We start from the raw sequence: 71,938 nt of genomic DNA, 5'->3' as shown, positions 1-71,938 counted from the left end.
GGCCTGTGGAGCAATTCATAACCTTTCCCCCAGCCAAGAACAAGCACTGCCTTGCTCCAGACACAATCAGCTCTGAAAGTTTGTGGCGCTGTGTCCTCCCACCTGATGGACGTAACCCTCCGGGGAGTTTCATGACCTTTCATGACTCACTTCACACCTTGATCAGAGTCACCAGCGTTGACTGGTCGCCAGCATGGACTCACGACTCACACGGCTTCAAATGGTTCAGAACCTAGGACCTTTCATCCAGAAGATCTCGAGAGGCAACCAGATTTCAAAACAGCAAACTCCAAACTCAAATGTTAAAAAGAAAAGGAAAGGAAAAAAAACACCCACAAAACCACTTCCCTTCAAATTCTTGATACCCAACATGTGTAGAGCATTCAGAGAGGCCCCACGCTAAGCCCCGTTCACAGAAGAACATTCACACCTTCTACAGAAGAGCCAGCCGAGGTGCTGGGTTTTTACCACCGTTTCCAAGAAAAATGCTGATATTTCAATTCATCAGCAAATAGCAAGGGTGACCTGGCAAAGTCCTGAGCCTCCTTGGCCGGCACCTGCCACCCTCAGAGGGTCCTGCAGCTTAATGCTCTGAGTCCCATAGAAATAGAGCAAGGCCAGGCAGTCGGCTCTGAGTCTGCCGTGGGCTGCCGGGGGAGATGGAGTGTGCCTACTTTCAAGGTGGACCTTGGTCATGAGATGGACGTCATGACCCTAGGTACACGGCTGATGGCACATAGGGAGCAAAATCGCTGCATCGTGTACAACCAGAGAAATGAAAAGTCGTGCTGCAATTGTGTAGGATGAATCCAGACACCTTCTGCTGTCACGTATACCTAGCTAAAATTAATTAATGAATCAAAAATAAATAAAATAAAATTTTAAAAGTCAATAGAGAAAAAGAAAAAGAAAGTTCGTTTCAAAGGATCTGGGCCTCTCGATGATGAAACACGCCTCCGTGCTCCCTCTGTTGAGAGTTTTGCCTGAGAAGCACCCTTCTGTGGAATCGGAATTCACCTTTGTAGATCTCTTAATGGCTCCAGGTTGATCTCGGGAGCGTGAGGAGCCAAGAATGAGTTAGAACAAAAGGAAGAAGGAAGGGGCACTGGTTAGAGTGGGAACATTGACAGAAAGAAGCAAAATTCAGAAAAACGGTCCACTGGAGGGACTGTGGAGACAGGCCTCGCTGGGATCCCTGAGCCCCAGGGCTAATTCCAGAGTCGCCTCCAGCAACTGGGTCCTGAGGAGGTATCCTGGTCTCCCTCCCCCTGAGTTTTCCCATCAGATACAGAGGAAGGGAGGCGACTCCCAGACGCTCCCAGTCAGGGGCAGTCTTGTCCCCAGGCATAGCTGCCAATGTCTAGAGACACGTTTGGTTGTCAGAACTGACCCAGATGAGGAGTCACGGGCATCTAGCGCATAGAGGCCAGAGATGTCGCCAAACTCCCTAAAATACACAGGATACACCCCATTCCCCCGCCAACACACGACAAAGAATTATCTGGCTCAGAATCTCAGTAGCACCCAAGTTGAGAAATGCTGGGCTGCAACCTTTGAAGGGTCTATTCATATCTAATAAGATTAAGGTATTCAGAGCCCCCCCAAAGTCTATACACCTGAAGCCAAGAGTCCAATGGCTGTGCTCTGCATTTTTTTTCCGAGCCAACATAGGCTATTTTGCTTATAAACTTTGCCATATTTCCAGGAATTCATGAGCACTTGGCCAACATGCCCAGAGATGGACCAACGCTACTCCGGGGGAGGTTGAGCCTGCAGTACAGCTGGAAGGTGCAGGAGAGTGACCCACTCAGCAAAGACCCCACATGCATGGGGACTTCTCTGAGTTTGCACAAGGGATCGAAAATGTCCCCGAACAGATTCATATTTGTTGATGCTGAAAATCTACTGCAAAGGCTCTACTGAACCCAGAGTGTGTCATAAGTACCTAACACAGGAACTCAGCAGGAAGAGTGCTCTGGAAGAATTTCCACCTACGCCTAGTCACTGCCTGGTGAACGGAGCCAAGGGGGGCAGAGGAGCCCTGGGGGTTGGAGCCTCCCAGGGTGACGGAGCTGTTCTGCCCACCTGCTGTAGGTACAGCTGACGGCAGAGGAACCAAGGGGGAGGCCAATAGGTAGACTCCAGTCTAAGCACTGGGGGCTCTTCCTCAGGTACTGGCGTGGGAGAGAAGGTTCTGAAGGGCCATTCAGCTTGTGAGCCGGCCCATGTTCCCTTCTGAGGCCTGACATAACCCCTCAGGACCCACGGTGGTCAGTTCTGATGCCACATGCCCCATACCCTCACACAAACACACAATGACTTACAGCATTCTTCGTGCTTTGCTGGACCGATTCCCAGGTGCTCTGAGGGCATGCTGATTGGAGGTCTAAGGTTGCTGCTCCCAGGTGCCTCTGCAAATGTAGCACAAAATACTATATTATAGGGGAGATGAAGAACATAGGTTCCCCTCAATTTCTGCCCATATTTCTGCAGTGGCCTCCTAAGAGGTCTCCTCACTGCTGTTTGGTCCCCTTTCAATCTCTCACCACTGCAACCAAAGTGATTCTTCCAGAGTCAAAGCTAATTTTCTTACTCTTCTGCTAGGGAATGCATGGAATGGCTGGCTCCATATGGTGCTCTGAAGATTAAGATAAATTTGTTAATCAATCTCAAAAGACCTTGGATGGCTCTAACAGCAACCTGCATACTATCCCACCACCCTCCCTGTGCTCCAAGCATGCTGGCTTTCCTTCAGTTTGCTGGATGCACCCTGCTCCTTTCTGCCACAGGGCCTTTGCACATGCTCTTCCATCTGCCTTATATTCTCCTCCTCGCAGGCCTGCATCACCCCTTGTCACCTGATTAATATTCTTCCTCCTTCAGAGTTTGACTTAGTCATTGCTTCCCTCGCAAAGGACTTGCCCAGTCCTCCTCACTAGGTCAATACTGCCCTTTGTGGCCCCATAGTTGACCTTCCTAGCTCTTTCCCCAACTGCAGCTTTGCATTAATTTGTGAGCTTAAGAAATATCTACTGAATAAACAAATAAATGAATCACCCCTCCTGGGGAGGAATCGCAGCTCTCTCTGACCACACATCCCTGTTTCTGTCTCTTAGGAGGTTTCATCCTCTGAGCGTGGAAATGGTTCACGTGCATCTCTGTCCACGAGACTCTTCTTCCCTCTCTAGCAGTTCTCTCCCTGTCCTCCAGGACTTTCTTCTGTGTGTGGGAGGGGGGCGGGGAGGTACCAGGGATGGAGCCCAAGGGCACTCTCCTGGGAGCCGCATCCCCACCCCTTTTTAGTTTTTATTCTGAGACAGGGTCTTGCTAAGTTGCTTAGCCCTGGCTAAGATTCTGAGGCTGGCCTCAGACTCTGATCCTCCTGCCTCAGCCTCCCAATGCTCCGGGATTACTGGTGTGTGCCACTACACCCGGCCCTCCATGAACTCTTCTCTCACCTCCCACTCCTCTGGGGTTGTAGGGGTCCCTCTCTGTGATCCTGTAGCCTTTTATATGAATCTTTTCACACTTGGCTTCAGATTGGCATCAGACATGGTCAGGTCTGCCCTTTGGGACACTCAGCTACTCAACCCAGGAGACTGGTTTACAAAGCAGCACGTGCTGCGTCAATATCTGTTAAACTGAAATGCCACCCGAGAAAGCTCAGGTGACCCCAATGTCCTCAGGTGGCAGTTCTATCACGGAGACCAGTGACATGCCACCAACCCAGGCTTCTAAGAGAGGATGCAGAGTGCAGATGGGAAAGGCGTTCCCTCAAGGGAGAGAGAACCCAGAAAGGTGGCGGACCTTTCTGTTTAGCAGTAGGTCATTGCCATCTTGGGGTCCCGTGGGATTTCTCCTCTTGTTGCAGAGAGCTGTCATGGTGGTAGCTGTTTCTCCACACAGAAGGAGGTCAGATTGAGCAAATAAAAATATAAGATTCCCAGTTAAATCCAAATTTCAGATAAACAACAAGTAATCCTTTGTATAAGTAGGTCCCAAATATTTTGTAGTGGTTATACTGAAATTGAAAAAAAAAAAAATTCATGGTTGGGTGCAGTGGCAAATGCCTATAATCCCAGCAACTTGAGAGGCTGAGGCAGGAGGATTGCAAGTTCAAGGCCAGCCTCAGCGAGTTAGCAAGGCCCTAAGCGATTTAGCAAGACTTTGTCTCAAAATTAAAAAAAAAAAATAGATAGGGATGGAGATGTTGCTCAGTGGTTCAGCACCGTGTGTTCAATCCTCAGTGTCCTCTGCAAAAAAAAAAAAAAAAAAAAAATCCATGATTTAGCTGAAATTTGAACATGATATACATATGATCTGACAACCTTAATTACTTGCCTTTAATATATGCTGAAACAGGCCATATTAACTGGTATTTCTAGATGACAATCATCAAGAATATAAATATCAGTAAACACTTACCAACATCTGGCAATTCTTCCTCGATATTTACTTGTTTGCCTACTGCCCATAATATCACTGCCTGAGTCATTGTTGTCTTAAAGGGCAGGTGCTGGGCATTTTTTATCCTTGTTCTAGACTCTTTGGAACATTGTCACCTTCACATGCTTTTAAAGCACATATGTATTATTGCGTGTTCTGTCCAGGAAGAAAGAACGGCCTTTGGTAATGGCTGTCTGAACATCCCACAGAAGACGTGAACAGCAGCAACACGCTGTACAACAGAAAAGCAGAAAGCACTTTTGAATATTTCAAATCTATTAACAGGAAGGTTCAGGTACAGGGAAAGAAAAGTACAAATTCTCCTGCAATTTCCCCGGAGACTTTTCCAGCAAGGGGGAATTACAGTGCAAAATGAGATGTTCACAGAATTGTTTGTTGTTGTTGTTGTTGTTGTTGTTTCCTGAGAAAATGGAACTGTAGGCCAGAAATTGGTCTGCTCTCTTGGCCGTTTACAAACTTTCCTATGAAGATAATGATGCTCTGCTTGTGCAGAAGGCAGTGACTATATAATGTGACATGGCACTAGCCTGTCTGCTTCCCAGCAGCTCTCCTGGATCTCTCCGGGGATCCTCTGACCACGGAAGGGGCATTTCCAGAAGGCACGGGGGACAAAAGGTCATCTGGTCGACCACCATCATGTCCAGGATCTTTAATGCCAATTTGCGAGGAATCGTCTTTTGATGGGTATCTGTGAATGGGGTGGGGAGGGCGGTGAGTAGTGCTATTTATTTCACTTCCCTTAAAGGAAGGGTGGAGCCCACTCAGGCCCCAGAGAATTCAAAGGACATAGATTTGGGAGAGACACTCAAAATCAGCACAGCTAATAAGTGAGTGATCAAGTGGGGAGCCGGATCGGATATTTCCACAGGAAACTGCTGCTCCTCTGCGTGATGGACGCCCCCACAGCAGCCCTTTTGGGGTGTTGTGTTGGTGTGTAGTCTCAGCTGCCAGTGGGGCTGGGAGGCCCGTGACCCGCTGGGGCTGGTAGAAAAGGAGAAACCAGTGGCCTCTCTGCCCAGGCCTCCCCGGGTGCGAGTCCTGGGACCGATCTGAAACCACGGGGGGGGGGGGGGGGGACCCAGGGTGGAAGACAGGAGCGACAATCCGCACGGAGACCACAACACAATCTACACCTGACAGTTGGAGAGTATCAGGGCCTGGGATCCTGGGGTGCGGCGGGGGCTTGATCTGCTTCTGCATTTTGGTGTGAATCAGTGTGGCATCGGGCACGGGTGACGGATGACCCGTCCCTGAGGCAGCTCCTTGGGCCTAGCGATCAGAAGGGAACAGGATTCCCCCAGGGGGCACCTGGGGTGGGGTCGGACCTGGCTCTGTTGTCTTGACACATCACTTCGGGAGCCAATGACTGGGCCTCGGTTTTTCAACCACCAAACTAGCTGTTAGCTTGTCGACACTGTGACCAAAATACTGACAAGAACAATTTAGAGGAGGAAAAGTGCTTCAGGGGGTTCCGTCCAGGGTCGGCTGACTCATGGCCCTGGGCCCAGGTGAGACACAACACCATGGCAGAGGGTGTGGCAGAGGGAAGCTGCTCAGCTCTGGGAGCCAGGAAGCAGACAGAAGGAGGGAGGAGCCTGGGGACAAGATATCACCACGCCCCAGGGCATGCCCCCAGTGACCTGCTTCCCCTAGCCATGCCCCACCTTTCAAAGTATTGATCCATCAAATGGATTGATCTACCGATCAGGTTAGAGCTCTCATGATCTAATCATTTCACCTCTGAACATTTTTGCATGAACACAGGAGATTTCAGGGGACACCTCATACTCAGACCACAATCCTGGAGGTCTACTCTGGGTCTGCGAACCATGAGAAATAAAGATGCCTCAGGACATAACATTTGCATAAGGAAAGTTGACATTTTCCTCTGCAGTATGGATCTGAGCTCCTGACTTAACTACCTTGGATTCCAATACCCCAAATTGTCTAAAGCTAAACCTTCTGGACTGTCCCCAACATAAGTAGCCAATGAGAGGAGGGCAAGAGACACAGGAAGGTGATTTAAACAAAACACACCTTCACAGGTCCCTAAAACCATTATCTTTCCTGAAGTGTTAGCACGGAGCTGACTATATCAGTTACGTTTGAGCTAGCTTCTCCATGTTGAGAGAATTAGGATCCAAAGAATATAATGAGAGCCAACCAGTTTTTATACAACTTTGTTTTTTTAGGATTGGATCTACTCTTTCCATTTTAAGTTATATATATATTTTTTAAATCCAAATTAAACAGCCACTTATACCTTGCCCTGCCCTCTCTGTAAGTCCCCTCATAGCAGGAAGACTCTGCAAGACACGTTGAGTGGGAAATCGAGGCACAGAACCTGGAGACATCAGCCTGCACACTGGTCCAAAGTGCATGGCTGATGGCAAGTGAGACGTGGCAGGTGTGTGGTTTTATTCCCCACTCTAAAAAGATGGACCATTTTTTGTGCTGTTAACCAGGGGGTTCCGCTTGGGGTCTTGTTAAATTGATTGGCAAATGAGAACTTGGAAACATCCTAGAATGGGAAGGTTTACTGGAATTCCGTCGGGATGTGGGCGGAGGCACCTACTCTGGAATCCCAGAGCAGTCTGGGAACAGTTCTAGAACGTTCACTGGGACAGTGTGAATGAACCATTTCGGAACAGTCACTGTTAATCTCAAAACTAGTGGCTGGACCCAGCTAACCACAGTTCTGTCCAGGGGACTGGTGAGGAGCCGTGCTCTCTGGGTAAATGTCACCAGAGAGCAGCATGCCAGGAGAGGGGCACCAACAAACTCTCTGGCCACAAAGGCCTTCTTGGGTAGATTCAGAGTGTGATTGTGGGCATCCAGCAGCCTCTCTGCCTCTGTGAGTCTTAAGGACACTCAGGATGTTTTCCTTAGCGTTGACGATGCTGGGGAAAAGAAGAGCTCTTGGAAGCCACCCTGAGAGAGAAGCTAATGGAGGGTGACGTGTGGGGACTCCGGCAAAGCCAGCGTACAGCAGTCTCGTCTTCATGGTGTGTCGAGTTAGATCTAGGCTTCAGCTACTGTGCGTGTTGTGAGGCCCTCACTCTCAGCCAGGGCCAACATCTCACAAAACTTTACAACCCATTGTGACCTCCAGGGACCTGGGCCAGCTGGGAGACAGAGCAGCCGGGGCTCCTGCCTCTGCTAGTCTCCCTCCCTCCCTCTTTCTGTAACCTCCACTTCCAGGGTGGAGATTGACTCTGCCTTTGGTCACACCCATCCATTTGCACATCTGTTCTCAGAGAGTGTAAAAAAAAAAAAAAAAAAAAAAACCCTAGGGTCACTTCAATTTACCAACGTGGACTTGAGCAGGACAGAGGTCCTGGGACTCAGCAGCACCCCAGGCCAACAGGGCTCAGAGCGTCTGCTCTTACAACGTGGCAAGCCACTTTTATAACCAGGAAGACGGGAAGGGGCATACAGAGATGGTGCGACTTGGCACTCCCCTTGTTGGGGCAGAATTTGGCAGCCTTGGACTTCTAACAAGAAGAAAGTGAACTTGTGTCTTGTTTACGTCCATTCTCGTAGAGTCTCTCTGTCACTCCCAGCCCAAGCCAAACCTTCAGGAATCCATAATTGTTCCTTTTTTTTTCAGCTGTCAGGATGAGGCCCACCCCACCACGGAGGGCCATCTGTTGACTCAAAGTTCACAGACCCCAATGTAAACCTCGTCCAAAATATCACAGAAATATCCAGAACAATGCATGACCCTACATCAGGCCACCGTGGCCCAGTCACACTGACACATCAGTTAACCATCCCAGGATGAGATCTAGGGAGTCACTGGCCTGTGGGTGGGTGAGTGGGTGGCTGGGGAAGGGTCCCCAGCTGGTGGCTTGACCTAGAAGAATTGAGGGGAGAGCAGATCCCTGAGGGCATCTCGAGGTACGGGTCAGGGGAGGAGCAGCAGGTACAGCCAGAAGAGACGGAGAAGAGATCTGACCAGTCCCCAGAGACCAGCACACGGAGGGCAGCCAGGTCACCCCAGGACCCGGCGGGGCCTCAGGCTCCCAGTGAGTGAGTTACAGAACCTGGGGACATCAGAGTAGAGCGGGCATTCAGAGAGGCTCCCTGTCCGGCAGGAAGGCCATTGTCCTGCCCCTGGACAAGGCTGCACTCAGAGACCAGGCAGGCCGAGGCTCCTTCCGTTCCCACAATGAGGAGCAGATGGTAGTTTTTTTTTTTTTCCCTTTCGCATAGTTTTGCTTTCTATATTTTGATGTTGGCTATTTTATCGACAAGATTATGTAATTCTTATTTTCATTCTTTGGGTATGAATAATATAAATCCTGATTTCACTTTTGTTTTGATTGTCCTGAAATATTTTATGCATACTTTCACATTCAATTTTAGTGGGTCATTGTGCTTCCCGTGGACGTCTCACCAATGACCTATAATTAGATGGGTACGTAATTATGTATATGAGACTTAATCTGAGAATCTCTATTTTTTTTTATTGGTACATTATAGTTATGCAAAACAGTTGGGTTCCTGGTGGCATAATAATGCATGCACGGAATTTAATTGATTTCATTTCAGTCCCCAGTGAAATCTCTATTTTTATTAAAGATTTCACCACCACCACCACCACCACCCCTCTCCAAAAAAACATAAATAAATAAAGGACCGCAGAGACCAGGAACCTGAGGGCATAGCAGAATGGTCAAGTTCCTGTCCTGTCCTTGACCATGGGATTCGAAGCCAGATGGACCTGGGTTCATCCTAGCTGTGTGATCCTGGGCAAGACAGCCAACCTCTCTGGGCATCAGGCTCCTAGCTTATGAGGTGGGGTGGCTAGCCCCTCCCTGATGATTAGTTGCTCTGGCGATCAGATAATTCACTTACCCCATGCGGCTGGCCGCGATCTTTCCATGGAACACACAGGAATAATCTCATTGTCTCTGCAGGACTGTTTTTCTCCTCTCTCTCTCTCAAACCCTCTAAAGCATCATCCAACGCCACCCCCCACACACTCCCAATTTTGTTTTCCTTTTTGTACTTTGGTGCCGTGTTAGGACATCTATCACTTCAGGGTCTCTCAAAGGTGTCGAATGTCTACCTGTGCTCCTTCTAAACACATTCAGAAATGTTAAGAACCAGTCTCATGTTGCAGCTGCGCCGCTTTAAAATTGGGTTGAAAATTAAAATATCATAAATTGATGCTGTTGGAAGTGAGTGAATTGCGAGGGGCTTAGCAGGCCAGGACAAGGGGGGACCCTGGTGGGCATGGGGTGTCTTTTGGGGGTGAGGGAAAATGTCCTGGCATTAGATAGTGATGATATTGGTACAACTCGGTGAATGTACTAAAAATCACTAAGGAGTACAATTAAACATGGTGAATTTCATGTGTGTCAGTTACACCCCAGGAAAATCAAATTGCTGTTGGCTGGGTCAAGTAGAGGATTGCTTCTTTCTAAAGTCAACTGTTACAAAAACGAGGCACTGCCTGCACACAAGATAGTGTTGATATTCACCGTGGTACTCCATGGCCATGCCCCAGAGTTACAGTAGGTGGAACTGGCTATGGCTTCCCATCATGCAGGAAAAGGATGCATCAGCAGAGGCTAAGGTAAATTTGAAGGAGGTGAACCTTGAGCTGAGGCTCCGGAGAGGAATGGATGGACCATGGAGGGGGTAAGAAATAGCTATCCCAAAGAAGAATCCAGAAGGAGGGAGAGATCAAGGCCTTCTCTTTACTTCCTTGTCATTGTTTTAAAGTTTTCATTTATTATACAGTGCTCCCAAGAGGAGACGTGAGGACTGGTTGTCTTGGTTGGCTTTCTGTGGTTACAACAGGATACCTGAGACTGAGTGATTATAAGGAAAAGAGGTTTGCTTTGGCTCTTGGTTCTGGAAGTCCAGGGTTGGGCGGATACACCTGCTCGGCCTCTCCTGCATCCTAGCCTGGAAAAAAAGCAGAATGGAAAGTGGGCGCAGGTGAAAGAGAAAGTGGTAGCTAGCTCATTCCCTGCAGAGAAAACATCTACCATTCACGAGGGCAGATCCTTCAGGGTCCCAAGTGCCTCTTGCAAGCCCCACCACCTCCCAAGCCCTTGGCCCTGGGAATCAAAGCTCAGCATGAGTCGTGTTGGGGACCAGCCATCTTTCAACCCCAGCACTGCTCTCTGGGACAGAGGAGTTGGGAGAACCCGTCTTGGCTGGGCGGCAGAGAGCCACCTTAGACAGTAGCAGGGCCCCTGGGCCACCCTGGATTCATTCCTCATTCATTCTGGTGCATTTGCACCCCTGCATCCTGGGCCCACGCTCGGCAAACCCAGCCGGCCAGAAAGCAAGCACTTTGACTGGCCAGGCCTTTGCAGCCTCTCACGTTGGAGAAATGGGCTTGCTTCATTTTCAAGAAACAAAAGGCCACGAGGCGGAGGGGACATTTCCTAGGCAGCCATCTTGCTGGGTGGGGGTGGGAAGTGAGAAACCTCATGACTCACAAGGCCGGGGAAGCCAGCACAGAATGAGTGCAGGCTCCGGCTTTAAAGGCCAGTTTGACAGTTCGAGGCAGGCTTTGTGGGCCCAGCCACGGCACGTCCGGGAACCCTCACAGACGTTGACACGAGCTCTCAGCTCTGCAAAATGTCATGGGATAGAGGACAAACCGCCCAACCGGGTGGGCCAGCTGGCAGAGCTCAGGAAGGTGGTACATCCTGGGCCCTGGGGTGGATCTACTGAGGCCTCTCAGCAGGATCAGGATCCCCGTGGGGTGAGCACCTCAGGGTTGGGAGACAGGAAAGCAGCTGCCCCCCTCCTTCTGAGGCAGATTGTGCCACTCACTTGTCCAGGGGCCTGTGCCCACGCTCTGGGCTTCCGACACAGACGGTCCTTATGTCAATATCGGGGTCCGTTCCATCTTACTGGAATGTTTTGTAGGCATCCTCTTTGGTGGGATGGCAATCTGGGCCTACACCAGCCTCGAAGCCTTTGGTATCGACAGGGTTCTTTGGTTCGCAGCGAAGCACAGTCTGACTTCTATTTAAATATCCACTCCTGCTCCCCACCTTCCAAAAAAAAAAAAAAAAAAATACAGTCTGCCCTGAAAAGAAATGGTTTGGCAATAGTGAACATTTAAACATCTATTTTCCAGATGGATCTCTTTGTTAAATAAAAAAAAAAAACTTAAAAAAAAAGGCTAAACCATGTGGAATGCTCCTAAGTGAATATTATTGTTTACTAGACTTCTTATTCCATCTTATGCATTTGACCATAAAATATCAGCAAGCTCATAAAGAAGGATTTTTTTTTTTAGGTCCATAATCTTTCTAACCATAACAAAAAGGCGGTAAATATATCGTACAAGAGCGCGATGGAAAAATGTGCGAAAGTATTTCCATAAATCAAATGTAGCACTTTGGCGTCGGCCCGAAAGCATTAAATTTAGTAAATTAGAACCAGATGATTTTAAAATAGAAACTTACATAACTTGACGGTGTGACACCCTCCTCCCCACTGCCCCCCCCCACAAGTTTATCTTCATGAAGTTGCTTTGGCTGCTACTGGAATAGGTATTTAAGAAGTAAGGGCAGAGCTGGGGATCATTCATCTCTGTACCTCTCACGGTGCCTTAGTGTTACGCTGGGCAATGAGTAAGTATTGGTGGACGAGGGGAACGAAGTCTCAGCAACGACGAAGCCCACACTAATTGGGAAGGAAATGTCACACAAACATCTTCAGGATCCACAGGTAGACAAGACGCTACCACCCCCTCCATACACATAATAGAAACAGCATGTCCCACTTTCCCTTCCAAGGTTCATGTTGTGCATAGAAGGGGACGAGTTAGAAATAAAAGGTGAGATCTGCTTCTCACTGGAGTCACCATCAGCTTGGAATCTTCCTTCGCACACAATATCACCGTGTAGTTGACCCTTAGGTCAAGCTGGGAGGTCGGCACTACTTTGACTGAGCACCTGTGATCTTTAAGATCCTCTATGAGGATCCACAGGGAGGACAAACACACAAGGTACGCTCTTCTCCTTCTAGGAGAACACTTCCTGGGAGCAGGTTAGCTGGACACGTAGTTCTAGGGTAAAGACACCTGACTTCAATGAGGTGAGGCAGCAAAGTATGTTTATTGCCCCAGCTGGATCCAGAGGCAGAGCACCAGGACCAGGATTCTCTCCCTCCCTCTACTCTAAATGTCTCTTTTTTTGTGTTTGGACTCCTTCTTTCTTGCTATAGATGCTCTCTACAAAGAGGAAAAGACATTCATTGCTGACCATGTTTATAGTCCAAGATCCAAAGATGAACAGGGTCTCTCATTCCCAGTCTTCATATAAAAATCTCAAAAAAAAAAATATCATATGGACTCTCTCTGAGTTGCATGCCAAGTTCTTAGATCAATCACTGTGGACTGGGGGGGGTGCATTTTATGACCCACCAGGCCTGAGTGGCCCTTGGGACTCAGTGGATGAATGGAATGCAAGGGATTGGTGCCATAAATATCAAGGGTGTGGAAATCACATGGCTTGGCAGCTGGGTGGATATGGGAAATAGGTGGGAGAAAGATCAGACTGAGGCTTTAATTCTAGGTACCCTGACAATGATAGTGTCAAAATAGAAACAGAATGGTTTGAAGTAGACACTGTTCAGGGAGCCTCCATGTATATTAGAGTTCTCCATAGAAACAGAACCAGCAGGGTGTGTGTGTGTGTGTGTGTATGTGTGTGTGTGTGTGTGTGTGTGTGTGTGTGTGTGTGTTAGTAAGCTTTTCATTACTATAAGAAAGTACCTGAGATAATGAACTTAAATACAGGAAAGGTTTATCTTGGCTCACAGTTGGGGAGGCTTCAGTCTAGAGTGGGTTGGCCCCCATTGCTTTTGGAACCATGGTGAGGCCATACATCACGAAAGGAGCACATGACAGTGGAAGCTGCTCACCTCCTGGTGGGCACACAAAAGACAGAGAAGAGACCAGTGTCTCATTATCCCTTTCCAATGGCCTAGCTTCCTCCCACCAGGCTCCACCTCCTGTCAATAGCTCCACGGCCAGGGGCCAAGACTTTGACACGTGGGCCTTTGGGGGACACTTATCCAAACCTTAGCAGTGTGTGTGTGTGTGTGTGTGTGTGTGTGTGTGTGTGTGTGCGCGTGTGAATGTATGGAGAAAGAGAAAGAGATTTGTTTCCAGGACTTGGGTCACAAATTCAAATTCTACCGAGGAGGCACCCAGACTGCAGCCTCAAGCAAGAGCTGTCACGGCAGCTCAAATGGGAAGACAATGAAGAGCAGAGTCCCTTCTTTCTGGGGATCTCAGTCTCTTTTCTCTTAAAGGTCTTAAAGTGACTGGACAAGGCCCACCCACCACCACAGTAAAGCCATTGGCTTTCCTCTGTCAACTGATGTAAACGTTAATGTCATCTAGAAAACATCTTCGCAGCCGGGCCTAGCCTCTGAATCCCGGCACCACAGCCTAGCCAAGGAGACTGGGAGACACTGGCGGGAGAAGGGGACTGGAGGAGCCACTGCCGCGGAAACTGAAGGAGGGGCCCATTTCAAGACAGAGAGGGGGTTGGGGATGTCCAGAGCCAAGGGACACATCTAAAATGTGACATGCAGACCCACACCAGGCCACACACTGGACAGACCACAGTGAGGCAAGCGTTTTTCATCCGTTGAACTCATTCACCACCACCACCACCACCATCATCATCATCATCATCATCATCATCAGTGCCACCGAAGCGGGTAATTTCTAAGTCTTTCTCGTTTCATTTTTCCAGCAGCGTAGACACCAGCCCTGCCCTGCGGTTGCTGGCGTGGTTGGTTGTGGATGTAGGGTTGCAGAGGCAGAGGCTCGGGATGGAGAGGAGGCCAGCACTTGGGGCCACTCCCTCTCCAGCCTCAGCCAGTGAGAAAGAGAGAGAGCTCGGTCAGCACCGGGGGAAGGAGAGATGGCAAAGGAGAGACCCCGAAGAGAACAGGGTTCACTCGCCCATAACTATGCAATGTGAAAATCTAGAGAATTTACGTAACTCACTTGGCAGCAAGACTTGATGCATTGGCCCAAAGTGACATGCCTTTGTCATCTGTCCCCACTTCGCCAGACTCCGTGCATTTGACTGCAGGGTCGTGAATGACTCTGCTGCAGAATGCAGACCGAGATTCCAGGGGAGTGTTTTGCAACACAAGGCATAGCCTCCAAATCTCTTCCATGGTCTGAAATATTCTGAATATCTCCTTTCATCTGGTCCCCAGGGATTTGACCAAGGAGCTAAAAATCTGTAGTGAGGTCAAGAGAGACGTGAACTTACTTGTTCAGGGTGTGAAAGGTAAGAGGTAGAGGAGAAAGGGGTGATCAGAGACTTGAGAAGGAAGAAGAAAAACAGAGCTTCCTGGGTCAGGAAGAGGGACTGTTTTTCCCATGACCAGAAGTATACAGGGGGGTGGCATTTGAACGTGCTGTCAGGCCTGTGGATTTGGTGGACACCCTCATCCTTGGATTGAATCCAATGCCTATTGGAAACACTTGGAGGGGGAAATTGCCTCTGTACTATACACGTGCAGACTTTATTCTTGTTACTCAATGAGCAGTACGGTTAACAGCTATGCACACAGCATTTCTGTTGTGCAGGTATCACAAGATGATTTAAAGTTCATGGGAGGATCTGCCTCACTTCTGCACAGAAACCTTTCATAGAAGGCTCTTGAGCATCCACATGAGGTCCTGGAACCCTCCCGGATGAATGCAGAGGAACAACTTCAGAGAGTGATGTGGTGTGACGGCCAACCCGAAATGTGTCCTCCATGATCCAGGATCAGGAGGGACATGGCCCTGCTTCTTGCTGTTACTCTCTGCCCTTTCTAAGACCAGAAGCTCAAGCCTAGCACATGAGTCACCAGAACCACAGGCACCGAACTTCAGAAAACCCTTGCAACACGCCCCCGTCGACATCTTCAAGTCTGAAATCACAGGGTGCCCAGACTTTGCAAATTAAGGGAAGGTAGACTTAACATCTGTGAACCTCAGCGGTAGAGGGAGCAAGAACATGCGTCCTGGACACTCTCCTTAGCCAGGGCCCCTTCAGCTTTTCGTAAGAAGAAGAGAAACGCCCTTCATTTCTCAGCATCAGTGGGCAGAAAGGAATGTAGCCACCACACTCCACCCAACGGGCTTAGAGTGGACCCTGGTGCCTCTGCCACCCCCACCCAGTCCCAAGCCCACACTGAAAAGGCCTTCTTTCAACAGACCCAAGGAAAAGATTGCTGATAGCTGGAGGGCTCGGTTTGCTTTCTAAATAAATCAAACTCTTCCAGAGTTTGACGGGAACCGTGCAGTGTGTGCTGGGTCCCCAGATCCCATCCCTCTCCTCCTACCCACCTCCAGCATGGCTTGGATTCTTTCTTCTCACTCATCAGCACCAGCTGGTGGTGGCCTGGGCGGGTCAGACAGGCCCTGGCCAGGCCTGCAGGATGTTTGCAGCCCAGAAGTGGACAGCAGGCAGGCTTTCTTTGAGGACTGCATCGGCCGGCACAAGAGGGGAAAATGTATGTCCAACCCCTAAAGGAATGGTCGGCCCAGTTCCTCTAGAAACGTGGCCATTTGGTGTTGTATGTCCCCCATTCGATCTCAACTCGGCCCCTGGAGTTACCCTGGACGTCGGCTGTGGAAGTTGACTTTCAGGCGTCAGTGAGGGCAAAGCTCAGGAGCAGATCAGAAGTAGAACCTCCAGGGTCCCTGGGAGTTGGGGAATGCAGTTCATAGCCTGTGGTGCTTAGCTGAACAGGAGCAATGGTGGGGGAGGGGGAGATGGGACGTCTCCTCATGGCAATGGATGCCATGCCATGTCCGATGACAGCCTTGGGTCTTGTCCTATTATGTCATTTCACCTATAGAGTGGCAATGCATGTGCAAGGACATCAGGAAGACTTCTCAAAAGTAACAATGTATAAAGGAAGAATTTGCAGAGCCAAGTGTACATGAAGGGTTAGTAAGAAGCAGACCCCGGGGCCTTGGTCCCCTCTCATCTGGTGGGTTTTCTGCCCACTATGATTGTGCTGGGCAGAGCCTGGGAGAAGAGATCATCCCCCGTGCAGTCGTGGGATTCCCGGGTATTTGGTCTTGGCAGATCACCTTGACCCTTTGTAAAAATCTACAGTCTAGAGCTTCTCTCAGCAGAAGCAGTTTCCATGACAGCTTCATGTAACAAGTTGTTTATTTGGACAAACTAAAGCATGCAATAACAGGACTCCTCCCAGAAAGAGAAGACAGAGCACCTCCGCCGGCAGCAGGCACGATTTCACCATTAAAACCCCCTCATTCCACGTAACCCTGTGCCTTTGCCCGGCTAGATACCCATAAGCGAACTTTTGCACATTTATGGAAATGAACAAACCTAAATCTTTACTAGGTGTTTCTAATTTTCCTTATAATTTCACCCCAAAGTGAATTCTCCCTAGTTAAAAAAAAAATGCTAAATGCTAAAAGGGAGCCTCCCATCGCTTGTCCTCTTCCACTAGACTTGAGTGAATTTATTTGCCGTGTAATTTCATCTGTCAACAGATTTGAGTTCTGGGGGTAGTCATTGAGTATGCCCGAGTTAAAATCACAGTAAGCGAAAGTTCACGGTTACACAGGTTTTCAAAAGGCAGGGGCAGGTATCGCCCATCATCACCCCGTTTCCAGCAGGCTACCTAGGTTCGTGGGAGCCTGGTGGGGTGACAAGGGACTTCCTGCATTCTTCCCTGGTTGATCAGGACCTAGCGGGGCCCAAGACACTGCATTTCAGCACTCCACCCTCGGGTAAATAAAAAGCACCTGAAAGAGTCCGCACGAAGACAGAGCAGCCAGAACGGGGGCAGGCGGTCGGGTGGATTTTTTCAAGGACTGTACAATGTCACACACTAAGCTTGTCTGAGTGCTGCAGGGCAGTGGGACCTCGTCTTCACAGGGTGGCACCCACTGTGTCAGGCAGAAATCCAGAGGGTCTGGAGAAGCCATTTTCACTCTCTGATGATGTTTAGAGGCCACCAGGCCCCCGGTGGCTCGTCTCTGAGAGACAAAAAAGAAATCAGGAGGAATCAAATCAGAAGCAAGGCAGGGGCCCAGAGCCAAGGAGCCTGTTTAGTAAACACCACCCTCTATCTGCAGACACAATTTTTTTAAATATTGCCTGACCAACTCTTTGGCAAAATGTCATCTCTCCCCAGGACCTGGGTTGCCAACAGAGGAAGTGGGCGTGAGGTTGGCTGGCCTCGGTGAGGTCTCTGGTGTCAAAGTATTAGTGGGGGGACAATGAACAAAGGCTCCAGCCCACACTCAAGAAAAAAGAAGAAAAATCAAACATTAAAGACTGGCCTTGGAGCTTTTCTCTAAGAATATGCTCTCATTTATTCCAAGAACTTGACCAGTTTGATAGGAGACACTGATTTCTTTGAAGTGACGACGGGAGCGCTTTCCCTTGCCTGCTAGGAAGTGGCTTGTTTTGGGGTTGTTGTTGTTGTTTGCTTTTTAAATTTTTCTCCCTGTTGAATTTGGTGAAGACTGTGTATAGGGCTTCGAGGGGTTCAGTTACGAAATCTAGGTGCAGAAGGTGTTGCCACAGACAGACAGGATCCTCTCTAAGTTGCTTTCCATCTCAATGGTAGAGACTTTCATGAATGAAATGCAGGAGGCAGTAACTAGGCACTCAATGGTGAGCTGTAGGCACCTGGTGGACTACGGATCCACCAGGGCCTTTTCAAACGAGTGGAGTCCAAGGCCTCACTCGGAGCCCGCTGAATCCCACATACAGGGCAGAGGACTAAGCGGTCAAGGCTGCCTCTCAAGGGAAGCTGGGCTGGTGGAGCCCTGACCATGGCCACAGTCCCTGGGAGAATCCAGAGCACAGAGGAGGATGTCGGGAGGTGAGAGCCAGGATGGAGAGTTTTCTAGGGAACATTTTGTGAAAGAGACGGACGGCCTGCAAGCTGGGGACCAGGGGGAGGGGTACGCAGAAAGATGATAAGAAGCTGGAAAGAGGGACCAGGTGTCTGTGCGTCTGCATCCCGTTGATCAGCTGTCTTCACAACTTGGGAACAATACCTGTGTCTCAGCGAGGCCCACGAGTGGGAGACTGGACCCTAAGGAACTGACAAACAGGGCCTCAGAGAAGGAAGTGTGTCCAGAGGAAACCTGTCAGGTGCTGGGTACCGTGGTCAGGGCCACACAGACTCAGGAGTGAGAAGGGCTGGGTTTATATACCAGACCTGCTGCACATCGGCCCCGAAACTTTGCACATGCTGCAGAACTTCTATAACCTACTTTGTAGGATTGGTACCTGAGATGAATATTAAATGAAATCATGTTTGCAAATATCTAGTCCAGGGCCTGGCACCTGGAAGGACTTCTGTCAAGGCTGAATAAGCCAGGAGTCTATGGAATTGAAGGAGAAAATTCTCACTGGCTGCTCTTTTGTTAGAGAGATTTCTGAAGACTTGTGATAGAATGGAGAAGTTGCTGCCTCCAATTATTTGTTGAAATAATTTTGCTCGATGTAGGTTGCTTTTTAAAAATCAGTATCAAACTAGACAGGGTAAAACACGGTCCTAGCATGCTTTGCCTTTTTAGGCCTGGCCTTGGTTTCTTCTCTATTCATTCCGCTTCTAGACTATTCCTCTGTGGATGTGGAAGGGTCTATACTTTGGTCTGAACTCAGTCCAGATATAACTTGCATTATTCTAGAACAAAGATCAGCCCATTTTTTTTTTCTATAGAGGGTCAAATAATTTTTTTTTTTTTTTTGGCTTTGAGGGCTTTGCCCTACCTGAGGTCACCACACAACTTTGCCATTACAATTCAGAAGACAATGTGTAAATCAGTACAGGTGGCTTAACTCAATGAATGTTATTTATAGCTGGCAGTAGTGGAGCATGACTGTAATCCCAGTGACTTAGGAGGCTGAGGCAGGAGGATCACATGTTCAAGGCCAGCCTCAGCATCTTAGCCAGACCCTGTCTCAAAATAAAATTAAAAATTGAGCTGGGGATGTAGTCAATGGGAGAGTGCCCCTAAGTTCAATCCCCAGTTCCAAAACAAACAAAACAAAACATTATAGAGACAGAAATTTGAATTTCAAATAATTTTCACATCTTAGGAATTATTATTCTTCTGTTTTTTTTTTCCTTCAGCCATTTAAAAATGTAAAATCTGTTCTTCGCTCATGGGTACAGAACAGGCAACAGGCCCTGTGTTGATTCTGAAGGATGTATCCTAGGTCCATTTTTAATAAATGTTATCTACACAGTTTCTCTCAGACACATACCTTTTCCTCCTCCGCCCCTTCCTGGACACTAGGCAGAGCCTCAGGGTAAACATATGCTCTTCGGGTGGGGGTGTAGTTCAGTGGTGAAGCGCTTGCCTAATATTTGCTAGGCCCTGGGTCCAGTCCCCAGTACCACAAACAAACAAACAAATGGGTTCTTTGAAGTTCCATTTATCTTCTTATTCATTCAGCAAACACTTAAGCATCTGTAAGGTGGAGGGGGACACAGCCACCAACAAGACACCACCCCAGCCCTCTGGAGCAAGCATACACCCAAGCCGGGGAGACAGACATCAACAAATCACGACCTGTGGTGGAAAGGCCCTCATAATAGAGCCGTGTTCCCAGCACAATGGGGGCATAGTGAAGGGAGAGAGGAATCAGCCCTGAAAGGACGAGGTGGGCAGGGTGGGGGTGTTGACAAAGACACACAAAAGCCTTAGTGTTGGGCTTGCTTGAGAGCAGAAGGCCGGGGCCAGGGCACTCTAGGCAGGGGGACCCGGCTGTGCACAATCAGGACGGTATCAACCTGTCCTGGAATGGGTGAGGCCCAGCCCTAGGTGGCGAGAGGATGGGACAGGAGGAGGGAAGAGGTCAGGTGAGGTCGGAAAGAGAGGTCTCAGCCAACAGCCCCTGACAGTGTCAATGGAGGTTTTTAAACATGGTGTGATGTTTACCATACCGTGATCAGCTCCTGTTCCAGGGATTAAGCAGGTAGTGCTGGGGAACACAGATTGGAGAGGTCTGGCGTGGGGAGACTCAGAGATCATCAGAATAACTCAGAAAGAGATTTGAGAGGCCGAGCTAAAGTACAGATTGTCTTCACTCTTCAAGCTGGTGAGGCTCCCGGCCTCTCTGAGCAGCAGCTTCGTCCTCTGTGAGAGGCAGGACTAGAGGAGTTCCAGGTTTGCTTTCTGCCGCTCTGGGTCTGTGACTTCGCCTTTCACTCTTAGAGAAGAGCCACATGGGCTTCTTCCAGGTTGTGGACTGACGCATCACCTCCTCCTGGCCTTCTCTTGATTTTGTTCTGGGTTCCTGCCAATTTACCATGGCAGCTGGAAAATCACTTGGCTGGCATTGGCTTCCACCTCCTCGCTCCTGCCTACAGGAGCGGGTCTGGGAAGACAGAGCCCCTGGCAGCCAACCAGAGAGCAAGGCTGCCGGGCAGATATGCACACCCACCAAGGACAGTGCTGGAGCGCACAGGGGTGGGCTCCAGGTGCGTGTGGAAGGAGCATGATTGCTGGTGCAGTTACGTAGTCTGGTTTCAGCTTCACTGTTGCACCCAACAGCTCAGGGCCCAGATGCATGGGGGGGGGGGGGGTGTCTGTTTCTCTATTTATTGAGAGACTTTGTGTTTCCCCAAAGGGTTTTTAAGGAAACACACTGAATGACACTAATGAAGTAACAACTATCTCCTTTGCTTAAGCCACATTAAAACCAAAGCTTAACGCTTTAGCTATTAGCCTGCCGTCCTTGAGTGTTTAAACAAAGGGTGAAAACACAGAAATAGATCATTCCCTACTCAAAACACTCCAATGGCTTCCTGTCACATTCAGGAAAAAAAAAAATCCAAGCTACTTTCCACCGACTTCTCCACACTTGTCTTCTCCATGGGTCCCATGTGTGTAGGCCGCGATCACACTGCACTGCTCACTATCCTTAAAACACACCCCGCTCACGTCTCCTTGGGCCCTGTCCATGAGTCACTTCTTCTATCTAAAATATTCTCTTCTCAGATCTGTGAGAGGCAAGATCCTCATTTTATTCACATTTCTGATTAAATATCACCTCCTTAGAGGGGCTTCCCCAATCACTATATCTACAAGAATGTGCGCGCACGTGCGCGCACACACACGTCTATTTCCCTCTAGCATTTTTTTCCTGCTTCATTTTTCTTCAACATTTGTCTCTGCAAATCATCTTGTACTTTTACTTATCATTTTCCTCTCCTTTCACCTCTAAGCTCCATGGGGGCAGGAACTAGGCCTGTCTGGGATATCATCATTTCCTTCCCACCTAGAAAGGTACTTGGTGGCTGGTGACCAAGTGATATTTGTTAAAATTAGACCCCTACCTATAAAAGGATGGAACACAAATGAGGGGCTTTTCCACCTGTTCGTGAATGCCCACCACCCTTACAACACCAACAGCAGCCTCATGTTGGTAATTGTACGATTAATATGATTAAATATTAATGCTATTTACATAATACACACTAATGTCACATGGCAGCAACAGAATAATGCAAAATTAATATCAGCATTAAAATAATGACAATAGTAATAATAATAATAAGCAACCATCGATTAAGGTCTTTCAGTGTACCATTGGCTATTCATTTCTATCCACATTGTTTCCTTTAAATCTCATTATAACCCTAGAGGGTGGTACCATTACTTTCTCTATTTTATATTTAAGAACACTAAAATGAAAAAGTTAAAAAATCTTCTGAGATTCCAAAATGAATTTACCTGATTCCAATAACCTTTTGTTTTCCTTTACGCAAGTAACTACACACCAACCTACAGCACCTTGAAATGAATTCCAGGGGGATTTTAAGCGTCTTACTGTACAGGAGAGAAACAGGAAAACTGGAAGATCATTTGGTAGGAATAAAACTTTCCAAGCTAGAGAATGAAATTACAAAAAGCCCTCACATGGGTTTTAGGATGCTGTGTTGAAACGTTAAAGCGGGATGGGATAGTTGGTGTTTACTTAACTCAGTGGTACTCATCCAACAAAACAGAAGGAGGATTCAGCTTGGCCACTCAGGAGGTCAAAGGAATGTTATCCAGATCTCCTGAAGCCCAAGACTCATCTTACAGATAGAAAGGTCTTTGACTTGTTGTTCTCCCTTATCCAAGCAGACACCAAAAACATCTTCCTGCAAGCTAGCAAAGACCTTACAATACTGCCTCCTAATAGTGCTCAGAAAGAAATCGCAAAATCACTCAGGCTCATTTTTGCTTTAAAGCCAAATGAGGAAAGAGCAAGGCCTAGAGGAGAACAGAACAGGTGTGTCTACCTCATTATGACTGTTAAGAGTGCTGTTAGTGTCCAGCCAATTGGTGCCATATTAAATGATGGACTCCACTGCAAACCCTATATGCAGAAACCTCTTTCATAGGACAGCTGCTCTCCTGTTCTATTTGCTTAGATCATAAAAGTAGAGTTTTAACCTATTGGGAATTTAGAGAGGAAAAAAAAAAGCAAACTAATTCTGATCCAAATCAGTCAGGGGGGAAAAAAAAATAAGGATTGATTTTCCAACTATAGTCCTATAGTCTGGTTGGGGTTAGTCCCATTCAGGGACACATATCATTTGGACTCACAAAGTCTCAATCCTGAAACCCATGGAGAAGGGTCTTTCACCTCACTGAAGGTCCAACTCTCCTGGTGAATCCCTTTCTCCTCAGAAACCACGTGCTGTGCTTCACTATAGAGAGCCGGTCTTTTTAACCAGTGGGGCTTTTCTGTTGTTTCCCCAGATAATAAGTCTTGGTGGGTTAATGGGTCATTTGGGGAGAGAGGTCAGAAGGAAAAATCCCTAATGTTCAAAGCTGGAACTATCCATGCTAGCCATCAAAGAACACTGGGCTCAGCGGATGGCGATGATGTATAGGGCGTGCACTCGCCTGCCCCATCCCAGGGGTCACATCTAACCTTTATCCTCTGCCAAGACAGGGAAGGTCGCTGAATGTGTCTGACACTCAACTCTGGAAGGCCTGATGAGAAGCTGTCCAGGGAACCCCCCCAGTGCCTGTGCTAGGGAGTTCCTTCTCACTGAGGGAGAATTGTATTCCGGCGGCTCCTTGCAGACTGACGTTGCAAAGTACTTTGAACACTGAAAAGAACAAAAAAAGCAAACAGCCACAGAAAAGGGAGGGAGGGGGAGGGAAAAGAGAAAGAGACAGCGATATCAGCAGGGGTGGTTAGTAAAGGGGCCTGGAGACAGAAAACCTTTTGTTCCCAGAGTTCGTTTCATGTAGAGATTGCGAGGTGAATGGCTTTGAAATGAAATGGGTTTATGAACTAGTTGCTAGGTCACAGGAAGCGCGACTGTCAGACCGCTTTGTGAATTCGGATTCTTCAAATTTTAGGTTAATCTTAAAAGGAATGGATTCCCCCATTCCCTGGTTTCCTCTTTCTTTCCCTTTTTTTTTTTAATTTTTTATTTCGTGTGTGGAGAGAGATGCCGAAGTTCAGGACGGTCCCCCACTTTCTGTTTTATTCTCCACCCTCTTTGATAATGTAAAAAGAAATGATCACATTACAAGGTCTTTGTAGGAGTTTTTCCACAAGTTAAAGAGGTAGGCGGGGCGTAGGCGGTACCTTCCCCCACCAACCAATGGTGGGACGGCATGCAAATAAGGTCTGTGATGGGCCTGCCTCAATCAAAACAGTGCGCTCAGACGCCGGGGAAGGCGCGCAGCGAGTCTCCGCGGGGATCCTTCTCGCTTCTATTTAGCGCTGCGCTCAATGGAGGGGCGGATACACCGAGGCTTACTGCTGTCTGACTAGTGTAGGAAAAGGGCACCACTCTACGCGGCCGAAATGAAGTATAAGGTAAGAGTTCCTGTTGACATCACGTTTCTTTTGGAAGCTGGAGGCTCTGCCTGAATGTGTGTGCACGATTCTCCCCGTGACAGCTCCTCTGCCCAGACCCCATCCCCTGCCTGGGAGGGTTCTGAGCTGGGTCTCGGCCACGCAGGTGGGCAAGCGAGTAGACACTCGGTCTTTGAGACCTACGCCGGGAGGGCACCGTCCACCCCAGTCTAGCCGCTGTGAAAGTTGCGGGGGGAAATGACGTGTGAGAAGTTAGACTGAGCCGCTTGCCAGCAGCCGCTGTAGATTAGAGGGTGTCTAGCTGAATCGCAGCACGCATTAGCTCAAGTCTCAGCAGCTCCCGGAGGCCTGGCCTCCGCTGCCCTGGGGAGCCCTAGTAAGAGGAATCAGAACTGCTGAGCCTCTTCCACGGGCTCTTAAAGCAAGATTGTTTTTTTTCAGCCTTTGCCTTAAGCATTTGATCTGAGAAGCAGTTTGCCATACTTACTTCTGGTGGAAGAAACTAAAAGCCCAGATACTATTATATGACTGATGGTGGAGCATTCTGACATCCTTAGATGGTATTGGATGTAAGAATAAATGAGTATTGGTCATTTCTCAAGAACATTTTGGGGGGTGATGTTGAATGGGCCCCAAGTATGGAGACTCTAACCAGCTTATTGTGTCTGAAATTTACAGAGTGTCATAGTCTAATAGTTCCAGGCATGATTTTCCAGGGCATTGGCACCATGGTTTGTGTGTTCATTCTTGGCAAAAAAAAAAAAAAAAAAAAAGGACTTGCTCAGCATATCCCTTCTAAGGAGGCAAGCAACTTCCAGGGAACTCGATACAGTAGCAGCAGATTTCAATGAATTGGGTATAAATTCTTTTTTTTTCTTTTTCTTTTTTTTTTTTTTTTGAGTGATGAATAGACATGAGTCCTATGCTTTTAAACAAAAGTGCTATTATTAAAATGAATTTTATTAAGGTGGCTATGCATGTGGATTGACAGTTTGGATTAGCTGATCTTCTGGATTATGCTAGCTGGGGGTTGTTTTGCTTTGTTTCAGAATTATTTAGCTTCTGGTCCATCCTTTTTTGATGTAAGGTTGTAAATACTTGCACTAGCTAATAGCACTGGCTAACCTTGGTGATAAATCTTTTGTTCAGTGGCTGTAAATCTTGTTCAAAAGCTCTAAATGTAAATGCTAAAATGTCTTTACTATGATGCCTGAGTTACAGTTCTTGAAAAGGTTACAACTGTCTGAAGACACAGGTGTCAGTTTTCCTGGTACTATTAACTTTCCATTATCTGCATCAGTAGGGAAGATCAGAGGATGATCCTAAGGACTACTAATATTTGCAATCAGAAACCAACCCTTCTACCTCGAAGAAAAGTCTCTTTCTTGAACTGCTTTACTCCGTCTTTCCAGAGTTTCCTTACTTAGAGTGGTGATAGGACTACATGTTCTTCAGCCTGCAATGATTTTTGACTCTTACCTCCCTGACGCTGAATAAAAATGGGCTTGCAGAAAAAAGAGAAAGTGTGTTCTTGTATTATTGGAAAGTTAAATGGCTGAAATTAATTTCAAGTGCTCTAATCTAGAAGGTGACAAAAGTGACAAAGTCTAAAGTTACTTTTATTCAGTGACCTCATCATGTTTACCTTTACTCTTTATGAAAAGAAAAGACCATGGTGATTGATGATGTAAATTGCAACTGGCTGTCATGGAGAACCCTGGAGCCTTTGCTGGTTCTTACCCATGTTAAATACTCTGCCAAATGATAAAACTACGTAATTTTTATTTAAGCCCATTTCTCTCTAGTTCACACTAGAACTAGAGAGATTGTCATATTTAACTCTTCCCATAACTCCATGAAGTATTCTTTTTACATGCACTTTAAATGTGGAAATTGTGGCACAGAGAGGCTAAGTAATTCATCCAGTGGCACAGAGATTGTGGGCATTGGGTTTGAACTGTGGCAATTTGGCTTCAGAACTCATGATTTAACCACTATTAAGAGAAAGAAAAAGAATCATCTTTGGCCTCCCTAAAACATCAAGTTCAAGATTATTTCATCCCTAGTATTCCTATTTTATTTTTTCAGACAGTAACTCTACAAAACAGAATGAAATGCATGCTTGGCAGCTAATTAATTTGAGCGATTTAGGTAGTAAGCCCAGACAATTATTAGATTGTAAAATCCAAGAGTCAGATATTATCTCTTAAACACTATGTTGCTCTATCAACTATAAATTTAGCACAGACTTAAAAATGTTCATTGAGAGATTTATACATAAGGCCCTAAAAGGTGTTTTGCAGTTGTTAACCAGATGATCTGGTTTGGCCACTTCAGAGATCACAACTAGTGAGCAACCAACATTCACTTGTTTTGTTCTTAAGAAACCAACATCCAGGAAGGCCCTGAGGCCCCGCCCACTCCATGCAGGCCGGCCCTGAGGCCCCGCCCACAAGTGCCCAGGCCTGGAAGGTGCGCAGGAGGCTAGCATGCCTGAAGTCTAAAGCCTAAACAGATTTGTGCTTTGCCAAATTTCTGAGCCCTTACGTGCCTGCAGTAAATTGTAAATTATTTATCTAGTCTGTCATGCAGCAAGTTTATTCTTAAACATTTTTTACTGAAGAAAAAGTACAGATGGAGTTTACAGTACAATTAAGAAAGCTACAATCTGAAATTCAGATTCTTGCGTTCTGGTTGAATGGGGGCCAAGTAGGTCAAGGAAAGGAGAAAATGTGTGCAATGAAAAGCTTTTGAGGGAAACTGTGACGTTATTTTTATTTTCTCAAGCTAGCCTGAGGAAAAAATGATACAGAATCTTTAATGTACCCAACAGGATCATTCACATCCCCTTGAATTCTCGGTTCTTTTCTTCACTTTGATAGCTTGACTTTAAATTCTCTGTTTTTCTCTAAATGTTTTATTGCACTCAATCCAAATGTGGCACTCTTCCCTCCCTCCCCCGTCTTTTAAAATCTCATATGAGATCAATGCATTTAAAAGCACAAGAAAACATTTTGAAAAATATTAACCTCATTATTGCTGTATTTATTTACTTAGCAAACCCCTTTTTCAAAGCTAAATGACTTACGTAGAGACAAAAGTCTTTGTAGAACTGTAGGTGTTCTGGTAATACCAAATTTAGCATGTTGCAGTGTGTCACATACCAAGAATTCCTTTAGCATCCTTTTCTTGCTGGAATATACTTCAGTTCTGTTCCCAGAATTTTTTCAGTGGCTTCCTGTTGTCCCCCACCTCCATTCCTCTACAAAAAAATCTCCTCCACTTTTCAAGTTCCTTTGCCAATTCCCTCCATCTCGTTTTCTCCGTCAAGATTTTCCTGTGCTTCTCTTATACCAGACTTGTGCAAGACTCACCTCCCCACTCACATGGATATGAGGCCCTTTCTGCACCTCCTGTGGCCCTCATTTTGCCCTCTTCTTGGACTCTGCTATGGGAAATCCTGTTCCCACACTGTTTCCATAAGTTGGCCCCTGAACCTGTGTGTACGTGACTTTGAGTGGTTTGTCACTTCCTTCTAAAAATGTCTCCTCATCTATCCCCTCTATAAAGCAATCAAAAGCCTGCACCTTTGTCTCCTGGATTGTGCTATATAATCCCTTAAATAGGCTTTATGTTTTTTACCTTTGCCCTACTCTGTTAGCAATACCTTACTTATTAACCCCTTTCATCAAATTGCTACCTCCATGATAACCTGTAACTACTTAGGTTGCCTCCTGGGCTGTCCAATTTTAAATACTCCACTTTGTATACAAGAGAGCCATCCTTTAATTGTATGTAGAGGCAGACTGATGCACAAGTCCTTGAATTTGAAGTTTGATCTAGGATTGCTTAAGCCTCAAAGGGGCAGGGACTTGGTTTTATCTGCTCTTCTGCTAGAGACAAGATGAATTGTGGACTTTGCAGAGGGTGTTTGTTTCTTGTGGCTTACAGCTCTGTGACCTTGGGCAAGTTAGGTGGACAGCCTCAGTTTTATCTGTAGAACAGGGAAAGCAGGAACAACTTCTTCCTATTTTTCTAAAGCCTGGGATAATAAGTGAATGTAAAATACATACCACGGTTCCCAGCATTGGGTAAGCTGGCGATGCCAGCCAGCCCAGCTCTCCTTGGACAATAGATGCTCCGTAAAGGTTGAAAGGGTGGTATGGAGTTGGTGGCAGGGTTATATCCACATCCCAGTCACTAGGCTTGGGTAGTGATCTTGTAGATTGTAGTAATCTTGAAGATTGTTGAGTGTCCCCAGGCCTGGATGTGTATCGTGGAAAGGCAGATACCCCGTGTGGGGCCTCGCAGTAGACCCATGGCACATGGTCCCACTTCCTAATATACTGTTGATTTGGTTTCTTCATTGTTATTAATAAGACTTGATAAAGTTCTGAAATTACAGGACCTTGCACATAATAGGTACTCAGAAAACTCACTGCTGAATTGCATAAAGTCTATATACAATAGCCAGTTAAATAGCCACTTCAAAGGGTCTTAACACTGTGTGACCCAGCTGAAAGAACAAGGGTTGTGTTTCGAATCCCACTTTTGTTTCTTTCCAACAATACCATTTTCAGCAAGCTACTTTAGACCTCCATTTCCTTACTAAAAAGACAGGAGGAATGATGTCTGTCTTATTAGATATTTAATATGCAACAGTTTCTGGTACATAGTAGGCATTTGACAAATGGCAGCTTTTATGTGATATTATAAGCTACACACTCACATGAATAGAGATGGCATGTGACAGCAGTTTTTCATGGTCAAGGTGAAGGTTAGCAGAAGCTGATCCTGCAGGTATCCAAACAGGCAGGCACATAAATATGGAAATGTGATACCATGACAAAAAATATCAGCGAGGAAAAGAGAAAGTCAGCAGTTTTAGAAAACCAAAGGTAGGATCCCATCCCAGAAGGGTGAGTTGGGAGGAGCATGAGAAATGCAGGATGAACTCCACCCGCCTCCTACTGCAGTCAGAGTGATGTCAATGTAAAGCAAGAGGTCTCAAGTCTCTATTTTTAGATCACTTTAGGGTTAGAAAGAAACCTAGACAAATTGGTTTGGAATGCCAGCGTCCTGGAGCTCTGCTCTCCTCTGCACTAACATATAGCCTTAATTACCGGGCCTCCCTGCCAAGACAAATGCAGCAGGGCCGTTGGGAAGAAATACAATATTTCCAACTTAAAATGCCAGAGTATAGCTGCCGGTTTCCTAGGCAATAGATGATGGCGAGGAGCAGGAGCCTGGAAAGAAGACAAAAACCCAAAAGCCCTGTTTATATTTCGTCAACCCCGTCCCCTGGCATCTTATTTATTCTGAGCATTCCAGTCATCTCCCTGTGGTGATTCTTACTGGCTAACGAGCACCCGCCTGTCTGGGGGAACACCGCAGCCTGGCTGCAGACTCCTCCCTAGGAATCTCCATTTTAAGATCAGTGGCCTTATTGGGGACCCTTACCCTTTCCAGGTCCCCAGCTGGGAAGGGTGAATTTTTCACAAGGTACTTTAGTAAACAGGCAATCTAGTTGGGTCAAGGCATATCATGTGATGAAGGTGGAACTGGCACCCCAAGATGCATGGATGCTGACGCTGTGTGACAGCACCTTCTCGTGGCTGAGGCAAAGAGTCGGGGCAGCTGATCATGAGATACTAAAATTGCCAGTTGAAAATTTTTCCAGTATGTATGCCTGAACCCCACCATGGAAGACTGAATCCAAGTTGATTTTAAAAAGAAAAAAAGAAAAACAGCCCCTTTTCCCACAGCCATTAATGGTGTTTAAATGGTGTCTAAATAGGTGGATCGAGAACCTTATTCAAAGGTTGGGTGCAGTGATTTAGAGGTGTCACATTTCTTGGCAAATCTTCTTGGTCTTGCAAATTCAAATGCTACTGCTATTTCTAATACGTCAAGGTAATAGTTATGAGATGTTACCAAAAATGTTCCTTACGTGACATGTTGATGTTTATGTTCACCAGAAAAAGAAAACATGGAGCCGCCATGAATATGTAAAAGTGCAAGCATTGCAAACCACAAGAATTTGTGCTAGCTACATGTGAAATTAACTTTAATTCCTTTCTGTACTCTTGTGAGTAGGGAGTTGTCTGTGGAGTTCAATGGTAAGTTGCAGTCACTAAAACACATAAAAGGTTTAGATGGAGTCCGACCTCCTTTCCATGTATCAAGGCAATATGGATGTAGAAAGTATGATGTGTCAACAATATTTTTCCTAATTTATTTTTGTTAAAGCAAACACTGTATGCCCTCTCTTATGAGTTAGCCTTAATCTCATTGAATCATGGTTGTTGGCTTGTTTCCCTCAACGGAGCGCCTCAGCCCACAGGTGATGTAGTTGAAACACCCAGCTCCTCTGCACTTTTCCATCCCTGAGGCTCTGTGCTCCACTGATGATGAGCTGGGTTTCTCTGCCCCCAGAATAACCACCCCCTCCCCAAATAATCATAACGTGCGAAGTCAGCATACAGGGAACGGCAGTTGCGTGGACGTAGGGACACTGGAGCCTTCTTGGAGTTCATCGTCTTTAGTGTCAGGATCTGTCAATCATCTGTCAAGTATTTTCACGGTTCTCATTTCTAGTTGTGGATGAGCAATATTGCCACATTATTGCACCAAGGAATGCACAGCAACAGCAAAAACGTAAAGCCCTCTCTTCCTGGAGTGGTCTTTGAATCTCAGATCCTCTTTGCTCAGAGCTCAATGTGATGAGCCTTTAAATGGAACTACAGCCCGCAAATCTTATTTCTGTTCATAACCCCATTAACTATAAGGCAGGGCTTCCTAGCGACCTCCCAGAGGCCCACAGGCCCTGGACATACATCTCATTTCCTTATAGAGATCATCTTGTCAATCAGAAGACACATTCATCGCCCAGATCACAGACTCTTACCACTACCTGTCTTGTTTTCTCTCAGATCCTAAATTCAACCAAGGCAAAGCCACAAGCAAGAAACCCACTTGCATGCCTATCCTTGGTCTTTGTTTAGAGCACATGTAATTTCTTTGGGAAGGTATCCGTGTTTTACAAACCAAACAATGGGACATATGACTTGACAGTGGAAAGGATATTTGAAACTGGGGATCGTCATAGAAAGTTCAGGAACACATGGTCACTCCATAGATGGTCCACATAAGCTGCTCCAGAGATCAATCAACCACCAAAGGCATTATCCCACCTCCCTTATGACAGCCTTTTGCAGGAAACTATCTAAGGGTATTTAAAAAAAAAAAAAGTAGATTTAGGTGGATTCTTAGTAGAGAGTCATAAATAACATTTATTTGTGAATACTAAGTTTCTCCTTTCATTTCTCCTTTAGAAAAATAGACATCTTTAGAAATGAAAACAAGCACATTTTGAAATATGGACTCGTTTGGAACACCTGAGAGTGCGAGGTGCTGAAGGGGATTGTATTTCAGTTGTTCTGGTTGTAAACCTGGCGAGGTGGCTCCCTGCTCATAGCCCGCAGCGTCCAGCTCAAGCCTCCTGCCTCCCTTATTAAGATCTTAATTACAGACGCAGCTTAGTTCATCGCTGAAGGGAAGGAATTTTGTTTCTCTGAACTGTGTCTGCCTTTTGGTGTGGCAGGTGCAATTATGATGAGATCATTTCTGGTTTGTTTTCTTTTCCCGGAGGAATTATTTTTTTTTTTTTGAGGGGGAGGAATATGGTTCTTCAGACACCTTTTCATGAGCTCATCAGAATGCAGGAATAATAACTGTGCTCTGATTTTATGGAGACTCTTTCTTCTGAAGAAATCAGAGTGTTTCACCTGTATGACTTCATGAGTCCTTGTGATATTTTATAAGGAACATGTTTAGTATCCCCACTTTGCAGATGGGGAAACAGAGGTGCAAAAGGCAGGCATTTCATTGCCACTGGTCTTACAATGTGAGGACTGAGACCAGACTCTCCTAATTCAGTCCAGGGCCCATCTCCCCATCCAGGGTTTCTCAGCCTCAACACAATGGACAGTTAGGACTGGATAATTCTTTGGGGGAAGGTGAAGAGGGGTGCTGTCATATGCAGCATAGGATGTTTAACAGCATCCCAGGTCTCTTCCTTAGATGCCCCAACCATCCACACACAGTCACACTGCGACATCTAAACCACGTCTCCAAACATTTTGTCCCCTGGTGGTTCAAAATCCCCTCTATGGGCTGAGAACCACTGTTCTAATTTCTCCTACTTTCTTCTGCTTAAAAGAAATAATTGCCCTACAGGTTTTATGTGATGGAAGCATAGATTTTTATTATGATTGAGGTTGAACTTAAGGTAACAGGTCTCAAGCAAAAAGCAACTTCCTCTTTCAGGCTTAGCCCCAATGTGTCCACGTGAATACCACAAAATACTAAGAAGCACAAGATCTTTCCAAGGCCAAGTGTAAAACCCGCAAACCATTTCTGAGGTAACACGTTCTCAGAGTCTTCCTCTGGCTTCTCTCTCTGCATATACGTCTAATCTTGGAACATGCATCGAGAACTAGCTCTTAAGAAAGCTATTTTATTCGCCTAAGCTGACATATAACAAGTAGGAGCTTGTCCGTACACCTAGCCACTGAACAGTTCCACTCTGAGGTTTTCTTCTGCTCCATTTGCTGCTGCCATCTCTCAAGAGTGTGAATCCATGTTGTAAAACTCTTTGAGGACCTCACAGGGTGGGTGGATATTAGCAATCAGGCACCAAACCCAGGTCAGGTGACATCTAAAACCGTTCCATCAAAGGTGGCATCCCAGTCTCACCAGCTGAATCCTGGGAGACAGACAACGCTTGCCAGTAGGTGCACATGTTGGCACGGGTGGGGCTGCCTGCGTCCGTGTGGGAAGAGCACGTGGAATGTGAGAATAGAAAGAACTTTTCCTTTTTTCAGATACGTTATTAGATGTCATAACTTGTGAGTTCTGACTTTGGAGAAGTGATATCATTTTTGGAAATATACCATAACAGAGTAGATTGGAGTCTCCTACTCCTTTATAACTTAATTTTCATTTCTCTTCCCCGAGTACCTGTGTGTTAGAGGGATTTGTCTAGACAGGCAGATAGATGTGATCGGGTGCCAGCACTATAACGTTGGCTGGGATCCAGGTGGTTGTTTTATTGTTAATAAAGCCTATCTTTTGGGTGAGTGGGTGTCAGAGTGTCAGGCCTTCATCATTATATGGCGCCTGTCAGATTTATCTGGGGACAAAACCCTGAAAAGAGTTTGTGCCTGCCCCGTGTTTTTGATCCTTTGCCAATGTACTATACTGAAAGTTATCAAAACCAGGCAACCTGGGACAAATGCTTATAAATTCCAAGGCTTAATAGCAACAGTGCTAAATTCCAGGATGGAAAAGAGTCTTAGGAAGGGCATTCTGGCCCAGGAGGAGAAACCAGATGCTATCTCTGGCGCTGCTGCTAATCTAATCTAAGACCCCTTGGGCTGCAAAACAAAGAGACAGGGTTAGAATGGTCTCTTCTTGTTCTAAAATCCTACTCTAGTCAGTTCTGGTCAACTAGTTCTAACACCCATAGAAACCTAGGTGCTCTTCCATCTTCTTTAAGATCCTTGGAAACTGCTTAGGTAAATCCCAAAGACCACAGATGAGTAGAGAATTAAACAACTACACACACACACACACACACACACACACACACACACACATATGTAAAACTTAGGATCATCAGATTTGTGAAGAGAAGCTAATTTATTTTGCTCAAGCATCAATCCTCCACCATGCGTTAGGAAATAAAGTTAGCTGTGAAGGTGCACACCTACCTGCCAACTTGAGGCCTTAAAAGGCAGGGAAGGAGAAGAGCCATTTGAGGAAACACTTTCTAATCTCGCAGCTATGCTGTTCATTCATATTATATTACTCAATCTGCTCAGACTGAAGTTTCTTTCAGAGACTCAAATATTCAAATTTGCAATGAGCATTGAATCTTTCCACCAGGTCTCAAGAAGTGATGTCACTTTGCTATATGAGCTATCACAATAATGCTGGGTTCTAGGCGATTCCTCCCCAAATAGGAATAGGTCCGAGTGGAAGAATGTTAAGATTCCTGAACCCACGAGTCCATGCACAGCTGCACACGGGGAGCTGCCCCACAGCACAGAGATTATTAATGGTGTCTCAAGCTGTGTCATAGGGTACCTTTGAAAGGCAGAGGTCTAATATCACCCGTCTTAAAGCACTTCCCACTAGGAAATGCTCAAAACATAATGTTGTAACTAAGGTTCACAAAGCCGGGGAATCTAAGAAAACTTGAGTGCGTGGGACAGAGTGAATAACATGAAGATTCAGGAAGGGTCCAAGATCCTCATCTAAACTCTGCAACCATTTTCCTGAAAATAAAAATCATTGGTTGAAACTCAGTCCAGGTGCCAGAGGACTCTTTTGTGGAAAATGTGGATCACGCCTCACCAGAGTCAGAAGTACAACTCATGGGACCTGACAGGAGCCTGCTGTTGCCTGTCTGTGTGCTCATTCAGATCACCCCCTGGAAAGTATGTCAGAATGCAGGTGATGGCTCTTCCCGGAAAACATGCAGGTTGTATCATATTCTGTCTTCTCATCCCTGTACTTGAAAGTTTCTTGTCTGCTACTTAGGAACATCGAGAGGATACCACCCCCCAAAATTCAACATTCCAGAACCTAGCTGTAAACCAAGTATTGCAAGAATCAAAATCCTGACACTTGCAGATATCCTGTGTTCTAAGAATGGCGGTTTCCTTCATTGGGGGAAAGCCCACATCCCCTTCTCTCCCAGAGGTAAAGATGATGGGAGGGAGAGGAGGAATATAGCCCAAAAGAACTCCTGGTCCTCCAGCTAAAGCTGATTTTTGTCAGGTCCCACAAAAGCCCAAGAGCCTTTCTTTCTCCTGTCAGCGTGCCCTGAGGCTGACCTGGATGGTGTTCATCCCCCAGCAACTTCCTTTAGGACTGATTTCCTTGACAATGGCCATTTCCTTTAGTGGGTCAGTTTCTCAGGGTCTGTCCTCTGTGTGCCTGTGGCATATGCATGTGAGTCCACCATAGTCCAGGGCTGAAATTCGGGGGGGGGGGGGTGGTGGTGAGGGGGTGTGCAGGAAAGTCATGTTGTGAAGAATGTGGCAGCCCAGAGGCTTTGGCAAGATCTCCTGCATAAATATAGAATGAAGTAAAAAATAATAAGAGGAAGCCAGCCATTGATGATGCTATCGGTCTTAGTGACACACCAGCCATTGTCTCATTTCTCTTCAAAGAGCAGTATGAATGGTCATGGAAATTACACGTCACACCTCTCTATATTGGGACAAGCAGATAATTTCCCTGGCAATAAGCTTTCTTGACATTTTGATAGCAGTGGGGGCGGGGACAGGCAGGGAGGGTTTGGGGAGCGGAGGGGGAGCAGCTGTCATGTGACCTGAGCTCTTGGTACTGGCAGTTCTGGCCAGTTGCAAAGCATTTTCTTCCCCCTCCGCAGACACAGCTTGGGAACCAGGGACAGCAGAACCCAGACATTCTGGCAAAGTGTTTGAATGGTGCTCTGTCACCTACCCCCAGATGCAGATGGCTACGCTACAGGGAGAAAAGACTCTTTAAAGAGATCATTGTATTTTCATCTCACTGGGATGGTCAGTTCCTCTTGGCCTTCCTGTTTGCTCAGTAGTTGCGAACACCAGGTTCAGGGGGGTCAGGCTCCCATCTGCGTCATTGTCCTGTTTAAATAGGGAGGGGCAGGCACCTTCCTGCTTGCCGTCTCCCTTATTCTCTGGCTGTCAGGCCTGAGTGACTTGGATATACCATTTGTCTCTCTGCTTGGTTCGTCTTCCTTCCAACAGTTCCGTCTGAGAATTTTGAACCAAATGTCTTGCTGAATTCTCTAGAAAAGCGATTTTGCCCTTCCTGTGGAGAACCAGGATATCAGAGGCCAGAAAATGGGTTTCCATTGAGCAAACGTTGAATGAGTATGCATTTGGTTTCAGATAGAGGGCCCAAGTTCTGGAAATGCAAAAGGAATTAGCACCCCTGAACTTCAGGGGTTCACAGCCTTGTGAAGGGGGATGACACAAGCTATCCTGTAAAAAGATAGAGAAACGGAAGGGAATCAGCTGGGTTTTGGAAAGGTAACTACTCTGGGTTTTAAGGCAGAAAGGAGTGACATGCAGGAGAACCAGATGGGAAGCAATTTCCTCTACTTCCAGAAAAAGAATTAGAGAGTCGCTGAGGACCTGAACTAGGAGAGTGGGGAGGTGGGACACAGGGCCTGCTGATTGGCTTCCAGGTTTCGAAGAGACTCTGCAACCCTTGGGCTCCTACCTTCAGCAGGTGGGTGCACGCTGTCTCCTCAGAGAGGTCAAGCAGGAGAAAAAGGGGTTTTGTACTTGATGAGTTAGAGATGAAGATGCTCATTAGACAATTGGACATAGGGCATTAATCTGTGTGCTCAGATGCCATCCCATAGAGGAGATTTCATTTCAGAACCAGGGAACCCTTTGGAGCATGGCAACCTAAGAGATGGGGGGTGGAAGAGTGGAGGTGAGTGGTCAAGAGAGGAGGAAGAATCAGGAGGCGGCATCATGGAAGGCCCATGAGTGTCAAGAAGGACTGGAGTTGGTATCCTTGCCAGAGGCCACTAAAGTAGGCTTCCTTCAAATGGTGCTTAGGACCCTAAATGGCAGTCCCCGTCAGAGTAAGAGCCTCAGCTTTTGAAGCACGAGCACTGGCTTTGTTTCATACCGTCGAAGTTCAGGACCTAGAGGCTGGAGGTCGGGCTCCTTATCCCAGTCCTAAGACCTTCTTGCCAGGTGACTTGGAAAATCATCAACTTCTTGCACCTCCCCCTTCTCGTTTGTAAAGAGAAAGAGTTGGACTCCAGCAGTGGGAGCTTTCAGGCTCTGTGCCCTGCCATAACTGTCTTGGTGCTTGGCCCAGCAATGGCCGCTCCTGCCAGTCTCTGGAGGCTTCCCTCCAGCTGGGTGTAGAGTTACTGGGCTGTCTTATCTCTCCTCGATTTGTTTCTGTGTTGACCTTCCCTCCCCTGGAGATAAACATCCAAGGACTTGGGGGTCGAGAAAGAGTAGCTCTTGAACAGACAAACCGCCTTTCTGGGGTTTTTCTAAGATGTTCAGATAATCAGCTTCTGACTCTCTGGGCTCAAGCAATCACATCTTCGCTCTAAAAAAAAAAGATCCCTCCAGTTCTCCTTGCTGGAAGCATTAACTCTTGGTTGACCGTCTTAGGAGTCTGTCACTTTTGAATGACATCTGATCAGGGGTGTTCCAGCTGAATTTAATCTGGCTTCTGTCTTTGTGCTGAACTCTTGCTCCTGAACTCTTGCTCCAGCACCAAATACAGCACATAAAAACCAAGCTCTTTACACGTGGCTCTCCCTCCTTTCTAAGGATGTATTGTATTCTGCTGGGATCTGGTGACATTTATCCGTATTTTATCAAGTAAGATCATTTTATGATTTTTACTATTATTATTTTGTCTTCAAGGGTCTTTTGAAGGTACCCCATGGTTTCATTATTACCATTTGTAGAGAAATATACCAGGAGAGGTGACCAGAACTTACTGTAAATTCAGAGAAATGTTGCTTTGAGATATAGTTCTTCCAAAATGTAATGGGGAATAAGAGAAATATAGTCCTATCTAAGGGAGATATTATATATATATAAACCGTCCAAGTTCAGGACCTAGAGGCGGGAGGTCAGGCTCCTAATCCCAGTCCTAAAACCTTCTTGCCAGGTGACTTGGAAAATCATTAACTTCTTGCACCTCCTTATATTTTATATATAACATATCTCCCTGAGATATGACTAACCTTTGATTGAGAACTGAGAGGAGGTAAATAAGGTTCCTGAGGCCAAAGTTCAGTGGCCTATGCCCATAATCCCCAGCCTCAGGAGGCTGAGGCAGAAGGATTACAAGTTTGAGGCCAGCCTCAGCAACAGAGTGAGGCCCTAAGCAACTTAGCAAGACCCTGTCTCAAAATTCTAAAAAATAAAATAAAATGGGCTGGGTAGTTGGCTCGGTAGTGAAGCACCTGCCCCTGGCTTCAATCCCCAGTACCCCTGCCCCCCCCCCAAATCCTCATAGTAAACCCTTGAGATGGGCACTACCTATGACCAAGACATAAATGAGAGGTCTAATTAGCCCAGGAAACACAATCAGGATCCCCAAACCAGGAATCCACTTATTCTATAGGCATGAAAAGAATTGGCCATTTTCAGAACCCTCTATTAGATCCATAATGATTTGATGAATCAGTAATGGAATGGAGCCCAGCTAGGACACGGAGTCAGAACTAAGACAGCTTCGCCTTCTAGAATCCAGTTCTGTTTCCATTTCTGACACCAAAGTGTGACCTCAGGCAAATGATGAACTGGCTCCCCAGACCTGTGTCTTCACCTGTGAAGTAGAAATGTTGGGCCCTGCTGGTCTCTGAGGTCTCCACAGCTGTCACCTGTTGTGCTGGAGAGTGGCTGGGTACAGACATGTGCTCTCTAAACCTTGCACGGAGGTTAAACTGCTCCCATTCCTGCCCAGCCAGGGCTGAGGATGTCTGTCAGCCTACGGACAGGTGTCAGGATGGTGCTGGGCCCCTGACATCAACAGCTCTAAACCCTGATCTCTGTGGGCAGGGGGAAACTGGAAGGAAGTCATGGGTCGGGGGAACTCATCCACAGTGCCCAGCCTAGCACAGAGCAGGGGGCTCTGACGCTCCCCCAGGACTGGCTCTCCATGTCCTGCTGAAACCTGGGCATGCTGCTCACCAGGTGGAGGGAAGGACAGGGATGGAAACAGCATCTAGACCAGCGCTCACAAGGGGTTTCTATCTGCCTCTAATCAAGCACGGTCTGGTGTTCTCCTGGGTGCCTCAGGGTGTTCCCTGGGGTTGGAAACGACCCAACTCTACTGTGAGCCTCCTGCTGATTATGCTGATTAGTTCTGTGGGACTCTGCCTTCTGCGGTCTTCTGTTTCTCTTCTGTAATCCTACAGCCATCAACTGGGCCCGGCTCCATTACTCCTGATTTCATCTGGGGACATCTCTTAGCCATTCCCAGAGGTTGAATGGGCCCAGGAGAAAGGGACTGAGACCCAGTCAGTGGTCAGCTCCCTCCTGGCTCTGTCATCGCAGCCTAACTGGCAGAGTCACTTCCCCGAGATCATTTGGTACAAAGGATCAGCTTCTTGTCCTCTGTAACCTGATGACTTTTCTTTTTCATTATAAAACCCCCTAAAGATGAAAAGAGAGAAAGTAAAGGGGGAGATTTTAGAATTATGACACATTCTTGGATAGTTCCACAAACTTGGATAGAATATGACCTGATTTTATCTTTTTGTATAAGAACTTTTCATTGTTAGAAGGAACCCAGGGTTTCCTGGAATATACACCAAGTACAACTTTCATCTGAAACACAGACTCTTTGGTTTCCCTTGAAATTCCCTTATAACTCATCTGTCTAGATCACAGGATTCCTGGCTCTCGAAAAGCATAAGGATTTCAGTCCTCTCCTTGAAGACCACCACAGAGCCTCCTGGGGACTGACATCTGTGGCTTTATCTCCCTTCCTTAAGTAGTTGTGCTGGCTAAAAGGAGCTGGGCTGACGGTAGTAGAATTGGATCCCTTCCAACCACTGACCAGACAGGTCCCTCAAATCCAGGGCCGCTCCACAGCTGAGAAGCTCATATGCAAGTCCTGAGCTTACAGGCACAGTAGGAGGAAGATGATTAACGTGCGTCTATTTTAAAGAAATGAAAAGTCCGAGGCTGAAGGATCAAGTCCACATTTTTAGAAAAGGGGACAAAAGTCCAAAAAACAGCCCGAATTCCACAAATATGTTGCGAAAGCCAGTTGCAAGAATGCCCCAGTCCATCAGCAGTCCTTTCTTCCATAAAGGATCCCCACCACGGTGACATGAAGTGCATCCAAACAATTTAACGAAGCACTAGGGTTCACTTTTCATTTTCTGAGTGCCTGCGATGAATTTACAATGTTCCCCAACTTCTCCGCGGGCCTGGAAGGGGACAGGCACGCGGTCACGGCTGCCAGCGTGCTGGGAAACGTGACTAACGCCAAGGAATGAGATCGTCAGAGCCTTTGAAAGGCTTCCAGGAATGTCAGCGCACGCTGCCTGCCCACTGCCTGCCCACTGCCTGCCCACTGCCTGCTTTGGCTGGCTGCTTAGCCCTGGGCGAGCCAGATGGGCCTTCCTACAAAGACCCACGAGAGGGGAAGGCACAGCTCTCAGATGTGAAGGGCGAGATCCAAGAAGTAGGTGATAAAGTGGCAAGACAAGGAATTCAGGAGAGGTATGAGCAGAAGATCGAATGATCTTGGCTTCTGCCTACGTGTGAATAGATTCCTTGTCGCTCCGGCTGTCAAAGCCAGAGATAGAGACTACTGCTGCACATCCCTCTGTGCTTCATTATCCTGGCTCGTCTCTCTGTCCTGCCTGCAGAGTCTCCCCATATCCAAGCTCCTCTCGAGCGTCTCAGGAGATGATCTTTTGGAGCCTTGTCAAGGCACTTATGAAAGTACTTCTGTTTACATTGCAACACTGAATAGAGATGCCATGCTGTGTGGAGTGTGTGTTATGTAGGATTTTCTTTGACTCTATTCCTCCAATGTACATATTTTAAACATTGAGAGGTGTCCATTGTGGTCCATCTAGGAGTAGGTTTTCTTTCCCCCCCTTGAGTTTATTTTAGAAAGGAAGAAGACCATTTTGCTTAGAGAACCATTCTCTGACTCTTGGACAGGGCTACTCATAATTCCTTGGCACAACATCTACAAGTAGAGGAAAGACCTCTCCCGGTGTCTCGAGCTTTTCGGAGGAGGTAGTCTGATGTCATTGGAGGCAGACAGTGTGTGTGTCTGTCTTACATCTGCCCATCTGTTTTTCTCCTTAGAGGCTCTTGTTCAGATTTCTTCTTCTCTTTTTCCAGGAAGTGTGCGTCTCCCTGAGAGCATGGGCTGTAGGTGTAGAAGAGACGGAGTGAACACACTAAAGTGATTTCCCCCCTTTTTTTTTTCTTCCTAGAATCTCATGGCAAGGGCCTTATATGACAATGTCCCAGAGTGTGCTGAGGAGCTGGCCTTTCGCAAGGGGGACATCCTGACTGTCATAGAGCAGAATACCGGGGGACTGGAAGGATGGTGGCTGTGCTCCCTCCACGGACGGCAGGGCATCGTCCCTGGCAACCGGGTGAAGCTTCTGATCGGTCCTGTGCAGGAGGCCCCGCCCAGTCACGACCAGCCCATGTCTGGACCTACGCACCAGAGCTTTGCCCAACAGAAACTCTACCAGGTGCCCAATTCACAGGCGGCATCTCGGGACACTGTCTACCAGGTGCCACCTTCCTACCAGAATCAGGGAATTTACCAAGTACCCACGGGGCATGGCACCCAAGAACAAGATGTATATCAAGTGCCACCTTCAGGACAGAGAAGCATCGGGAGCACCAACGGCCCCCACTTAAGTAAAAAGGTAAGTGACTAACTAGAATTTTGTCCCTACTCACTTTCTTTTCCCATTGCATCTGGGGCAACAGAAATGTTCCAGAAATAATAAGTGAAAACTACCCAAGAGTCAATCTGCCAAATGCCCCAACTCAGACATCCTTGATTTATTTTATTTTTGCCTCATTTCACCATTCATCCGTCATCAGAATTTTCTTCAACTATCATGGGACAAATGGTCTTGGTCCACAGCCATTCTAAGTTCCTGGGTCGTCCTGGATCACAGAGTTGTTTCTCTCCATCTTTTGGATAGATCTGCTTCTGGATCCTGGATTCTCTTCCCAAATAGTCTCCCATCTTATCTTTTCTTCCTTGAGGGACACAAAGCACCAAATCTTGTGATTCAGTAGTGATCCTTGCTTGAGCCCACTGGCTTGACTAGACAAAGAACCCACAAGGGAAGTAGAGGCAGAGAAAAAGCCAGTAGTAGATCACATCACCAACTCATTCTTTAAGGATTAAAGCTGGACTCATTTAAAATACACAGGTACTAGTGGATTTGGAAAGAAGCCATTTCTACATCCTTGAAATTATTCCTGTTAATAATGCCAGGGGGTAAAAAGAGTGGAGCTTAGATATTTAGGAAGACATCAAGTTTAGAAAAAAAAGAAAGAAAGAAAGAGATGATGCATTAATCAGCATGCCATTACTGTAACTAAATACCAGAGGCAGCTAACTTTATAAAGAGAAAACATTTATTGAGCTTGGAGTTTGGGGGGATCAAGGGCATGACACTGGCATTGGCTGGGATCTGGTGAGGGCCCTTTCAGCGACAACTACATCATGGCTCAGGAAGATATGTGTGGAAGAGTTTATGTCACAAAACAGGAAGCTAGAGAGAGAAAGAGAGACTGGGGTCCCACAGTCCTTCAGAGGACACACCTCCAAAGGCTGAGGACCTCCTGGTAGGCCCCTCCCAAGATTTCCATCACTTCACACACTAGACATCCAGCCTTTAATCACAGTAGACCCTTGGGGGACACAGACAACACCCAAACCATAGCAGGTAGGGAGCTTTTCGACACCCTTTATAACCTGAAAGACCACGACAATCTGCAATAAATAGAAACGTGTTAACTGAAGATGAATGGTGAACATTTGCTATATTTTTGATGCTTGTGATGAACCAAGGGGTGGAGAAGGCTTCCTGGTGTCTACACTGTGGTGAGGGACACAGTAAAACACAATGATGCAGGGCGGGTACCTGTGCTATGAAGATGAATGTCAGTGGGTTTTTGGTGACAGCAGCCAAAACCAGGCTGATGTGTTGGTGTGCATTACAGGGGACGGAGCTTCCCTTCCATTAACTTGCAAATTCCAGTGGGTTCTTTGAGGTTTGGTATAAAGAACGGACTGATTTAATAGGACAAGAAAATATCTCCAAATTACCAGAGGGATGATGCAGTTAGGTGGCAGAACGAGCCGATTGGCTCTCAGAAAACTAAATACAGATGTTATAGATGGGCCCTCCCTCAAACAAATCTAGTACAAAGGCTGAACTTCCCACCCATGTAAATTAGGGAATATCTACTTGCCTGGCTCTAGAAACCTTGGTTGAATAAATGGGGGAGGGGAGATTTATCGTTGGGTTCCTTTTTTATTTTTCATCTATATAACATTCTTTTAATTAGAGGATAGAGTTGTATGTAATAATCGGGTTCATTTTGACAGAATCACACATGCATGGGATTTTATTTATTCCCTCTGAGTCCCCAGTTCCCTCCTTACCCGCCCCTCCACTATTCTCTAGTGACTTTCCTTCCCTTCGCTCATTTACTTATTTTTGATGGGTGCTTTGCACGTCAAGGTGGAATTCACAGTGGTGTATTTAGACAGGCACCTAGCATGATTGCGTTAAATCCATTCCGCACCTCGGCTAAATAACAAGACCACTGACGCATTCTCTAAGCACCTTCGATACAAAAAAGTCTGTTCTAACAGAACACTTCTCCACGCCTGTGATCCGAGTGTGCGTGCAGGAGGAGGGATTCTCGGAGAAGCCAGGAACAGCCTTCCGACTTGCGTTCCCCAGGACAGCAATCTCTGGAGCGGGGGCGATAGTGGGAGTCTTGACCTTTCAAAGTCCTTCTGGCCCCGGCGACTTTGGATGCCAAGGGAAAGCCAGACCTGCTTGCTCTCCCTCTCCCCCCACCCCTCTTTCTCTGGGGGAAAAAGAACAGTTGAAAGGTGTGACTATAAATAGACAGCTCCTCTGAGTCTTGGTTGCTTGCACCTTAAAAATAGCAAGCCTGAGCTGGTGCAGGGCAGGGGGGTGGTGGCCAGGACAGGAAGTGCTGGGCTGAAAGGTGGTGGGCCCAAACTTTCGTCACAGTTTATCTTGGCAGGAAGGTGACGTGTTTTCCTTTTTAGACTCAACCTTTTGAGTTCCAAGTCGGAGAGCTCCGACACCTGCAACTTCTTGTTGTGCGCGCTGTGACTGCGCGTGATTTTCTCCAGGGTCCCCGTCCTCTCGGAGGCCAAAGGCTGTGACTCACGTTCCTTGGGTGGATGTCAAGGGGCCACCGGGCTGGGGTGACTTTCAGGCCATCGCTCCCTGTGCTGTTCTGTTCTGTTAATTCGACATTCGGTGGAACATGCTGTGTTTAGCCAAAGGAAAGGGGAGTCTGTAGGAGCAGTTCAACTTGTGAAAGGGACCTCTGCCCGCCCTCCAGGGACAGGCAGAGCTGTCCTGGGGAGTGCCCGCAGCAGTGGCCCAGGGCCCTTGGGCTCTGGAGTGAAATGGTGGCCAGAACAGGGAGAGCAGGAGGGAAGGTCCTAGCTTCATCCCGGCCAAATGCCATGCCCCCTCTGTGATACCCTGCCCTCCGCTTGAAGCAGCTCAGTGCCTTTGGGTCTTTAGGACGCACGACCTAGCGCCCTGTCCCAGAGAGCAAGGCTCACAGGCCCCAGGGGTGAACTGACCTCTCCTTCCTTCCCTTCCCACCCCCACTCCACCTCCTCCTTTCTCCTTCTTTCTCCTCCCCCTCCTACTCCAGCCTCCTCCCTACTCCTCCCTCCCTCCTTCCCTCTCTCTCCCTCCCCACTCACTCTTCCTCCCTCTACCTCCTCCTTCCTCCCTCCCTTCCTTCTTTCCTTTCCTAGAAGAGAACCTTTAGCAGCTTTTCCAGGTAAAAGTGACGTCTTGACTTCTGCCAGCATCTTCCTTGCCATGTAGCTTCTCAGTGGGTGGCTGCACTTACGGCCCCAAGAGGTGGTCTCCGTGCCCGGGGATCAGGCCTGGTCTTTTCCTTCTGTCTTGGTTTGGTTGGGTTCTCATTTCAGCAGTTTTACTGACTCTCTAGTAAAGCAATTTGCTTCTTTTCCCTTTTAACCTTTACTTTGCTCACTGGCTCATGGTTTTTTTCTTTCTAATTCTGCATCTGGGACATGGTAATAAACCTAGAACTAGACGTTCCCGATGGCTTAAGCTATGCTCCCTAAGAGTCATTCAGCAAGAAAATGAGAACACAGTGGAATCTTCTTGTTATTGTTTGTTTGTTTGTTTGTTTTCTTTTGTGCTGGGGATTTAAATCAGGGGCACTTTGCCACTGAGCTACATCCCCAGTCCTTTTTATTTTGAAGCAGGGTTTCACTAAGTTACTCAGGGCCTTGCTGAGTTGCTGAGGCTGGCTTTGAACTTGTGATCCTCCTGCCTCAGTCTCCCTAGTCCCTGGGATCTCAGGTGTGTGCCACCCTGCCAGTTGGCATCTTGTTTTGAATCACACAAACATCACTTTAAAACTTTAGTGAACAGAGACTCACCCAGGGAGGTGGGGGAGGTGAGTTAAAGTGCAGATTCCCAGGCCCTTTCTCTCAGGGAGCCTCATGCAGTGGGTCTGGGTGGATGCCCTGGAGTCTGCACTTGACTGAGCTCCTTGCATAGTTCTGGGGCGGGATGGGGGTGCAGGACTACACTTGGAGAAACACTATAAAGGGAGGATGCAGGGGCTTGGATAGGTCCCAACATGATTGAGTTTTTGGGACTTTCCATAGTTCAAAAATCCCTCAATGTCACCATAAACTGTGGGCTTCAGAAGTTTTGCCCACCACAGTTTTTACTACCAATGAATCACTGAAGGAAAAAAAAAAAAAAAAGACAGTGAATCCTGCCTCCTCTCCCTTCTCTCTCTACCCACCCTCCTGCATCCCAGCCCCATTCACTGACATTCATCACTTATTAAATCGTCATGGAGGCTGAGAGAGGAAGCCCTGTCATCCCACCTTTCATGAGACACAGGCAGCATGAGTGTTGAGGAGGAGCGTGGGTTTCGGGGTGGATCCCCACTCCTGGTTGTGTTTCTTCTTGGCTGCGTATCCTTTGACAAGTCCCGGACCTTCCCTCGGTGTTGGTTCCTTCATCTGTAAAATGGGCATAATTGTGTTTATCTCAAAGGGCTCTTGTGAGAAGTCGATGGAATGATACCCAGAAATCCCCAGGCACAGTGCTGAGCGTAGCAGGGGCCTAAAAATGAGTCCTCCTCCTTGTGTTTCTTCCTTTTCCCGGAGTTTTTCTTGAACTATGTCAATCTGTGTTTCTTTGCATGAACTGAACATACCCATAGTTGCTAGCATATGTATCGTGTCCTTTGAGCATGTAGTTGTGCAAGCAGTCTTTGGAGGGGGGTGGTAAAAATCTCCCAAAGGTATCCGAAAACCATATATGCTGACGCCTTTACTTAATTTCATTGGTCTTTTTCACCCTGGGTTTTGTGAGCAGGGCTGTTTTATCCATTAGACCTTGTGGGCAGAGTGCCCAGGACCTACAAGGATGTTTAAGAACTGATTTAAACAAAATAAAAAGACTAATAATAATAATGAGTAAATAAAATGAAGTTTTGTCTCCAAAAATATGAAATGCAAGAACTACAAAGTAGAAATTAGTAAACATTTAGACAAACGTCCAGGAAACAGCATCATGTCAGCCTCATTAGTTGTTATATTTAGGGTTCGTGACGATTCGGTTACATTTGAAAACAATTTGTAAGTTAGATTTTTGTCACTTTGCAAAAATTTCTAAATATGCATCATGATTGCCAAGAACTCAGAGGCAATTCTAAATTAAACGAGTTACTCAGAGTCCAATCATTTGAAAAGCTGGATTACAAAAAAAGAAAAAAGTTTTCAATATTTCAAAAGAAAAAATTCTACCTAATCTAGGTATTCGGTTTGAATTGAAGTCTCCACATGTACCCCAAAGGAAAATGATCTAAAGATCAAAGATCTAAAATACCTCATTTTTCTGCTTCAGAAATCAGTAAAACTTCCACCCAAGTGTACCCATTTCATGCTTGATCCACACAGACTTATTATTATATGTGTTTCTATGATTATACTTGGGACCTGTTGCTTTAATTGTAACTGGTGGAATTAGATTGGCTTTGCCTCCTTCTAAAGATCACTTTGGGATTAAATTATCAGCTACCTTAAGGCAGGGGCTAGCCATATAGCAAAGTATTAGCATACCGTGGCCAACAAGAATGAACCAGGAAGGCAACTACTGTCTAGTATTAAATTTAAGCGCACCTGCAAGCTTAGGTGGGAAGGTGGTTCTGGACTTATCACCCACCCGCTGTCACAGACGCACATCCCAGCCTCCAACTCTTTATCACGTGGTGTGACAGACTTCAGATTATATGCAGTGGTTTCCTGTTGGAAGGGCTTTTGAGAAAGTCACCACCCATCTTCTGCAATCACAGCTATCTTCACACAGAAAACCAGCAAAGTGCAATTGATGTCAGGTCAGGTTGTCCAAGAGGCTGAATTTATGCATTTTCCCCCTACATACACAGCAAGATTGGTTAAGTCTTTTATAGTCACTTAAAGAGAAAAACTACTCAAAGCAGAAAAGGATTTTTTTCCTACTGAGTCTCAGCTCTTCCCTTGCATTTGGTATGGGTTACCTAGAATGACCCACCCCAGCTATTCTCCCTGGGAACTCCTGGGCATCCTTTAAAACCCATCGCAGCATCCATCTCCTCTGTGCACCTTTCTCTTTACAGCCCAGCAGTTCTTTTCCTCCGTTCTGGTCCTAAAATGTGTGGAACACTTCACGGATCTCAAGGCAGCTCGTGGGACCATTAAAAAATGCAATGGTCTACTATTATGTTCGGTGGTCTAGACGGAGGCAAATGCTGCGTTGAGAAGACACTCAGAAAATCCAAGCGTTGTAAAGGTTTGCCAGGACTCCATGGCATCATCTTTGAGGAGCATGTCCTGCCTTCCAAAATAGGACCCAAACAATTGTGGCCAGGAAATGATTCAAAGGTGTTAGCCAGGTCTTCTCAGCTCATTCCCGAAAGGTAATATAAGAATCAGAAATACATTAGTTACAATGTCTGGACCTTCTTAGACACTGAGTCATCACAGATGACACACAGACACACATGCGCACACAGACACCCAAACGGTGGTTGGCTAAGGAACAAGGACTTCCCTTATTGAAATTGGAAGCATTGTGAAATCTGGTTGCCCAGAGCAACACTCAGATACCAGCCAACTAGCTGCTATATATATTAAGCAGTAAGATTTGTCCACTAACAAGTGAAAAATAGATTTAGAGGAAATGAAACCTCCCGGAGAAGATAAACTCTGACTTCATCTCACTTTCTTTTGTTCCCTGCCTACACACACAGAGCTCAAAAACTACTTCCAGGGCAGAGGGCACCTCCAGTTTCTCCACATAGAAACTCAGCAAAGTACAACTGTGGTTCCAGGCATGTGCCTCCCTATGGACAGATAAACCCAATTGGAATAAACTTTTTCCTCCTTACATGGATTGGGGGGCTGTGCAGAGAACTGAAATTTCATCTAGAATTTCTTCCCTGAGGAATCAAGATGCATTTTAAATCTTGACATAAAATTAGACGTCCTTGTGCATTGAAGAGCAAACCATGAGCTCAGCTGAAGAGGAGAAGGGTCCCTTCCCAGACAAGCCACCCACGCCAGTGGGATGAGCAGGCCTGACACCTCGTCAGAACTAGACAAAGGTCCTTCTTGTTTGGTCAAGGCCAAAACCTTCAAACTCAGCTGCACTTTGTCCTACAGCTCCTAGATAACACGCATTTCTAAGAGTGCATTAGTCACTCCTGACCAACCCACACCAAGGCAAACAGAGGCTTGAATCATTCCTTTTCGAATGATTTAATGCCAAGTGACCAGCTTATCAGAGCAAGGAGGAAGACACCACGCACAGTGCTGTATCTGACTGAGCAGCTGACGCTCTTAATTGTGAAGTAAAGAGAGAATCTGCTTCTCTTGCTTAAAGATAACGCTGGGACTTACTAGTGGTTGAACACTTCTTTTAAAACGGACTTGTCTGAGGGCATTGCACAAAATGCAGAACTAGAGAAACGTCAGAAATCGAAAGCACTTGGTTCTAAAGAGTCATGCCCTTCACCTTGTTTTTGAGGTAATGTCTGGAGAGATATGCCACACCTGGGTAAAGAGTCCAGGTGTGACGCACATCGACAGGACGTGACTCCAGTAACATCCGAAGAGACCTGAGGAGGCCATTCTTTAAAGTTGCCCCACAATACACTCATTTTGGAGGCAAGGAAGCATTTAGCAATGTCATCATGACACCTGGTTTATTTGAATAATTTTTATAATATCGTTTTCTATTTTATCTTTTTTTTTTCTTTTTCTATTGGGGAGCTCTATCACTGAGCTACATCCCCAGCCCTTTTTACTTTTTATTTTGAGACAGGGTCTTGCTAAGTGGCCCAGGCTGGCACTGTATTTACACTCCTTCTGCCTCCACCTATCTGTGAGCTGGGATTACAGGTGTGCACCTGTGGTATTCATTAGCCAGTCAAATATTTGGTTTTTCTTAAAGCACGTCATGCTGAAATCAGTTACATATTGGACTCGCTTTTGTTTTCAAATTTACCAGCAATGTAGTCGGTGACCTTTAGTGGTGTTTTTAGTTACTCAAGTCTATGTGTGATTCTGCAAAATAGTTTCAGAATTAGACTATAGGGTGTGACCCTGAGATGCCTCTGAACCTTTGCTTCATGTTTGGGACATTATATACATGATATCATCTGATCCTCTCAGCAGCCTGGTGAGGTGCATTATGGCCTTCCTTTTTCAGAGGAAGATTCTGAGGTCTCAGGAGAAAGTTAACCTGTTGAAGTTAACTTTCTGCCTCTCCCAGGAGGCGGGATTGGTGTCTGAGTCCATGTCTGTCTGATTCCAACGCTAATGATTTTAACATCCCAACGAGTGGTTGAAGTCGCCAAGCCCTACACTAAGAGGACACATTTAGACACTTCATTAGCAAGTCCAGCTCTCCAGAATCCCGGGCACTAAGAAGCATTCTGTTGGCCAGGAGAAATTAAAGTTGCTGCCCAAGGTTCTCACCTCAGATCCAGAGAGTAGACTTAAGGAACGTGGAAGTTTCTGCCACCCAGCATCAGGGGTCGGTGTGAGAGCTGGCTGATTCCAGAGTCCTGAGTGGGTCACTTGGGGGATGTCAGGACTGGGGTACAACTGAGAACACTGGCTATGCTTACTTTCTCTGCCATATGGAAATAGCCTCTTCTCCAGTGACTTGGAGTTGCTCCACGTGGATAACCTCATTTAATCAGATACAGAGAGATCTCCTTGAACAGGCTGGTTTGTGGAAGGGCACCCCCTGCAAATCACAATACCTAGTTTTCAAGTTGTGTTTCTCATAGATGGAAGTAACTTTCTCTGGAGTGTTTATTTGTGAAGTTTAGAAAGTGGTGACTGTCTAGGGAATGTTTAGTGGGTGTTGCTGGTGTGGCCACAGGGCAAGGAGGAGAGAACCCAGCTAACCGAGGGTCCCTTTCACTTCTGTTATAGCAGGCTGCGTAACCCCCCACACATCAGCTCCTTCAACTGCAAAATGGCAAGCCATGCTGGGTTCCGGTGGTCTTTGCTAACATTTTATGATCCATATGTCTTTATCTAATTCTGTCCCAGAATCACTTGATAAAATTTCATTAAATGACCTGAACTTGAGAGTCTTTAATAAAAAGAAAAAAAAAAATCAACTTGACTCCCAAGACTTTTCAAGACCCTCCTACCATTCCATTAGGATCCAGCCTACTTTTTCCATTGAGAACGATAGTGTCCTTCAAATGACAGAGCTATGCCCAAGCACGGCAAGAGCAGGGGCAGGGTGTGCCAAGCCCGGGAGAATCAGCCTCCAGTGGCCGCGGGGGCTGTGCCCAAGAAAACATCCAGAGAGATGCTAGTGAAGAACTCCTTCCCCCGCTTTGTTATCAAGAGCTAAGAAAGCATGCTGTCCTGGAACTTACTGATTTCTGCCAGTCCCCCCATTTAATCCTCTAGGACTTGGCAGAGGCCCTTTGCAGCTCTGGGCCTCTTGACACAACAGCCCCCTTCAGAGCTGGCACTGAGTCCTGCCACGTTGAGCATGTGCCCAATCAGCCATGCGTCTGCTGTTTAGGAGGAAACAATACCAACGGTGGTTTGGGTCCCCACATTCTCACCTCTTACCTCCTCTCCACAGTCACACCTTCCCTAGGGCACTCTGGGGGCCCCTTTCTAAAACCCATTTCAAAATCTAGATTCAGTGCTCAGGGTCCGGTGGAATTGAATTGGACATCAAAAGAGCCCAAAGGCATGTGCCTTTCTAGTTTTCATTCAAAAGAACATTTCGGTCCATTAGGATATTATTTTTAAATGGTCTTTCTGTGCCCATCGGTCACGGGCTGTACTCAGCTTTGTCCTGAGAGAGACCTCAACCCCTTGAGTCCAGACATTATTTCCCATTGTGTTCTTTTACGTTAAACGCTTCTAGCTGCTTTGGGGTGCTTGGTCACTCCACACTAAATATTGCTTTAGCACTTGCCACATGAAGAGCTTCCTGAAGGCAGCAGGGGGGACAGTTGGGGACCTAACCACCAGGGCACTGTTTCCATGGAGCGGTTCACCACACAACGCTGGGTAAGATGGAAGTGACCCAGGAGCCCTGTTCCACTTGCAAGGCTTTCGGTAGCAACTTTTTCCTCACTGGGGGAAAGAAGCTGGCTGGGATTTAAATGTGGCTAGCAGAAGCCTCGGCTCTAGCTGAAAACCAGGCATCAAGACGTCTTTGGAGCAAAGCAAACGGCCTCCCCAAAATAAAGGGGAAAAGAACCTCGGAAAGCACAAGAGCAGCCCTGGCAAGGGTTAACCACAGACGTGGCTCCCAAGCATGTATTTTTAAGGCCAGACTCAGTTTTCATTATATCGTTGCTATGCAAGTAAATAAATGAGCTCACTGCTACACCCAAGCTGGGCGGAGAGAATTTATAGAGAATTAATAAATCCAGTGGAGGCAGCATGTGGCTTTTCCCCTGGACATAGAAAGGCAAGTAGTCACCTTGGATTTTAAACAGACAAACCTCTGTAAAAAGAGTTTCTAAAAATTGGTCCCTGGTTCTAACCGGGCAGGCAGTGAGCCTGGTTTCTCTTCCTGGGGCTTTCTTTAAAGGGAAGGGGTCAAGCAGTTCATGTAAGACAAAGAAATTATTATAAAACCTAATAAATACTGTGGTGGCTCCGTCAATGCTTTGCAAGGGCATTTCTAATAAGCAGTTTGGGAAATCTAAATATTCTTACTAATGTATGAAACCCAAAGAGAGATAGTATAAATAAATCAGGGAGCCGGGGGTGGGGCTGTGGTTGGAGGTAGACAGGAAGCAGTCTTAATTTGACTTTCCACATATGCCAAGAAAAAGCAAATAGACTGTTAATCAGTGAAACATACTTGTGAATTTAGACAATCTCAGGTCCCATGAATGGCAAAGTTATAAATGCATACTGTGATCAGTATGGCACCATGGCACTTTTAATCCTTCATCAATTACACATTATATTTCTTTTTTAAAAAAATATATTTATTCGTCGATGAACCTTTATTTGATTTATTGATTTATATGTGGTGCTGAGAATCAAACCCAGTGCCTCACACATGCCAGGCAACTGCTCTACCACTGAACTACAACCCCAGCCCTACACATTGTATTTCTTGAGCCCCATCTGGGTTGCCCAGTTCCTGACCAGGCCAGGGGGCCAAACTCCAGAAGCTGGCTACCATCTTCTGGCTCTGCTGGATCCATGAGCAAGCTCCCCTGGCTTGGAATGAAGGCATTAGTTAGTATCAAAGACAGGATTGAGCAAGGCCAGCTATTCCTCTTGGTGCTTTGAATTGTAGAGATTGGGACACAGAGACTCACGGGATGTGGGGATTAGCTACAAAATTAGAAGAGTTACAAAAGTTAGGTTGTCCCTGTTTTAATTTTTATGTACCATGATTTTATTGGAAGAGAACTTTTCTAAGTGGGATTCCTTATTATTTTTTTAAAAATTTGCTCAAATTATAAAAATTTATATTTGGTGATTTTTGTCATGTTTTGATATGTACAAAGATAGAGTAGAACTGTCAATAATGATAAGACACTAGAGCATGACCAATGCTATTGAAGTCTGCTGTGTCACTCCCATCCCATCTCTGCATCTCTTATCTACTCCAACCAGCATAAAAATTGTACATACCCATGGGGTATAGTGTGTTATTCAGTTCTTGTATACAACATGCATTGATCAGATCAGTGTATTGACATATCCATCAGTTCAAACATTTTTTATTTCTTTGTGCTGGGAGCATTTGAAATCGTTTTTACTGGCCATTTTTAAACATACAGTTAATTTCTGGGCATAGTGGTGCACGTCTATAATTCCAGCAACTTGGGAGGCTGAGGCAGAAGGATCACAAGTTCAAAGCCAGCCTCAACAACTTATCGAGACTCTCTCAAAATATTTTTTTTTAAATTAAAATGGCTGGAGAGATATGGCTCAGTGGTTAAGATCCCCTGGGTTCAATCTTGGCACCAAAAAAGAAAAAAAAAATCACAATTAGTTGTCAACCATAGTTATCCTACCGTGCTATCAAACATTAGAAAGTATCCTTCCCATCCAACTGCACCCTGGTCCCCATTAACCGTCCTCTCTGCATCCTCCCAGTCCCGCCCCTCAACCCTTCCCAGCCTATGGTTGCCACTACTCTCTAGTTCTGTGAGACCTATATTTTTAGTGTCCACTAATTTGTTCTTCCTTCCGGCTGCTAGCAGCATGTGAAAGGAGGGAAGGAGTTGAAGCTGAAGAGTATTAGAGAAAAGAGATGAGAAGCTGTGACGAGTAGATGAGCCATTGCATCAGGAGGAAGTACAACAAAACATGGCGGCACTTGAGTATTCCTAGGGGTGAGGAGTTCTGCCTTTGTGAATGGCGGAAGGCTGCTAGGGTTCCGTCTCCCTCAGGGCTCCATTCAGCTGGCAGCTGCAGCCTAGAAGCTCAAGTTTTCCTAACCTCATGGCCTCTGCCTCTGCTGTGCTGCCCAGATCCCAGGCACCCAGCCAGCTCTGCACTGGGGAGGTGGAGTGGACGCCTGAGGAAGACGTACCCCTAAGTGGACTTGCTGAGACCCTGGCACAAGTGACTCCATGTGACCAAAAGTTGTCTTGAGAGAAAATGCTTTGCTTCTACACATTCCAGAGTGATGGTCTGTGTCCAGCTTCTTGGTGAAATCCCGTTGACAGATTGTGGTTTTCCCCTGGAAAGGCTTCATCTGATGAGAATTTCAACAGTGCCCTGAGTGTGAGCCTCACCATCTTCCTCCTGGGTAAACGTTATTATCTCCCAACACATTTTCCCCTGGGATTTTCCACTGGCATATCTTGAACTTTGATGCTAATAATTGTGACAATGGTGGCATGAATATGAGCCTCGTAAAATAATAACCCAAGTAGATCTATGGATGGTGATCAAGGACCAAAGTCTCTTGTCATTTATTGCTTCGATTTGAAATTCCAAGTGCCCCTCACACCACACTTTTAACGCTTCATGCATTTGTGAAGATATCGGTTTCTTTCTGTCTGACTTTAAAAACGATTAAATTTTGTTTTCTCTCATGGTTTAACTGGGAAACATTTTGAAAGCAAATAGCTTTGAGATCTGTGGTCACTAAGACACAAACTCCTAATCAGATAGCAAGCAAGTTTGTCCTGTTCCTATTATCTAGTCTCCTGTGTCCCTGGTTATCTGTGACTGTGTGTTGGACATTGTTATTTTTGTTTGTTTTAATTTGTAAAAATGATCCGAGGCCTGTGAAGATGTTCTCATTCTCTGAAGAGGATTCTGCTTTCTTCTGTCCGTCTCTTAAGCACACATAAATCTAATGTTGTGCTTCTAGATGTTCTGAACAACCCTTTGACCTAAAGCCTAGCCACACAGCCCAGGCAGAAGTGGGCTTCCTTCTAGGGAATCCTTGCTTTTGAATGCCAATCCTAGGGTTCCAGCCCAAAGTGGGGATGATTCATCCAGGTCCCTGGCTTGGTGTCCGTACACACCAGTATCCCCCTCATCCTCAAAAGCCAGAAGAAGCACAACACAACGTAGCTTCTCAGACCAGCAGATACCCACAGGGGAAAAAAAAACCCTTGCCACCATGAATTCCTTCTCCTTCAGATTCTGACCCAGTAATTCTTTACTATCCTTTAACACTGATTCTACTAAGAATATTTGGGGGTCTAGGTTGTGGCTCAGTGGTAGAGCATTTGCCTGGCATGCTATCCCCAACACTGCCACATTTTTTTTTCTTAGAGCTTTATTTTTTTTTTTAAGTTGACTTCAGCAGGATTAGTCTGGATTACCAAGTCCCATGACTTCTGGAAGGCAAAGTTCAAAATGTTAACTCTGTATAAAGTAGGTGACAATTACCATAACTAGAGTTGAGGTTAAAGGATTTACTTAATACCAGGAACTTTATGTACTTGATCCCATTTAAAATTCATAATAGCCTAGGAGGAAAGTAGTATTATTTCTATTTGACTAATGAGAAAATGGGGCTTGGTATGAATAAGGGTATGAACTGGGTTCTCATTGTGCTTAGTGTACAGCCAGGAGTTGAATCCAGCTCTGCCTGAGTCCTGCTTCCACTGTCCACCGTTCTCCTCTTTGGATCTAATTCTTCCAATGAGCCAAAGCCCCCATGGGACAAGGTCACTGGTACCCAGCTTCTTGTGACATGAGGCTGTCACCTGTTCTCAGAATTAAAGCAAGCATGATACCTATTCCTTTATGTTGCACTTCCCTTCTGATGTCAAGGCAGAAAGCAGGGATTGTTGGGGTTTCTTTTTTCCAAAACACCCCCCATTGTTTCTGGCTTGGCTGGGAAGAACCCAAGTGTTCACATCACATGCAAGCCCAAATGAGGAGAAGGGAACCCTCTGCAAGCGCTCCTTAGCCTCCCATGAGGTGCTTCCCCCCATGGTTTCTGATTGCTCATCCTTACCTCATCTTCAATCCACTGTCTTTGCTCCTTTGCTGATTGGACAGGGTTCTGCCCTTTATCCCATGGTCCCTGACCTAGAGCTGGCTTACTTGAGTGCTCCGTGTATTCTATACAGGCAGTCGCCATTCAGCATCCTCTCTAGCTCCTGCCATCTTGCTTAAGACTGGAATTTTCCTTTGGTTCATTCATATGTTCAATAGATAATTTATTTTATTAAAATAATTTAATTTAAGATCTACTATATTCAAGGCACAGTTATAAACCCTGGTGTTTATATCTAACTGGATAAAAATGGTCTCTAACCCTAAAATGCTAAGAGAAGAGCTGTACTGAAACCATTAAACCATAACTGACAAGTCCTATTCTATTGGAGTTGTGTGTACCACTTGCCCAGGGAGGATGATGGTTGATCTATCAGGGAAAGGCTTCGTGGAAGACGGCATTCCACTTGGCCTCAAAAATAGAATAAAATTTTAATATTAGGAAAGAATGAAGAAAACCCTGTACAAAGACTCAGAATGAATCAAGGCTCGGAGGAGTGGGCATGCAGAGCACAGGAGAAAGATGGAGTAAATCAGTCTTGCCAAGGGATGGAATTGGTGAGAGCGAGGGGCTCCGCCCTTGGGGCTCTTGAGGTCCTAAGGAAGGTGGGCAGAGATACCTAGATGAAGGCAAAGATGAAGAGTGGCAGCCTGGGGGCCAGAGATAGGTTCAATCTGGCCATGACACTGCTTTAAATATTTGGACTAATTTTGAAAACCAGAAGATTTCCCATAAAAATCCAGATTTCTGGTTTCTCCTGAAATTTTGAAAGATGGGACAACAGTTGGCTGGAACAGAGGTGTGACTGCCTCCTTTAGAAGGATGTGAGTTGTCCCCCCAACACGAAAGCCCATCTGTATCTGCCCTATACCCTATTTGCTGGACCCTGCAAGCATCCAAGTACAGGGCCCCTGCTCTGCTGGGAGTACGAGCCCAGGCTGATAAAATGTGGACACAGGACCTCTCTTCCAACCCGCTGCCTCTCACACACATTGGTGCTCAGCGTACCGCAGGCCCTCACTATCAAACACAGCCTCTCTTCTGCAAACATCAGTATGGATGGCTTTCAAAATTATGAGACATGAAAGTACAGTCATCCCTCTGAACTCTGGGGCTTGGTTTCAGGATTCTTAAACTTATATAATCTACAGTGCTAAAGTTCCTTATAGATAATGGTGTCTGTCCTATTTGCATATAACCTTCTTACATCCTCCCATAGACTTCATATTATCTCTAGATGACTTGTAGATCCTCATAGAGTGCAAATGCTATATAAATAGTCATACTGTACTGTTAAGGCACTAAAGACAAGGGAAAGAGTCCACACATATTCAGTACGGATGGAATTTCTTTTTCATATATTTGTGATCCAAGGTTGGTTGACATCCATGAGTGCAGAACTTCAGGATACAGAGGGCCAACTCTATTCAAAACATTTCCAAAACCAGCTCACTCAGCCAGGATCTGAGGCTCAAAATGGCATGAAGCAAACACCATTAGAGTGTGGGTTGGAACAAGTTGAGGTTGTTTTCTTGTTTTTTTTTTTGTTTGTTTGTTTGTTTTTTGTAAACAGATTAGGGAACTAACATAACCCCAGTCTCTGGTCTTTTGATGCCACCTTGCCAGGACCCAGCCTTGGAGATTTCTAAATGCTTACAGTCAATACACACTGCATTATACACATGTATGGAAATATCACATTCGGTATGTGCTATTAATATGAGTTAATAATCTTTTTTTAAAAAAAAAAAAGAGGAAAGGAAAAAATGTTTTCAGGGTCTTCTCTTCTCTGCTTCTTAATTCTTCCCCAAGTCTCTTTCTTGGATCTTGAGAAGAATGGTCCTAACCTCTCACCAAGATTGGACAGAGACAGAAAACCCACATCTCAAAGTGTAAATCCTCTTCTCCGGGTAATCAGGGAAGCAATTGCAGTCGTGTTTGGTCCTAAGGCCACAGGGAACCTCACCATTCGGCCCCCTTTGAGGCGACAGTTTGTAATTCCTAAGGCTAAGCCCTTGTAACTATAAATAAATACGTAGCATGAAAGGAATGCAGAAAAGAAGAACACACGAGGGAAAAAGGAAATGAAAAACCTGACTTCATTCCATTGAGACGGGGAGCTTTAAAATGCTGGGTAGCGATTCCCACCTGAGCCCACAAACGCCCAGGCAAATTCTCCCAAACCCCAGGTTCCCTTAGCCAGAACTCGGTGTGCCTCTCAGGCTAAGGTTCAGTGATTCTGGGAGGTGGAGGGAGAGTAGAAAGGTTTTTGTGTACTCCAGTCAATCAGGAAGAAAAAGCCTTAATGAACCACAAAACTGGAGACTTTGTAAGGGACAGCTCCGTCAGCACTTTGCTCAGAAGAGAACACACAGTTGGCAAAAGAGGGACCCAAGCAATGGGTCCAGGCACAGATTGTCCAAAAGTAGACACTCAGCCCCTGGATCTTTCCAATGGTGCGGCGCAAGTCACTGAGTATCCTAGCCCTGCGGGACCAGAGGAGAAACACTGGTCCCATTGAGATGCCACTTATGGACCAGTGTGAATCGGGTTGGACCATCAGGACAGTGCTGTTCTGTGGGCTTCTCCCCGCTGTGGCTTTCGCCATCTGTTTCTTTGAATGCATAAACAAGGAAAATGACTGGTTTGGAATGCGACGTTTTTAAAAACCAGATGACCACAGGCATCCTCTAAATGAGAAAGAGAGAGCAAGTTTGGGGTTCTGTGACATTTGTCAGGAAGTGAAATGTTAAGTGCGGAAAAGCACAGACACCACGCTCTGCCAGGGAAGGTCCGCCAGGGCAAGGAACCGCATTGTCCGTGACCCCTTCTGAGGGTCGTGCCCTGTGTTCCCGTTTCATGCCATTTTTGGACACCCGTGCCACTCCCTCCCTTTTATTAAACAAAGAGTGGACGGTCCAGCTGGACTCCAACATAACCAGCCTTGATGGTCCATTAGCATTATTCCAAAATGGGCAAGCTGGAGAGAATCCACTCTTAGAAACTTTCAGACTGAACAAGAGCTGCGCTGTGAGCAGGTTCTGTTCTTAAGCCCAAACAGGGCTACAAATAGAGGAGCTAATGAGAAGACCAGGAGAAAACCTTCATGTCTCTCCTGGACAATAGTGAACACAATAGAGACGGGTAGATCGCTGGGTCTATATCTATGCATAGAACCACAGGATGTTTTGCTTCAGTAAGTGGCATTCTGCTTTCAAGGGGAAGCTTTGCCATCCGCAGAACAGTGGCCGCTGTACAAAACGGTTCTGTTTGCTCCATGCCAAAGAAACCTTAAAGCAATAGGTTCCTTTTTAGACCCAAGAAAGCAGAGAGACTTCAGGGAAATGTTAACTGCATACTAATCTCTGATACCTTCATTGCAAGAAATAATGTGTGGTAAGCACCAGGGATTTTAAATAAAATTGAACTCTGGCATTTTTGAGTCCCTGGGGAGAAGGGCATTGGTGCATTTGGCTGAGTTCCACCCATTTCAGCCGAAGACAGACTTGGAGCATTTTTCACATAGTTTGTAGGCAGCCTGACGCCAGAGTTTTCACATCGGAGAAAGGAAAAAGAATAAGGGTTTCTTCGGGAACAACCAGTTCTTCCTAATTTGCGATGTCTATTCTCCAGGACATCGTGGGCAATACTGTTCATGATCCTGGGTGTGGGGATTGTACAAAAACAAGACCCTGACCATTTAGAAGTCCTTTGAGAATTAAATATATTTCAGGATAAATTAAGTTCCAATAATGCTTCTACCCACATTTAGGATATCAAGGCCATATGTAATATAAAAGTAGGAGCCCAGAATGGGAGATTCACATTTTGGGCACTGGCTTCAGCTGCCAGAGTTGTGATGAGTGTATTTGATTTCTGACATCCCTCGGACACAGAAACTGTTGGGGATGTTCACTTCCCTGTTGAAATGGGGAAACCATCAGAGATCAGAGGTAGTGACACCTGCACTGTGTTGGTGGCTCCCTGAGTCAGTACAGTCAGTCCTGTTTCCCAGGTTCTGCATCTGAGGATCCAACCAGCCACAAATCAAAAATATTCAGGAAAAAAAAAGCCTGCATCTGTACTGAACATGTACAGACTCTTGTCCTTATTCCCTAAACAATACAGTATAACAGCTGTTGACATAGCATTTGCATTGTACGAGATAAGTCATCTAGTCATACTTTAAATCATACTTTAAGTCATACTTTAAGTCATCTAGAGATGAGGTACATAGGTCCTGTGCAAAAAATTTACCATTTATATAAGGGACTTGAGCATCCATGGTTTTTCTATCTTCGCAAGGTCCTGAAACCGCTCCATTGTGGGTACTGAGGGACACTGTTTTCCTCTGTTTCGTAAGTTAATTTTAAAAGCTCTAGAAGTTCTAAGGACTGCACTTTTGAGCCTTGGTTTTCTGGGCTCCTGACCCATGGAATTTTAGTTATAATCATAATAATAATGTCAGATGAAGAGGCATGCTGGGAAGGGTATGAGAGGAATTTTAAGTGGCCAAACTATTGACATTATTTACTTTATAAAAGTTTAGAGTCTTTAAAAAAAAAAAAATCTGTATGCTGTGCCCTGGGCCTTTCCAAAGGGATCAGGGAGGACTTTCATCAGAACTTGAACCTCCCTTCAGGTATATACCTGAATTGAGATTCTGTGACAAACATCAAGATGATTTTGTTACCATGAGGAAAGAAAAGAGTATTTCTGGGGCCTGCTTCCTATTGGGGTCCAGGAGGGATTTGAAAGTTTCCTGACCCGGTGTCTTATGGTCTTTCCTTTTTCTCTTCCTCCTCTCTTCGCTGCCTCTCTTTCCTCCCTTTTCAAGGAGAGAGGAGGGCTGAGTGTCTGGCTGGGTTTAGGAGCTCTGCTGCAGTCCTGAGCCTCACCCCTTGGCCTGTTTCTGCCCCCAGGTGATCACACCCGTGAGGACAGCCCATGGTTACGTGTACGAGGACCCGCCCCGAAGCCACAAGGACGTCTACGATGTCCCTCCTTCCCACACCATGCAAGGGGTACGTCCAAGAACGTTGTCACCAGGAAGGAGCAGTTCTCGGGGGTAGCATTCTTTAAGCAAAGAAAATTCATAAGTTAGGTACATTTCATCTGAAAAGCTTTGTTTGGGTTGTCAATCTAGGAGCCATCTTCTCCAGTGATTTTTTAAATTATGTCTTCTGGATTTTCCTTATGAGGAAATCCTAGTCTTTTTTCTGAGAACGTTCATGTGGCCTTATCAGTTTATCACCTTATTTCAGGAAGCATGGATTTTACATCGTAATTTCAGGTTCAGAGACTATAGATATTACACTTAAGATCACGTGCGTATTCAATCCAAGTCAAAGAACATGACATTTCTAGAGAAAAATTCCATTGACCCCTTATGATATGGAATGCTACCCACAATCAAGCCTGTACATAGCCTGGAAATAAACCCATAATAAAATAGCAGCATAAAAAATGACCAATACAAGACATTGCCATTCTGGGTAACTCAAGTGTTTCTCTTTAGGTATATGACATCCCTCCCGCATCTGTGAAAGGCCCTGTGTTCTCAGTTCCGGTGGGAGAGATAAAACCTCAGGGGGTGTATGACATCCCCCCGACAAAAGGGGTAAGTGAGCTGCAACATCATAACCAGTAGGGCGCATTTTAGGCATGTGTACGTGTACGAGTGTGTGTGTGTGTGTGTGTGTGTGTGTGTGTGTGTGAGTTCACTGGGATAAAACAAGAAAGGCAAACCCAAAAGGGGAAAAATCTAGTTTAGATAAGGGAAGAAGGAAGGAAAGAGGGCAGGTAGGCACGGCAATAACTAAAGTTAACTCTAGGGTTTCCAAATTTAGAAGCTCCCCTTAAAAATGGGGGAAACCATAAGGAGAGGCCATTGGAAGGGAAGAGGAGTGCGGGTTGGCAAGTTCTAACACATCTCATCTTGGTGGACTGTTTACCGCTTATGCCGTGCATGGGTAGGAGTTACCCTTTGGGGCACACCTGTACGGAAGTGCAGTTATCCCTGCTCCACAGAGAAGGGAACTGTGCCTCAGAACACCTGGGGGCTTACCAGCTTCACGCCGTTGTGGGGTGACCAGGGGGACGAGGAAGAGACCCTCCCCGCCCAGTGTGTGAGTGCATCATCTGCCCCAGGACTGGGACCAGGGGCACGCAGCTCAGCCAGGAGGGCTCCGCAGATGAGTCGGCACTGAGACCAGAGGAATGATGTCCCTGTCAAAGGGTGTGGGAAGTGAGAACAGCAGCTCTACGGGAAACACCCAGCTAGGAGTGGAGGGCGAGAGCGGGGAGGGAATTCTGGGCTGTGTTTCCATGGCCCGTTCAGTTCCTTGATGCTCCCATGAGCCACGCAAATAAGTCTTGCATTTTCCTTACTTTACAGGTCTATGCCATTCCGCCCTCCGCTTGCCGAGATGAAGCTGGGCACAGGGAAAAAGAATATGATTTCCCCCCTCCAATGAAGCAAACCGGAAGGCCAGACATCAGACCCGAGGGGGTTTATGACATCCCCCCAAACAGCACCAAGCCAGTGGGGAAGGACCTTCACATGAAGTACGCCTGCGATGCTCCCGGAGCCACAGAAGTGGTGGCTCGAAGGCACCAAAGCCTGTCCCTGCACCGATCGCCCCCGCAGCTGGGACAGGCAGTGGGCATTCAGAACGATGCATACGACATCCCCCGGGGAGTCCAGTTCCTGGAGCCACCAGCAGAAAACGGCGAGAAAGCAAACCCCGAAGAAAGAGACGGTGTTTATGATGTCCCTCTGCACAGCGTGCCAGATGCCAAAGGCTCCCGGGATGTGGTCGACGGCATCAACCGGTTGTCCTTCTCCAGCACAGGCAGCACCCGGAGCAACATGTCCACCTCCTCCACCTCCTCCAAGGAGTCCTCCTTGTCCGCCTCCCCGTCTCAGGACAAAAGGCTCTTCCTGGATCCAGACACAGCCATCGAGAGACTCCACCGGCTCCAGCAGGCCCTGGAGACGGGGGTCTGCGGCCTGATGGCGCTGGTCACCACCGACTGGCGGTGCTACGGATACATGGAAAGACACATCAACGAGATACGCACCGCGGTGGACAAGGTGGAGCTGTTTTTGAGGGAGTACCTCCACTTTGCCAAGGGGGCGGTAGCCAATGCCTCCTACCTCCCGGAACTGGTCCTCCACAACAAGATGAAGCGGGAGCTCCAGAGAGTGGAAGACTCCCACCAGATTCTAAGTCAAACCAGCCATGACTTGAACGAGTGCAGCTGGTCCCTGAACATCCTGGCCCTCAATAAGCCCCAAAACAAATGCGATGATCTGGACAGGTTTGTGATGGTGGCCAAGTCGGTGCCCGACGATGCCAAGCAGCTGACCACCACCATCAACACCAATGCAGAGGTGCTCTTCAGACCAGGCCCCGGCAGTTCCCATCTGAAGAATGGACCTGACAACTTCATGAACTCAGTAGAGTATCCCCACACTGGCTCCCAGATGCAGCTGCTGCGTTCTGGTGACTGCAAGGCTCAGGCCCTCAGCAAGCCCTTGCCCCCCACCCTGGGAAAGGACCAGCCTCCTGACTGTAGTAGCAGTGACAGCTCGGAACGGAGCTGGATGGATGATTATGACTATGTCCACCTGCAGGTAAGGAAACCAAACTCATTAACCACCTGCCTCCATGTTCAGGGAGCCTGGGCCGAAGGCCGGCAAGGCTGTTAGGCTGGGCTGCCTGAGGTGCAGACGTGATTCCATGTTCATCCAAGTGGTTTGAAAGTTGGAGTGATGCTGTACAGCAGAAAGAATGCTGGATGGGAGTCCTCAGACCTCCTGGCTCTAGATCCTTCTCTGACACTAATTGTGTGCCCAATTTATTAAACCTCCCCGGGCCTTTATGCAGTTCGTAAAATGAATGGCCCATAGGGCTGGATTAGATCCATTGATATGCCTCTCCAAATAGTACCACAGGTCTTCTGAAAATCAGACCAACTCCATTTCTATTTGTATTTTTTGGTACAGTGCCATAAATATTTATTTGGGGGAAAAAAGTATTCACTGTTAAAAAAACAAATGAAACCTCTATAAATAGAGAATTTCTACAGTCCCCTCTAGAATCTATGGTGTGTGTGTGTGTGTAAGAGAGAGAGAGAGAGAGAGAGAGAGAGCGGTTGGACAGTGGGTTTAATTACAGAGATGCTCAACCCCACCTCAGACTTACCTAGAAGATGAATGGGTATTCAAGGTTGTTTCGTTTTGTTTTGTTGGTACTAAGGATTGAACCCAGAGGGATCTTACCACTGAGTTACCTACACCCCCAGTCCTTTTTTTTTTTTTTTTTTTGAGACAGGGCCTCACTAAGTTGCTGAGGCTGGCCTTGAACTTGCCATCCTCCTGCCTGAGCCTCTTGAGTCACTGGAATTACAGCCCAAATAGCACCTGGCTGCAACTGGGCATTTGAAATTGGCCCAGACCCCTTACCTGGCGTATGGAAAACTGTGCCGTCACAGCATGGCTCCCACAGGAGGAAATTCTACCAAGTTCCAAATTGCCCTGGGACCCTAACAGCTTGACCTTCCATTTTGAGGGATTAAAACACTCTACCAAAGTGATTAAAACACCCCACCATTTAGAATTTGGCTTATTATCTGAATTTTTAATATGACTGAGAGGCATGAATTATACTGAAAATTATTGAACTACCCGAGAGAGTGGGGGAAGTTCAACAGAGCCACCTGGTGCTCGGGGAGGGCATAAGGAGAGGGGAGAGGGAGAAATTTAACATGCATCTCCCTGGTCATCCAGCTCTGCACCTTGGTAATCTGGAGTAGGGAGACATAAGTGATTCACAAAAACTAGAAGTGAAACATGGACCCCATTGAGACCTGTGTTTGGAGATCTGGGGGTTCACATAAAATCTGTCAAAGAAGAACCAAGAGAAATAGTGCTTCTTTTATTATTATTAATTATTATTATTTTAACCAATTAAATTATTTATTTTATTAAATTTGCACCTTCAAGTACATACCCTTTTATTCATTATTCTGTGGAAGTAATAGGAAGCTCACAGAAGGTGATTCTGTGACAAAAAAGAAGTACCTAGTAACCTTGGGAACAAGATTTGTGTGACTGAGTCATGAGTGGAAGAGTGATTTTCTTTATGGAATGCTTTTTTACATGAAATCATGACCAACACAATCTAGGGGTATCTAGAGTTGGGAAGGAGGTTGATAATTTCTCAAAAACATATAAAACAAACCTGTCCCTTCAAAGGAAAGCAGTGACAATATGTGTAGTTAATGCTAATGTTTGAGTAAGAGAAAGAAATTTTGAAAGCTTGTATCTGCCACCTAAATTTTGTAGCTTTTTTATACAAAAGCTATACAGGTTTCTCTTTAGAAGATGGGTAATGATAGCAATATATGTAATTCTTTGGCTATTTTAACAACCAATTTGTTAACATCTGTCAGATCAGCATAATCAATGAAAAATATTTTTCAAATAATCAATATGTAATATTACAAAATAGACCTAAGCACAATATCCATTCACTCTTCAAGATAGACAAAGGGATTAAATAGTAGCGAGTATGTGATGTTTATTCATGTTAGAGAAATAGTGCTTCTTAAGGAGGCTTGAAGTGGATTGTGGGAAGCTTCCTGAGGAGGATAAGATAGCAGAGAGCAATGCACCCCACTTGGAAGCAGCTTTGGTTTTCCACTTCGCCCTCCACAGCGCTTCTAGGTCTCTGGCCAAGGAGCCTGCCACCCCCATCTGGGGTTCACAGGGCCTAATTGGGCGTGCAGGAAGTGGCCAGAGCAGTGGAAAATGAAAGAGTATGTATGCACTTGTCAACGAAGTCATTAGCATAAGTGAATCACGGCGATGAGGTAATGTGCTCTTTGTGTTGGACAATAACAGGGTAAGGAGGAGTTTGAGCGGCAACAGAAGGAGCTGCTGGAGAAAGAGAATATCATCAAGCAGAACAAGATGCAGCTGGAGCACCATCAGGTCAGTTCAAGTCCGACAAAAACACCTGGGAGGTGACAGGGTCTCCCCCGCAGCAGGGAAAGTACGACTTCCAAAGACTCGGGTTTGGATGCAGTCAGCGTGCTGGCATAATCAGCTCCAAAGCATAGAAGAGGGCACAGGAGCCGAGAGAAGGCAATGACCTTGCTAATACAGCTGGGCACACCTGGATTACATCCAAATGACAACTTTTAAAGCTAGATCTATTAATATATCACATATTAGGGCTATTTGGGTTAAGGCTTTGAGTCTCAAGACACAAGACCCACTTAAGCTTGCCCAAGCAAATGGGGGGTTTTATATTGAGGCCATCATCCATAGTGAGAGAATTCAAGCCCAGAAATGAGGCAGCAGCCACGCTCAATAAAAACTAGGACTGGGTAACCTCCTTTGAGTCTCTCTCTGCCTCATTCCCTCCTGTTTTCTGATGTTTCCTCCACCGACCTGCCCAACCGGCCCCCTCTGCCTTGACAGAACCTACAAATGGCCACTCAAATTCCTTTCTGTCGATGGCCTTGGATCTCCGCCTCCTCGGAGGATGGCAGCTTTCTTCTGCGGTTTATCCAATGCCTGGGAAAGCCTGAATCTCATACTGTCTTTCTCCCCCTCTCCTGTCTCTACTTGTCCCCTGCCATCAGCACAACCCTTCGTCTTGTCCACCCATGGTCCCACCTAAGGGTAGGAGGGTAGGAAGGACCCAGTGTGTTCAAAATGTATCCAAACCATTCTACCTAGGACTTTGGGCAGGGCGTGTTCATTCAAAAGTTAAACCAGATAATGATGGATAAGGGCATTTTTTAAAAAGTGAAATGGATTGAAGATTTATAAGCCTCTTTAGGGGAGGTGACCTGCCATGGCATGCAGTCTTTGGGAAACCCAGGTTGCTTTCTGATCAACTGACTGTGTCACCTTAGGCAAGTCATGTAACTCCCTGAACTTCAATTAGTTCTCTAAAACTTAGAAAAGTAACCCCCCCCCCAATCTAAATGAGAGAACACATTGATGAACATGCTTGCAAAAGCCTAGGCTGTGTAAAATATAATTCATCATTATTAAAAGCCTTAGCTCATCACCCTGTATCTGTTTACGTTTGCAGTGGCATTTGACCAAGTAAGACGGCAGGGGTTTAGGGAATTTGCTGAAACCATAGTAATTCCTGAGAAGCAAGCAGATTCCATAGACGAGCTAGATGTGCATTTCTTGGGGGAGAAGCTGGATGAGGTTATCACTGCTATGACTCAGTCCTATCCCAGGAGGAGAGTTTAACCAAGTCTTAAAAGTAAGGTCATAAATAGTCCTTACCTACAAAAGAGAGATGTCCTTGGAGTCTTGGAAGAGTAGCTAGAAAGTATTTCAATTGCAATTTAAATAATACACAAGTTGGGGAAAATGAGGAGAAAAATCAGAAAGCTAACACCATTCTGTTCACCAGGATGCACAGCCAGCTAGCGTTCAGGTCTCCTGGGCTGTGATCTCCTCCCTCAGTGCATGGACATTTATCTGCATTAGTGTCTCCAGTGCTGGACTGTAATATAACTATACGTCTTGACAGAAAGAGTAGGAGAAACAGACAAGAATCGTGAATTGTCATGCTGCCTGAGCTGCTCTCAGGGACAGTCAAGGCTTTCCCCAAGGGACAAACTGTTGGTGACTTAAGTGACAAAAAGATCACTATGTTTGGTTTTCCCTTGCCACCGCTCAACATGTAATAAATGTTTACACAGGTCCCATGATCCACCAGGCGCTCTTCTGAGCCCTTTGTAAATATTGGTTCACCTGACCTTCCTAAAGGTACAGGGGACAAGGCTGGGATTTACACCCCAAGCGGCCTTCCAGCCAGAAGGCAGAGGGGACTGGTGGTTTGAGCAGGAGGCGTCCTTGGGGATCCCCTTTCCCCAGAGCTCCATGGCCTATAGGCATCTGATGCCCACCATCTCTTATTTCCACGCAGGGGTCGTTTCCATTACAATGTGTTCCCCTGAATGAAACCTGCTTTTGTCTTCTTTCCAGCTGAGTCAGTTCCAGCTGTTGGAAGAAGAAATCACCAAGCCAGTGGAGAACGACATGTCCAAGTGGAAGCCCTCTCAGAGCCTCCCGACCACCAACAGCGGTGCGGGGGCCCAGGATCGGCAGTTGCTTTGCTTCTACTATGACCAGTGCGAGACCCATTTCATCTCCCTCCTCAATGCCATCGACGCGCTCTTCAGCTGTGTCAGCTCTGCCCAGCCACCTCGGATCTTCGTGGCACACAGCAAGTTTGTCATCCTCAGTGCACACAAACTGGTGTTCATCGGAGACACGCTGACAAGGCAGGTGTCTGCCCAGGACATCCGTAACAAAGTCATGAACTCCAGCAACCAGCTCTGTGAACAGCTCAAGACAATAGTGATGGCCACCAAGATGGCGGCCCTGCATTATCCCAGCACCACCGCCCTGCAGGAGATGGTCCACCAAGTCACGGACCTGTCCAGAAACGCCCAGCTGTTCAAGCGCTCTTTGCTGGAGATGGCGACTTTCTGAGAGGACAGGGGAGGAGGAGGGAACTGAATGAACTGTTACCAAGGGAAACTGGAAATACTCTCTGGGTTTTGTAAATAGGATCTATTTTTGTATATATTTTATATGGAAATGAAATATTTTAACGTTTTTTGAGTTAGACAACCTTCAGAAATTCAGGGAGCTGGACAGGAAAATTTCTCTTCCCTGTGGGGTTCTTATGTATGCATATAAGTATCTAGGACATGAGCTGTACAGAAACTCGTTTAGTCCTTTGCATTCATGTTTGTTTTGTAGGTGTTTGTCTGATACATTCCATTAAAAAAAATACAAAAAACATGAATTAAGAAGCACCTTAGTCAGCACCTCCTAATGCTGCATTTTGGGTTTTGTTTTGTTTTTTCAAAAATGTATTAGCTGGTTGTAATATTGTTCTGCACGTACTAGTGATGATTCTGAGCCTGGCACACCCAAAGCTAGTATATTTGCAAGTGTGCATCTCCCACACACCCTCTCATAAGGCATGGTATGTTGTTGTATTCTTGTTTTGAAACCTCTTTCAAAATTCACTGCCTGGAACATATTAGGGCAAAATACCCAATTCCAGTTGAAAAAGCCCTCTTGGAGATCAAGTTTCAGAAATATATGCTAATCCTAGTTCTAAGATTTCAGGTGCTGGAGAGAGGAGAGACCTGTGTACTCTATGAGGAGGCCATGTCCATAGCTGGGCCTGGTTGTTTCAACACTGAAAGGAAGCTACAGTCAAAGGATAACTCTTGTTTCCCCGGGGCTGTTTGATCATCTGCATTTGTGAGTGATTCAGCCATGAGGTTTTCCAAAGAATGTTTTTACAGTTATAAATTAAAAAAATTTTTTTAAAAAGCAAAACATTATTTGAAGCAGGGATCCATGAAGACGTATCAGACTATGATAGTCCACAAAAAGAAGGGATGGTTTCATCAAGTACTGAGTAGAGGCCTTTCCAACACTTCACATTCGAGTGGGCACTTCTGCCCCAATTACCTGAGGGAAACTGGCCAGTTCCTTGGTCATTGTCCCTTAGAGCCACCAGGCTATATTCTTCATCTCACGCCCTTCTTAAAACTCACATGGTACAGACCCAACATTTCCAGTAGCTATTGACAGTGCATCCAACCTTCACAACTCTGTGTGGCTGATGACCTTGTATATTCACCCCACAACCAACTCAGCTAGTCACAGACAGCATCTATGCCTTAGTCTGTCCTCACTCCTGCTGGTGTAGACACAGCCCGGTCACCACAGCCATCAGATGCATCCCTGGTGAGTGGAATGCACCCTACCTGGTGGGTAAATGTACCCAAGCATTGCCCACTCGAGAAGCATGTTTTTTAGTCTTTTAGAAATAATTGGATTCTGGCCTATTTGGAAGCGTATTTTCTTTTGCAATATATTCCTTAACCAAATTAAGCTTGCTTGTTTTGAACAACCAAATCATTGGGACAGGAAATGATTTATGAGGAACACAGGATTTTGGCGTGATGAAGAATCAGTGGAAATAAACACGGAAGGTGCTTTTCAAAACAACTGCTGTTGTGATCATCAATGCTCTGCACTGCCTACGGAAGATTAAAAGTGGTGTTGTTGTGTGACAAGGAGATGTGGGGAAGAAGGGGGTTGCTGAACATGAATAACACTTGAAGAAGTTAAGTGTGTCCTCGTCGATTTCATTGTATGGTGTGTATTTCTTAGCAGATGACAGACTGATTCTAAGCAAAGTGGTGACATTTCACGTTTTCAAAACCAAAACCTTCAATCTGTATTACTCTTTGCCATTTTGTATGTAGAGCTATTTTTAAATCATTAAATTTTTTGATTTCTGTTTTCATAGCCATTGGGTTTTCTTTTCCATAGGTTCTCTCTCTGTCATGGAATTAAATATTGACTGATTGGGGCCCTCCTAATACAGAAAGTTTAATTATGCTAATTTTATCAATACTATCAATCTATATTTTTTTAGGAAAATTAAAGAGTCTATGTGTGTGAGAGAGGGAGAGAGAGAAAGAGAGACCACTTCAGAGTACATTTGCATTGAAGAAAATTCTGGAACCTGTGTACATTACCAAGTTCAAATATCTGAAAAGAGGGCTTCCCTTCACCAGAAAGCCTATGCATCCACGATAGGTTGGAGGACCTCTGTTTTTGTGATATGGATATTACCATTCATGCAGTTTCAGAATCAAAGGAAAAATTGTTCTTTCTGGAGTAGACACAAAGAAATAAAAGCAAACCATATTTGAATTTTTAAAAGATTAATATCACATAAATTACTTTTACTGCCTGACCCACTCTTTTATTCAGGTATCTCACAGAGCTTTGTTGAAAAGCATTTGCATATACCTTGTATAATTTTGTGCATGCATATAAGCATTAATTGATTTTTGACAAACATGTCAAGTCATTTCGATGGGGGAATGAAATGTCTTTTGGGGGAAAAAAATATGGTTCTAAACAACTAGATCTCAATGGGGAAAAAACGAATATTTACCTTTCATTCTACACAAAAATTAACTCAAATGGATCATAGGCCCAAATGTAAAACTAAAAATTCTAAAACTTCTAGAAGAAAACATAGGAGAAAATCTTCTTGATCATAAGCAGACAAAAGTTTAATAAGTAGAACAACAACAAAAAAAAAATCTAATTCATAAATAAACTGATAAATTGGACTTCATTAAGATTAAAAAATGTTTGCTGTTGTAAGTAGATCATTAAGAAAACAAAACTCAAGCCACAGAGCAAGAGAGAATATTTACACCATAAGTATTGGCCAAGGACTTGATTCAAAATAAGACAAAGAACTAAAGTTTTGTAACTAGGCAACAATTTTGAGCAGAAACTTCATAAACGAAGACATGTAAGTGGATAATAAGTAAATGAAATAAAAACCCACACCAAATTGACTTACTTAAAAGCCATACCAAATGTTGGGGAGAAAGAAGCGAATGTGGATTTCATACGCTGTTGGTGTTTCGGTTTGATTTCTCACCACTGTGACGTAAAGACCTGACAAGAACAATTTTAGAGGAGGAAAAGTTTATTTTGGCTTATGGTTGCAGAGGTCTCAGTCCATAGATAGCCAGCTCCACTGCTCTGGGCCCCAGTGAGGCAGAACATCGTGGATGAAGTATATGGGGAGGAGAGAAAAAGTTCAGGACATGGCAATCTCGAAGCAGAGAGAGTTCTGCTCACTGGAAATAAAACGTA

General features: G+C 46.0%; 1 protein-coding gene across 1 annotated transcript; it reads left to right on the top strand.

Moving 5' to 3' along the window:
* Positions 1-24,157: 24,157 nt before the first annotated feature.
* Positions 24,158-70,514, top strand: Nedd9 (neural precursor cell expressed, developmentally down-regulated 9). The gene is made up of 7 exons (XM_026384638.2): positions 24,158-24,302; positions 41,332-41,778; positions 61,101-61,202; positions 61,697-61,798; positions 62,576-63,817; positions 66,089-66,178; positions 68,207-70,514. Exons 1-7 carry the CDS (start codon positions 24,291-24,293, stop codon positions 68,714-68,716), a joined length of 2,505 nt encoding a protein of 834 aa, XP_026240423.2. The 5' UTR covers positions 24,158-24,290; the 3' UTR covers positions 68,717-70,514.
* Positions 70,515-71,938: the final 1,424 nt, after the last annotated feature.

Source organism: Urocitellus parryii, chromosome 8, assembly GCF_045843805.1.
Source record: "Urocitellus parryii isolate mUroPar1 chromosome 8, mUroPar1.hap1, whole genome shotgun sequence".
Taxonomy (NCBI): domain Eukaryota; kingdom Metazoa; phylum Chordata; class Mammalia; order Rodentia; family Sciuridae; genus Urocitellus; species Urocitellus parryii.
Note: the sequence above shows the minus strand (reverse complement) of the source record. Positions and strands in the feature narration are given on the sequence as shown.

Bases quoted from the DNA above. Each gene is read 5' to 3' on its own strand.
- Nedd9 (XM_026384638.2), top strand. The intron at 61,203-61,696 runs GTACGTCCAAGA...GTTTCTCTTTAG, and splicing joins CTTCCCACACCATGCAAGGG to GTATATGACATCCCTCCCGC. The intron at 63,818-66,088 runs GTAAGGAAACCA...GGACAATAACAG, and splicing joins ATGACTATGTCCACCTGCAG to GGTAAGGAGGAGTTTGAGCG.